The sequence below is a fragment of the Netta rufina genome, assembly GCF_964035555.1.
Source record: "Netta rufina genome assembly, chromosome: 1".
NCBI classification, from domain to species: Eukaryota; Metazoa; Chordata; class Aves; order Anseriformes; family Anatidae; genus Netta; species Netta rufina.
This window is the reverse complement of record NC_140123.1, coordinates 126,686,646-126,758,323: the sequence shown is the minus strand read 5'-3', so window position 1 is coordinate 126,758,323 and position 71,678 is coordinate 126,686,646. Positions and strand designations below refer to the sequence as shown.

The window sequence follows — 71,678 nt, the reverse complement described above, 5'->3', positions numbered from 1 at the left end:
TATGATGAGACCAGTTTCAGCTGAAAATCAAGGGATTTCCCACTCCGGAACCTGAAGGAGAAAAGATACACTCTTAGCCTTTGCTCTCTACTATGATGAACAAAAATCTGCAGTGCTTCTCTCTCAGTGGCATGGGGTAGTTCCTGTGATTAGGATAGTTCCTTTTCCAAAAGCATGCTGCAGCACTCTTTAAACCCCTACTAGATGTGAACAGCTTCTTTCCTGCTCAGTGGCCCCAGACTGCAAATTGCTTTGTGTGGTTTCCCCTGTCCCTCAGAGTCTACTAGCCTCAAAGACATTCCTGAGCCTCATCCAATACATAGTTATCTGTGACTCAAAGCCCACAGACCAGGAATCAGCAGCAGCATTTCCTCTGACAAACGTTTTCCAACAGTAGGTGTAGCCTGGAGAAATGGAAGCAAGCTGACTGACCTGCTGACTGACAAGCTCAGGAAACAAGAGTTTTTAACCCCTGATGTGTGCCCATGCTACTGGGACAGCTAGGCCATGGACAGGCCAGATGATGGATGCTCTCCACATTACATTTGGAAATACCATTCTCTTTATTATTTTTTCCCCTCTCCTTCCAGCAGAGGACTCCTTCATCCAGCCTTTTCCCAGCAGCTACCTTTAATTCCAAAGTACGAGGGAGAAGCACCTTATCTCCCATTCTCTGAGGACTGACAGGAAGATGGTGTCTGTAAACAAGAAGGGTTTTCATACAGATTGGGTTTCTAAGACTCCTGTCCCCTTTCTCTTGTAATATCTGAATATCATTTTTTGTATGTGGTAATTTGTTGCTGAGCAGTGATACATGTGCCCCCAAAGGAGCTGGACAGGAGGGCACTGAGCACAAGAAGTAAGCCTATACCAGATTTACCCATGCCCTAAGTTCACCAGTTTATCCTTTTCCAGCTCCAGAAAGCACAGGAAAGCCCTGCCTTTGTTCTTCATGACAGCAGTGGTGACATTAGCTTAAGGTCCATCAGACTTCTGTAGATCTCTTCATTTTCTATGCAATAAAGTCATGCTTCATGAGTGTTTATATTCACATAGGACTATTTTTTGTTTGTTTTGTTGTTGTTGTTGTTTTGTTTTGTTTTTGTTTTGTTTGTTTGTTTGTTTTTAATTTCTGTATTTCATGACAGCAGCATGTACAGGGGCTCCAGGACAAGTAGCAGGTGATGGAACAATCAATATAATTACTCTGTCTTTTACTCTTACAGACGTTGTTCAGGAAGTAGCTTTCAGCATGGGAAAAACATTTTTGACCCACCAAGGCCTGCTAGTCTCACCCCACTGCAGTTCACAGAGTAGGTATGTCTCCTGTGGATTCTCACAGGAGGCAAAATGACACTTTCATGCCTTTTTAGAAATGTACATGCTGAAATAGAAGAGAAATTACAAGGAAACAGAGGTTACAATTTTGTTTTCAGTAGTATTCCAGTATGCAGAAAAAGGGAGAGGGTAGAGGAACCAATAGGGGGAAGGGAAGGGAAGGGAAGGGAAGGGAAGGGAAGGGAAGGGAAGGGAAGGGAAGGGAAGGGAAGGGAAGGGAAGGGAAGGGAAGGGAAGGGAAGGGAAGGGAAGGGAAGGGAAGGGAAGGGAAGGGAAGGGAAGGGAAGGGAAGGGAAGGGAAGGGAAGGGAAGGGAAGGGAAGGGAAGGGAAGGGAAGGGAAGGGAAGGGAAGGGAAGGGAAGGGAAGGGAAGGGAAGGGAAGGGAAGGGAAGGGAAGGGAAGGGGAGAACTTCTTGTATTTTCATAAAGATTAGCATGGTAAGCACAATTCTACTTGAGGGAGAGAAAAATAAGTGCTAAGAAAAAGATGCGACTCTCAAGAATGACATTTTCTGATAGATAAAATGAGATCTATTCAGTTCAGAACAGACCTCTAAAAGTAATAAGTTAAGTAACTGTACAAATACTGGAAATGTTAGTAGTAAATATATCCTTCATATTAGCAATTATCCATGATAGATACATAAATAACAAAATATATTTTCCATGAGCACTTTGTAGCCTTTTTACAATTGTGCTATATAGAGATCTGCATTAGAATGCACTTCATATATGTATTTTTTTCGCATTAGAGTAATTCAGAATATGTGTAGTAGACAATTGGACAGACCCTTAACAGAAAAGCAAGAAACCCATAGATTGTTTTACAGATTAGCACCCACCAGTAACTAAAAACCTGAACCAAGGACAAATGAAATCTTGCAGATCAACTGTCACATACTCTCTAACCGCAGGAATCATTGACTAAGTAAAAACGCATCTCATTTATCTAAGTCAGTCAGAAGGCTTTGTATTCTTACCCTCTCTCCTTATCCCAGCCTCCCACACATTAGCATGTTTGTGTACATAAACCAGTCTTTAAACCGCAGAGTATGTCTGTTTATTTTCTCAGTGTAAACTCTGTGTATATAAAACCACTGAAACTATGTATGCTGGTTGCTTTATGAGATTTTCTATTGAATTTATGTAAAAGTAGCATTTAGCTTTGTTTGTTTAATTATGGTAAAGGAATAATATTTTTATTATATGTAATTCCTTTGTTATGTTATTAAATAAACAATGGAGAGAGATAAAAGGGAATCACAGGCTTGAATTTTACTTTTTCACATTTGAGGTGCTCAAAGAGATGTATTTTTTCTGTTTCTGTTATGTTATTTGGAAGTTAGTGCTTATTAGCTTATTTTAAGCTTGTTGATCATTAAGAAACAAGCACACATATTATATGTAACATAATATAACACACACATATATGTATGTGTATATATATATATACAGGGAACATAGTGACAGTGTCTGAAGTTCTGAAGAAAATACATTAAACTCAATATACAAGCCAAATCCTTTCATCTATTTCTTGCAGAAGGTCTATGTATCATTTTGGAAAACATCATTACAACATATTGTAGAGATCTGATGGATTCAAAAGTATTTCTAGTCGTTGTCATCTGATTATAACATATAGACAAGGAAAATTTTTCAAGTCTTACTTAAACTCTTGCCTGTGTCTTTACTATAAAATATTGCACTTTGGCTAAGCTATTGCAATGGGTGTCGCATGCGTATTTGCAATGACATAAACACATTTCTTTAGAACAATCTTGCATTACAGTAATCTTCAAGCTATAAACACCTTAAAGATATGCCTAGAAAAATGAAATTTGTTGTGTGACTAACTTAATACAATATTAACAAAGGTCTGCATTGTTATAAATGTTTGCTACAGATGTAACTTACTATTTTTTGAAACGTATATTAAAGTAAAGTTAAACAGGTCTAACAGAAGGACAGACAAGAAATTTATAATACGTCATAAAATATTTTGACACTATAGGAATACACAGAATCCCAGCAACTATTCATCCACTTTTCTCCTCAAACCATGTAAGAAAATGCTTAAAATGAATTGTGTGTTTACAGATAAATTGATAATTTGCCCAAAGTCATGCAATCACTTCCATTTTTTATTTTTATAGCTATTACAAACAGTTCTAGCTGTTCAGCATTGTTACATATAACACATATAAACTCATAGAACCTAACTAAAAAAATAACAATTAAAAAATATATATATATCTTTTTTATATTTTTACCATTGCCCCATCATTGATAACTTGAAAAAGAATGTAATGAATTTATTTTATAATGTTCTGATTTTGTGAAAACAGCTTCTAAATTAAGTAGAATAAACTGCACTTTTACAGGTATTTAATAATTTTCCTTCCTTTCCCTAGCACTTTTTACTAGACAACATTTAAAGTTCTACTCCTTGTAAGATGATAGTAGCAATTATGGTAATATCTAAAATGTATGGCTACAAATGTGTCAAAACTTCTTTAATCTATATTTTTCCTCCGCTACTAATGCTTTGCAAAGCTGATGTATTAGAACTTTTTTTCTGTATTGGACAGAAAATATCTGATCTGACATTTACTGTTAATTCTGTGGCACAGCAGCCTTTTCAAGAGCCACAACCGGTTCAGCGAGGAAAGGGTACTTTCAGGTTCTCTTGTTCCCCAGCACTGGGGTGAGCCATCTCCTGCCTGCACTGCCTTTACCCGTTTTCACATCCCTTCCCTGCACTGCCTTTACCCCTTTTCACGGGTGTCATTTGCTCCTTCCCTTGTGATGCCTCCCGTGCCAGCTGTAAGCCTTGCCCAGTGACGAGGCAGGGCAGCAGTTTCCCCAGCATATCCAGACCTTAGTGCAGCCCCTTGCGGGCACGGGCAGTGCCCAGCACAGTTACTTTTGGAAGCAGGGCTCCTCTGCAGTTGGGCTGGCACAAGCAGCGTGCTCACCCTTCCAGAAGCAAGCCAGACACTTTGCACAGATATAAAGCACACCTGTGGAGCAGCAAAGCAAGGGATCCCCTTCATGTGGAGCAATGACAGCACAGAGCTGAAGCTGAGATTTTCTGCCAGTAATCTTTTTACCCTCTCAGCTTTTTCTTGTAGATGTCTTCTTTCCTCATGAGCCCTCTGGCACTGCTCTTTTCTTCTGGTGCTCTCCTTTCTGTTTCTGTTTTGCAGAGTGAAGCTCCACACTCAACCAGTGACAGAAAACACCTGCCGGTTCAGCTCAGGATGATGTAAGAGGAAAGGCAAAAAACACTTTGACCTCAGTTGCTCCCAAGTAGCAACAAGCCTTTACACACCTGCTCTTACCAGCACTTCTTCCTCTCCCTGTACATGGTGAGTGAGAGCTGATAAGTGTTTCTGGTTAAAAACATAATAACTGGATTGTCTCTTTGCAGCCCACTTGTAAGTTTGAAAGGGATGGTAACACTTAATTATCAGGAAATGTGATTTATTTTTCTGTTCAGAAGAACCCTTCAAGTGGTGCAGCTGTTCTGTAAGGCACACCCAACTTTCCTCTGAAGCACCTGAAGCTGTGGGAACAAAGTGGAAACCTCTCACACAGCAGGATCTCTCGATGCTCTCTCAAGCTTTGCCAAGGTTAAAGTGCTCAGAAATACCCATGATGAGTGAATAAACTCATAAGTTACCAGCAAAGCTTAAACACCTTCCTGCTAAATCTGGAAAGATAAGAGTTCCTCCTCTGGAGGAAGAAAGATGACCATGTGTTGGGTGCCTTGCAGAAGACATAATATCCAAGGATTTGACCTCTAACAGGCCATGTCTGCTCTACTGGGCCTCATGCTTAAGGACTGAGAAGCTCTGATAAAACCTGAAACTTATAATATCTTTGGGAAAGGTAAACTGCATGCGGACCAGAGGATGGAAGGTTGAGATCCTGACCAGAGACCACTGTACATCGAGACAGTGACACACAAAACAGTCAGCTTGGTCTAGGTGAAGGTCTGTTCTGCACTGCACAAATCCTGTAGCTGCAGGACAGCCTCAGGCAGCCCATGGTAACAGATCCCACCTGGTACTGGCCTTGCCTTTATCTAAGGTGTTCTCATGTGCACTTCCTTTAGGAACAGAGGTGTTTTGCTTTGGTTTTGTGCTACACACTTAGGATCTGTGCTACACAAACACAGGGTGCCCAGCATCTGAAGATTTACTCACTGCTTATATGCTTCTTTTTCTGTGTTAAACAGCAGTTTTATTAAGCTATTTGTTGTCAGGCCTTTGTTACTTAGCTCCAGAAAGCTATGCCACAGTCTGTGTTGGCAGCACTCCATGGTCCAGGAGGATAGGTCGCCTCAGGCTCAACCATGCTTGGACCCACAGAGCCAGCTTTGGCCTATTACAGTGGCAGAGCTCCAGGTCCCTGCATGAACAGGTCTTGTTGTTTAGTTTATTGGTTGTTGTGGTTTTTGTTTGGTTGTTTTGTTTTTCCATTACCCGGGCTATTGCAAAACTACATGAGTTTGCAGGATAAGGATTTTGGTCTCCATTTCTCATTTTATGAAGTATCCGAAGAAAATTGCTGAGCCCTGTCTCTTCTGAAGGATAAGTGCTTTCAGTGCTTTCCGAGTAGAAAAGAACTTCATCCCTTAGCTCTGGATGTCATCTGGAGGAGACTTAGCAAGAAGGCTAAAGATGATGGTGGTTATTCTGGTGCTGGGGATATGCTCTGACCATTCTAGGTGGACCCTAACTAAGACCAAGTGGGTCTGTGGGAAGAGTTTTAGAGTGGAATGAAAATTTTGTGGCATGGTGTCTGAAGTTCCCATTTGGTTTAAGGCTACTTTGTGATCAGTCTGAGGCCATAAGAGAGAGGAAACTTCCAGGAGCAATGACATTCTCACCATAGGGAGGGTACCTTGTGAAGAGAAGAGGTAGGCTACTGTGACTTTTTTTTTCTTCAGTATTCCTGTGAGAAACCAAACAGCCAGCAATCAGCAATCAATCTCCTGTTTTAGTTTGCTTTTATTATTATTTAGTTGTTTCCATATGGGTGTGATCATCTTTAAGGGAAAGATAACCCCAGGAGAATGTCACTAACATGGATGTATGATGTTGTTCAGTGTGTGCTCTGTCACTCACTGAAATCACTCGCAGGCCAGTCTCACTTTTGAGAATTTGTTTGGGTCTTCCCACCTCCAAGCCCCAGTTCTGGTGCCTGTCATCTGAGCCCACCCTGCCTTGGGACTTTGCCTTTGGCACCATTATATGAGATATACAAAATCCATCCCAACAAGTCTGTACCTATATCTGTCCCCACAGCACCTCAGTCCTCTCAGAGCAGCAGCAGTTTCAGAAATCCCTTAGTGGGCACCCACAAACATTGTAACAGCAATAATTTCCTGGGATTAGTCAATTTACCTCTTCATCTCACTCACATTCTCTACATCGCGCAATTAACATTAGTAAATGTGATAAAGGTATAGAAGTGTAACACAGATTGAAATACATGAATTTTATAGTTCTAAGGTCAGGCTCTCTTACAGTCTTCCAAAGATTGCTTTTCTTTCTCCAGGTTTCACAATCTCCTGTGTACTGTAACAGCAACATGGTGATCTGGATGAGAAAAGAGATGCTTTTGCTGTGTTGTGACAGGTTCACATCATGTTGCTAAGGCACACGTTAACCTTTGCTGAGCGAGCTGCCAACAACTGACCAGATGTTGAGAGCTTCTAGTTTCCAAACACCCAGAGCTTGAACTACCTCATCCTGCCACTGCAGTGTCCTAAGACTAGATGAAAATGACTTGCTGAACTTCTGGAACAGTATTATCCCTCCTCACACACAGCTGGATGGATTTATTTAAAACCATATCCTGGGATGGTGGTTGCCTTCAAAAACAGCCAGACCCTTCCTGGGAAGCAGCCCAAACATATGCTCTGTGCATCCTTGTAATGCACAGCATGAGCCATGCTCAGTACCACCTGGAACACCAGTTTCCTGCATTCAGGGCATATTGCTAATGTGGCTGTGGGCCCAGACCTGAGCTAGAACACATCTGTGGCAGCGAATGATGACCAACAGAATTTCCTTTGTCTGGCACTAATGTTGTAGCCTCACAGGAGTCTGATGAGGTTATAGAGGAAGCAGGTTAAGTAATTATAGTTTTAGACACTAGGACAGAAGAAAACTGATGATATGATTGGTTTGATTGATATGCTCACAGTCAATTTGCCTTTTGAGCACTCTGTCCATATTTGTTATGTGGTTTAGAAAGACTGGATACCAAAATGAAAAACATTATGTGAGATCATTAGCAGGTAGGTAAATTAAACGGTAATACAAAACATCTTGTTCTGACTGCTTAGTCATAGAACATATGAGTCAGAGTGTTTAATGATTTAATTTAATTTATCTCTTTAAGTATCGTGCTCTTTATATTTATTGTTATTACTCAATGAAATGGAAACCATAACATAACTGCATTTCTGTGCCTGATTTACATTTTTGAAGATCTGGAAGGGTATGAGGGAACATTTCCTATGCACGTATTGGATGTTGGTCTCCCAGTAGCTGTGGCTTTCTGTCCCCATCTTCTGCTTGTGACTTTGTAAAGGAGCCTTTATCAAATCCCAGAGCTGAATAGGACAGGAGAAGGTGTACAAGAAAAGAAAAGTCATGAAAATCAGTATATCACAAAACTACAGCATTCCTTAGCACATCTCTTTCTTTGCCAAGAAAGTCAAGCGCCTGGTACGGCCCACTGACTACTACCCGCTACTGGTCTTTCAGGCTGGTAGCGATGAAGTAGCAATGAGAAGTCCGAAGGCGATCAAAAGAGACTTTAGGGATTTGGGGCGACTACTTAGAGGATCAGGGGCGCAGGTGGTGTTTGCCTCTGTCCTTCCGATAGGGGGGATCGAAGCTGAAAGACGTACTGTTCACATAAACTCGTGGCTTCGAGACTGGTGTGACCGGCAGAATTTCGGTTTCTTTGATCATGGGAAGGTCTACGCTACACCGGGCCTGATGGCACCAGATGGGATGCGCCTCTCTCAGAGAGGGGTAAGGATCTTTGGTCAGGAGTTGGCAGGGCTGATAGATAGGGCTTTAAACTAGAGTCGAAGGGGGAAGGGGCTAAAACCAGGCGCGCCGGTGAAGACCTAAGGGATGGTACGCTAGAATCAGAGGGGCTGTGTGCCAGTGAGGTCCTTTGGTCAGATCCACAAGGTGCTGAGTGTAAGGAGACGCACTTGAAATGCTTTTACACAAACGCACGCAGTATGAGGAATAAAATAGATGAGCTAGAAGTCCTGTCCCAGTCCCGCAACTACAACATCATCGACATAAGCGAAACCTGGTGGGATGAGTCCTGTGACTGGGGTGTTGCGATAGATGGTTACAGGCTCTTCAGGAGGGACAGGCAGGGTAGGCGAGGTGGTGGGGTGGCGATGTATGTGAAGCAGGGGCTGGACTGTGTGGAACTTCAGGTCGGCGATGGCAAAGTTGAGAGCCTCTGGGTAAGGATCAAGGGACGAACGAATAAAGGGGATGTCGTTGTGGGAGTCTATTACAGACCGCCTGGCCAGGACGATAGCGCCGATAAATTATTCTTTACAGAACTAAGAGAGGCCTCGAGATTAACTCCCCTTGTCCTTATGGGGGACTTCAACTTGCCGGACGTTAACTGGGAGTGCCACACGGCTGACACGAGCAAGTCCAGGAGGTTCATGAAGCACCTAGATGATAACTTCTTGGTGCAGGTGCTAACGGAGCCAACTAGGAAAGGTGCCCTCCTAGACCTGTTGCTAGAAAACAGAGAGGGTCTGGTGGGAGATGTGGTGATTGGTGGCCGCCTCGGTCATAGCGACCATGAAGTGGTTGAGTTCAAAATTTATGGTGACAGAAGGAAAAGTGCCACCAAAACGTCATCCCTAGATATGGGGAAAGCGGACTTCAGGCTGCTCAGGGAACTAGTCAGCAAGGTCCCCTGGGAAACTGCTCTTGAAGGCCTCGATGTCCACCAGTGCTGGTCACTCTTTAAGCGATGCCTCCTAGAAGCACAAGATAAGGCAATTCCAAAATATCGCAAGTCAGGCAGGCGGGGCAGGAGGCCGGCGTGGCTGACCAGGAATGTTCTAATGGAGATTAGGCGGAAACAGAGAGTGTTTCGCTACTGGAAGGAGGGCCAGGCGTCATGGAAAGAATACAGGGATGCTGTTCGTGTTTGTAGGGAGAAAGTTCGAGTGGCCAAAGCACAGCTAGAGTTGAAGCTGGCTGTGTCTGTGAGAGAAAATAAAAAGGGTTTTTTTAGATATGTAAATGGAAAAAGGAGAACTAAAGAATACATAGGGCCGCTCCTTGATAGGGAAGGTCTCCTCACAGACGATGACGTAGGCAAAGCAGAGTCGCTTAACGCCTTCTTTGCCTCTGTCTTCAATGCCGATGATGGGCTTCGGGACCCAGGGTGCCCTGAGCTGGAGGGCCGGGACGGTGGGGATGACAAACTCCCAACTGACCCTGAACGTGTGCGGGATTTGCTACTCCACCTGGATCCCTACAAGTCCATGGGTCCGGATGGGATTCATCCCCGGGTGCTGAAAGAGCTGGCGGATGTCATCGCGGAACCTCTTTCAATTATTTTTCAACGATCCTGGGAATTTGGAGAGGTCCCGGTAGACTGGAAGCTGGCAAATGTTGTGCCAATTTTCAAGAAGGGTCAGAAAGAAGACCCTAGCAATTACAGGCCTGTCAGTCTCACGTCAGTGCCTGGTAAAATCATGGAGAAGTTGGTTCTCAGACTTATTGAGGCGCACCTGGGGGACAAAGCAGTCATTGGTCCCAGCCAGCATGGGTTTGTGAAGGGTAGGTCCTGCCTAACTAACCTGATTTCCTTTTATGATAAGATCACCCGTATGGTGGACCAAAGGAAACCAGCTGATGTGATTTTTTTGGACTTCAGCAAGGCTTTTGACACGGTTTCCCATAGGATCCTACTGGACAAAATGTCCACCATACAGCTAAATAAAAACATCATACGATGGGTGAGCAATTGGCTAACGGGCAGGGCCCAAAGGGTTATGGTAAATGGGGCTGCGTCAGGCTGGCGGGCGGTCACCAGTGGGGTCCCTCAAGGCTCCATTTTAGGGCCGGTACTTTTCAATATTTTTATAAACGATCTGGATGTAGGAATAGAGGGTATTTTGAGCAAGTTTGCTGATGACACCAAACTTGGAGGAGTTGTGGACTCAAATGAGGGCGTAAAGGCCTTACAGAGGGATCTGGACAGGTTGGAGAGCTGGGCGATCACCAACCGCATGAAGTTCAATAAGAGCAAGTGCCGGGTCCTGCACCTGGGACGGGGAAACCCTGGCTGCATGTACAGACTGGGCGATGAGACGCTGGAGAGCAGCCTAGAAGAGAGGGATCTGGGGGTCGTGGTAGACAGCAAGTTGAATATGAGCCAGCAATGTGCCCTGGCAGCCAGGAGGGCCAATCGTGTCCTGGGGTGTATCAAGCACGGCATCGCTAGTAGGTCAAGGGAGGTGATTGTCCCGCTCTACTCTGCGCTGGTGCGGCCTCATCTCGAGTACTGTGTGCAGTCCTGGGCACCACAGTATAAAAAGGACATGAAACTGTTGGAGAGTGTCCAGAGGAGGGCTACGAAGATGGTGAAAGGCCTTGAGGGGAAGACGTACGAGGAACGGCTGAGGTCACTGGGCCTGTTCAGCCTGGAGAAGAGGAGGCTGAGGGGGGACCTCATCACAGTCTACAACTTCCTCGTAAGGGGTTGTCAAGAGGCAGGAGACCTTTTCTCCATTAACACTAGTGACAGGACCCGCGGGAACGGGGTTAAGCTGAGGCAGGGGAAATTTAGGCTGGACGTCAGGAGGGGGTTCTTCACAGAGAGGGTGGTTGCACACTGGAACAGGCTCCCCAGGGAAGTGGTCACTGCACCGAGCCTGTCTGAATTTAAGAAGAGATTGGACTGTGAACTTAGGCACATGGTCTGAACTTTTGGGTAGACCTGTGCGGTGTCAAGAGTTGGACTTGATGATCCTTAAGGGTCCTTTCCAACTCAGGATATTCTATGATTCTATGATCTCTCTGTAGCACCTTAGGTGTTGTTTGCCTTTGCTGCCAGGTTGTTGACCTTCCTTACAACCCAGCTCCTCTAACTTCAGACTTCTGTCACAGTCACTGATCCAATGTTATATATACATCCAGGCTCCTGGGACAAAGAACTGGAGGGACAGTTCAGAGCTTGAAAAGCAGAAGGCAGATAAGTACCCCAGGAAAATTGCTGTTTCCCTTTTATCAAGCTTATTTCCTTTTTTTTAGGGCAAATGCTGCCCTGGTGATTTTCAGACAAATGAATACTGGGGACAGACAGTTTAGATTTTGAAAGGTAGTGTTTGAGGGAAGAAAAGGGGAATGGGGAAGGTAATTTCTTCACTTTAAGCCTAACCATTGCAATAGGATAAAAGATTTCCCTTTCACCTCAAAAGAGATCTCTATTTCCTGCGTCATCCACATGCCATTCAGATATTTCTCAGTGGTAGCTGTCTCTGATCTTTGTCCCCAGGTCAGTCTTGGATCTCTATGTCACCAGAAGGAAAATTCAGGCTGCAGCAGTAAATATCAGGTGAGTGAAAGGAGATAGGGGGATAGAGATGTTCTCTAGTGCACGGTGGCTGTGCAAGGTGTGGTAGGGCCAAGGGCTTTGACACAAGACCATGGTGAGGGAAAGAATCTCAATTCATGTGAAATGTCCTGAGCGACAGAGAATAAAGAAACATCCTTTCTTTCCTTCTCACCATAGTTTGTCCTGGGTCTTTAGCCATAGGAAGATACAACACGAGCCAGCTTTTTCTTGACTTCAAGAGACAACCTGTGTCTATACTGAGATTTTGTACTGATGGCCAAATGAGAAGGAGCAGGGTGAGCTGTGAAAAGCCCAAATACCAAACCAACAACCTAAGTTGCTTTTTGGGGAAATTGCATCATGTCTTTGTAAGTAGTTTGAAGCAGGATAGCTCCACTTACTAAAGCACAAATTGTTCATAGGGCTGCAACAGGACTGTTATTATCCCTGGCTGTTTGTTATTGCTCTTCCACCCTGCCAGTTACCACCCTTGCACTGGTCTTCCTAGGAAGGACAGGACAAATGATCACTTCTGTAGATTTTTTAAATGTTTAAATCTAACCCATACAGTTCTGTAAGTGCTTGGACAGCAACTCTGCAAAGGAACAGATGGATATTGGCCATAAATAACCAGGCTCACAAGCAAACCAAAAAGGAAAGTGGCAATATGATACAAAAGAAAACATAACAATCCTCATTTTTCCAGAAGTTTCATTTTTCCGGAAATACCTTTCCTGACATGAATTCAACTAAGCTTAAAGACAGCTAGCCAGAAATTAGTACTTCTGTTTCCTGAAAAGCATCACCATGATGACTTGGGTTTAGTTTCACTCACAACTGAAACAGGGTCCCTCCTTCCCTTCCCTCTCAAAATTTCAGTGGTTTCTCACCTGCATACTGTGCTATCCTCTAAGAGAGCTCATAGTTTGTGGCATTCAGTTGAGATGTCATAGGATTGATTACCCAATTAATCTCCTCCTTTTCAGCCTGGAGATGTTTTCCCAAGGGGAGGGACATGGGGAGTGAAAAACAAAACTTTCTGCAGAAACCTCTTGCAGCCTTTCCCCATGTAAAGCCAAATGATGATAACTCTCATTCCTTCATGCACTTCTGTGTCTCCAAGCTAGAAAAACAAGTACCACAGAAACTGATGAAGGAATCATATAATGAAGGAAGTGAAAGAGTCATGATGGAAAAAAAAAAAAATAAGAAGCCAGCCTGGAGAGCAGAATGAACAGGAAAATGTATGAGAGAAGTAAATGAGATGACAAGAATAAACAGCAAAATCTGACGGGATATCAGAAATAGGCCAAGCACAGAAAGGTACTTCTGGAATTTCACAGTTGACCCTGTCTGTGTGAGGGGAAGAAGATGCTCGTTATGCCAATGTATGAGACTCGCTTATTTTATGTGCAGAGAAGAAGGAGCACAGGAGCATGATATGTGGTGGAGGGAAAGGAAATCTTTCTCCCAGCTTAGCTGAGGGCTTTAGTCTTGTTCAAGTTCACAATAGTCTCTGAATGTCCTGTGAAGATATCTGAAAATGTCGTCTCAGGACTAGCTTTCAGCAGCCAATCCTGTTGTGAATGAATAGGCAAAATTAGAGAAGAGCAAAGGAAGTAAGCTCATGGCTCTGAATTCCTCAAGATTTTATTCATGTGAGAACACTCAAGAATTCTATGAGAGAAATACTCAGTGTTCCTTCTACCTAGAGGAGATGGAGTTCATCATTTGGATGATGTTTCATTTATCCTGTTCCTCAGCTGCAGCTCAACTCTTGTTTAGAGGCCTTGGAAAGAGTCATTTGTGTGTTGGAAGGGAGGCCCAAGTTTGCCAAAGACCTTTCCAGTTCAGGCCTCACTCTATCAGTACGGAGCAGCCATTATGGAGATCTGTGTCCTTGGTGCCTTGCTGTGGTGTTCATAGCAAACCAGTGACCAAGAGGAATTTCTCTGTCCCTGGGGCAGGGAGCAAGTACGGAGAACATCCTTAGAAGAAAGGTGAAATGGTGAGGCCTCCGGCACCTCTGCCACTGTGATTGTTTAGTAAACATAGCTCTCTTCTGTGAAGTCACCTTGAGATCTCCTGGAGACTGCCATTCAGAAATGGGAGAAAGGAGACAGATGGAGCAACATCCCTCCACCTTCCAGTGTTTCTCAGCCCCTTGTCTCATGGGATGTTGGGATGTCGAGGCATTAAAAGTGAGTCCCTCAGGCTTTTTGTGAAGGAAGTGACAGGCATGTTTTTTCAATGCATGCCAAACAGGTGGGTCATCCACCTCCCCAGCCTTGAGCACAGCTCCGAGTGACTCCACAGTTATAATAAGATTTCTGCACCCATGCTCACACTGTGCCACTTTGCACTGCTCATGAGGCACAAAGAAGAGGATACGCTACCTCCATTTCATCTGGCTGCTTCTGCTTTTTCCAGTCCCTCGACTTTTCTCTCCCTGTGCCATCATTTCTCTCTCCCATGTCCACAGACAAGCAGAGCAGAAGCCTCCTCCCGCTCCTCCAGTAGAGGTAGCGGGAGGGGAATGAGGAGGTGAAGCAGCATGCTGGAATGTGAGATGTGTGATGAGATTTCAGCAAGCTACACTGTTCTGTGGAGAACAGGCAATTACCCCAGTCCAACTTGTTTCTTCACTGGTTCCATTCCCAAAGCCCTGTGCCTCGGTTTCCTGACAAGTGAAAGCATTAGCTGTTACCACCCCCATGTGCTCTGCTGAGAGTGGGGCAGGGAGGTGGACCTGTTTGTGGGAGGTGATTGATTACTAATGTTTTATTGTTGTTGTTGTCATATATACTGAGCAGATGTGTTATTTTCAATCTTTCCACTAAGCTGATAATTTAGGTCACACCAAGTTAGACCACGGCTAGATCATTTTGCCACAGAACTACCCAATGTAAGCAGATTGCCTTGCAATTTGCTTGCAGTTGGAACTCCACTCACTCAGGTTACTGCCAGAGTATCTAACCAGAATCTCAGATGGATTTTGCAGCTTCTTAGCTTCACATTGCCTAAACTCCGTCATTATAAGTAACCAAGCTACAAAGTTAAGTGCTGGCTTGCTGATGTAAAACTAGGATTGCTGTGATAAGGTAAGTTCTGCTGAGAATGAACGCTGCCCAGAGCTGAGTCTGCTGACTGTGGTGGTTTTACTCAAGTGGACAGTCGAGCTCCACCACAGCTGCTCTCTCACAGCCCTTCCTCAAAGGGGAAGGGGAAGAATATGATGAAAAAGGCTCAAGGGTTGAGATAAGGATGGGGAGATCACTCAAAAATTATCATGATAGGCAAAACAGACTCAAAGTAGAGAGATTAGTAAAATTTCTTGCCTATTACTAACAAGCTAGAGAAGTGAGAAACAGAGGAAACAAAAAAAAAAACACCTTTCCCCCATCCACCCTCTTCCACCTCCTCCCCCGGAGCAGCACAGGGGAACAGGGAATGGGGGCTGCAGTCAGTCCCTAACACCTCGTCTCCGCTGCTCCTTCACAGTCACTCCCTGCCCCTGCTCCCCGTGGGGTCCCTCCCACGGGATGCCATCCTTCCTGAACTGAGCCTGTGGGAGCTGCCCACAGGCAGCAGCTCTTCAAGAACTGCTCCCACACGGCTCTGTACCACGGGGTCCATCCCCCAGGAGCAAACTGCTCCAGCACGGGTCCCCCACGGGTGGCAGCTCCCCCCAGACCCCTGCTCTTGTGTGGGCTCCTCTCCACGGGCTGCAGCTCCAGCCTGGGGCCTGCTCCACCGGGGGCTCTTCCACGGGCTGCAGCGTGGAGATCTGCTCCATGTGGGACCCATGGGTGCAGGGGGACAGCCTGCTCCACCAGGGGCCTCTCTCTCCACAGGCTGCAGGAGAACTTTTTGTTTTGTTTTGTTTTTGTTTGTTTGTTTTCCCATTTCTTAAATGTGCTCTCACAGAGGCACAAAAAACATTGCTTATTTTCTCAGTTCTGAGAAGCGGCAGGTCCCTTTGGAGCTGGCTGAAGCTGTCCCTTATCTAACAGGGGTCAGATTCTGGATTCTTCTCACAGAAGCCACCCCTGCAGCCCCCTGCTACCAAAACCTTACCAATACACTGATGAACATGGTTTTGTGCTAGATGTAGCACAATGGGATGGTGGAGGCCCCTCAGTTATCCTGGACACTTACTTTATTCTAAGCACACCACTTCCTGTAATACTGGATCAGACCATCTGACAACCTGACCAGTCATCCTTCTGACAACTCATAGAAACTCTTCTCCCCTCCCAACATCAGTTAGTGAGCAATATTTTCAGCCTCCAAGGTCACAGAATCAGATAATGGTTTGGGCTGGAAGGGATCTTAAAGATCATCCAATTCCAACCCCTCTGCCGTGGGCCCCATCCAGCCTGGCCTTGAACACCTCCAGGGATGGAGCATCCACAGCTTCTCTGGGCAACCTGTTTCTGTGCCTCACCACCCTCATAGTGCATGATTTATTCCTTATATCTAATCTCAACCTACCCTACTCCTTGTCCAGCCCCTTGATCATATTAATGGCTCTCCTCTGGACTCATTCTATTACTTCCATGTCCTTCTTATGCTGGGAGCCCCAGAGCTGAACACAGTACTGCAGGTGGGGCCTCACAAGAGCAGAGTAGAGGGAAAGAATCAACTCCCTCGACCTGCTGACCTCTCCTCTGTTGATGCAGCCCAGGATACAGTTGGCTTTCTGGGCTGCAAGCACACATTGCTGACTCATGTTGAGCTTCTCATCAGCCAACACCCCAGGTCCTTCTCATCAGGGCTGCTTTCAATTCATTCTTTGCCCAGCCTGTATTTGTTCTGTGGATTGCCCCAGCCCAGATGTACAACCCTGTTGGTCTTGTTGAACCTCATGAGGTTTGCACAGGCCCACCTCTCAAGTCTGTCCAGGTCCTTCTGGATGCCATTTCTTCCCTCCAGCGTGTTAACTGCATTATACAGCTTGGTGTCATTGGCAAACTTGTTGAGGGTGCACTCAATCCCACTGCCCATGACACCAACAAAGATGTTAAACAGTTCTGGTCCCATCAATGACCACTGAGGAACACCACTCGGTACTGCAGACATTGAGCTGTTGACCGCAACTCTTTGAGTGTGACCGTCCAGCCAATCCTTACCAACTGAGTGGTCCATCCATCAAATCCATCTCTCCAATTTAGAGACAAGGATATCATGGGAGCCAGTTTCAAATGCTTTGCACAAGTCCAGGTAGATGATGTCAGTTGCTCTTCCCCTATCCCCCAGTGCTGTAACCCCATTATAGAAGGCCTCCACATTTGTCTGGCACAATCTGCCCTTAATGAAGCCATGTTGGATGTCACCAATCAAATCCATATTTTCCATGTGCTTTAGCATAGTTTGAAGGAGAAACTGATCCATGATCTTGCCAGGAACAGAAGCAGCCTGACTGGCCTGTAGTTTCTGAGTCTTCCTTTTTCCCCTTTTTGAAAATGAGGATTATATTTCCCCTCTTTCAGTCAGCGGGAACTTCACTGGACTGCCACAACTTTTCAAATATGATGGATAGTGGCTTAGCAACTACATCCGCCAGCTCCCTCAGGACCTGTGGATGTATCTCATCAGGTCCCATGGACTTGTACACTTTCAGGTTCCTTAGATAGTCTCGAACATGATCTTCTCCTACAGTGGGCCGTTCATCATTCTTCCAGTCCCTGCCTTTGACTTCTGGGGCCCAGGCCAAATCAATCATCTACAGCACAGAGACAGGGCTGGGGAGTGTTTCTCCACCCCCTGTTGACCTGCTTTTCCTTGTATCTTGCCCACATTTTGTGAGCTGCCCCCTGCTTACCAAACTTACTGTCCAGTTCATGGTCTCTCCAATGCAAACAGCAGCCTCGGATCAGCACAAAGAGATTCCTCAAAGCTCTAGTGTCAACAGTTGTCATCAGCTGGCATCAGCAGATCCACTTCACTGATACACAGGAGTCCCTCTAAGCCTGTAAAGATCTACCAGAACAGGAGGCAGAATTGTCTCAGGCATCAGAGTAAGGCAACACACAGCTCAAATACAAACAGCTGTGAACACATTATGAACAAGCCCCCAGACCAATCCAACTAACCCAAAGTGAAACCCCAATAACATATGCAATTCTTTCCCTGCAGAGAGGATAAGAAAGAGACGAAGAACCACATGTGGCAGATCTGAGTCAGGGCACCGGAAAATGCTCAGACACCATAACGATTAAGGCAATCTAGGAACCTAGACAAAATAGACTGGTTTTCTGTTCTCTTTCTCTTTTTTTCCTCTCCTCTACTTAATGTGGTCCACCTCTTTCTCATTGTGACTGACTTTATTTATTTGTCCAGGAATTCATGTTTCTATTGCATTTAAATAAGGGGTCAGATTATGCACTTACAAGAAAAATGTCAAACCTCTAAAAGCCACTGAAGTTGATATAAAACTGCTTTTGACTATCATAGGACCAAAATCCTTCCTTGCTGAGGAACTATCCCAGTTACAGAGGGAGCAGGGAGCAGCACCTGGTTAACTGGGCTATTTAATCCCCTCTTTTGGTTTTAACTTCAGCAGGTTGAAACAAGATGATCACGTTTTCTCCACATAAGAGAATTTAAAGCAAAGAGAAAGTTATATAGAACAGCCTGATTCTGAGCATTTTCATTTCCTCCTGTTTCTTGATGCTAGGAGACTGCTGTTCAGTAGGCTGCCAGCAGACCTTGGCATTTCCATGACTGCGTCATTCAGCACTGTGAGGGTCATTTTTAGGTGCTCCAAGTGGCTGTTTCAAGTCATTGGGGTGTCAATACCTGAAAGACACATTCAGAGGACAGGTGTTGAATCCTGTGGTTGGTGTACACCTATTCTCTGGGGATCAAATCACAGAGAAGGAGTGCTCCAGTTCCTCATACAACAGGAGCAGACCTTAATCACCAGGCTTTGCTAGGAACATGCTAGCGAATAAGCTGCTCTGGCTGCAGGGCACCACTACTGCCTTGTCCTCATAGTAGGTGCAGCTGGTGGACAGATCAGAGATCAAACCTCCAGATGGGGCCAGCACATGGGTTTGCAGAGCATGTGGGTACTGATAGAAACTGAAATCTTCAGTGGTTTGTGTTAACGTGCTGTCTGTGAACTGTGGTGACTGAGGAAAAATGAACTACATCCTGCTCGACCATTTTTGCCACAGAAGTGGGGATTACTGGCAGCTGCAGTAAGTGAAGACAGACAGCTGAGGTGTTAACCATGTCAGAGGGCCCTGCTGGATCCCAAATCAACACCTGTATGTTTGCACCAAAAACATGCAACACTCTGCAAGGTTATTTTGCATCTGCAGGCGCTTTAACACTATTAATAGATTGTTTTCAACTATAGTGAATCAATTCAGTCGTGAGTGGGGTTAAGAGAAGGTGTTCCCAGGCCTGTCTTAGCCCCTGTTTGCATGCAGTACACAGCTGAGGTTAGAACTGGAATTTTTTGCAAAATGATTTTCCCAACAGTCACAGCAGCTCCTCCTCCTCCTTCATGGCTAAATTGTGCCAGGGAAGCATTACTATATTGTCACAGCTCAGTCTGAGTGTCTGCAGTTCTTTTGCCATGATTCTGTGGCTTTTCCTGATCTTATAGACAGGGAAGACACCCAGTCAGTAATTCAGTCTCTTTGCTGCCCACAAAGATGTGCTTCTCTGCCTGGTGTGAGCTAGCTCTCCCTAGACAGTCTGAAAGAAATGAACAAATATTTTTTACCTTTATACCACCACTAGCTGGTGTCAATGCTATGCCCCGCTCCTCAGCCTCCAACCTCCACTGGATTCAATTCCTAGACAAATGACATCCAGCCGGAAAAAAAAAAAAAAAAAAAAAAAAAAAAAAAAAAAAAAAGCTACTGCCTCTTACTGTTCTTCTCTTTGTCTCTTTTTCTTTCCATCTCAGTCACGTCGGCCACCTAAATATTGTTAAACAAAAGCAGATAAATCTCTTTCTTCCGTCAGTCCCAGACAAAATCCACTTGCAGATCCCGTTCCACAGCACTGGGTTTCACGGGTTACCATTCAAATGTAGAGTGGGTGCCAGCCAGGGAGCCTCAGGCTCTAACACTTGCTAATCACTCATGAATGCATGTGCAACAGTCAGTCTTGGAGGAAAGCAGAGGGTGGACCGATGGGGGTAATGGTCAGGCAACGGGGGAGTCCCTGTCGCAACCTGTGACAGGTTTGAAAGAGCAGCACCCTTTTCAGTCATCCCAACATTTCTTGTAATCAGACACTTGTCTCATAGGTGATCTGCTCTTACGGGGACTTTCTGGAGCTTAAAATATCTAGATGCCACAGAACTGTCACAGTGACACACTTGAGAAGTATGTGCTAACTAGAAGAGTGTGGTTCATGAGATGTATTAGGAACACAAAATTACTCACAGGCTGTGTGCCCACTTATGGCCTGCATGTATAATTACAGTCATCCACTTGGCACATGATCCTCATTAGTTCTGTTCTGATATGCATTAACAATTGTGAAAAACATGGGATCAGCCTCCGGTAAAAGATGTGGAAGAAAACAGGTGCCACAATACTCAGTGAACTCAAGAGAGCCTTCAACACATGTGACCTATCTACCAGTTCAGTGCCCTGCTGACTGCAGATTCCCACTAGCTATGGATTTGTGGAGACTTCCCACTGAGTGGGTTGTTCAAAATTGTTCCTATCAGAAAGGGGAAGAAGAGTAAAGAAACCTCAGGAAGAAAAGCTTCTGTTTCATTTCAAAGTGGAGTGTGTTTGGGAAAGAAAAGGCAAACTGCCTGATATAGAGCATCCTCTGGGAGGAGAGCATGGGAGGTGACTCATTTTGAAATTACGTAGGGCCTTTGTACAATGAAAAACACAGGACTTGGTATTCCCCTCTAGTGGTGGAAACGCCAGAAACTCAAAGAAAGTATCTGAAGACAGTGATCTCTATCCCATTTGTTTTTAATAAGAGGACATCTAAGTGAGCCTGTAAGAACAACCGCACTATCACTAAAAGGAAGAGGTGTGAATTTGATCAGAGAATTTGATTTCTGTCTCCATGGGGGAGACAGAAATTCTATATTCCAGTTTATAGGTGCTGATAGGGAATGCTTCCTCATACAAGTACTTACAACATAACTTCAACATTGTGTGCAGGCATGGGCACAAGAAAGGGCCGATAAAGAAGGAACAGGCCCATCATACCTTAAGAAATCTGGGTTGGCACACTAGCCTTCTTCCCACCTGATTCTGAAACTCAGGTTTTCCTGCCCGTGCAGGGAGTCAGTTGGTTTTATGCCATGGCTCCTCTGTCCCAGTCTGCCTCTCCACAGCTAACAAAGGGCCGCATCACCCAGTAATTCTCAGGTGATTGAGAGACTGGGTTGCCACTGCAAAGGAGAAGCTTTGTCCTTTTCTTGACCTGCTCCCCCAAAAAGCCAAGAGAAAGGAAAACCATATTGTAATATGAATGAGGGTCTAATTTTTGTTATTCTTTCTTGGCTGCCTTCCCTTCCACAAACACGGCATCCTGAGACCAGACTGTGAGCTGTGACCAAGCCACGGGGGGGCAGGCTGTCTGGAGCCAAGAGCTCGGTGAGTACAGAGGGCTGCAGGGCAGGATTATTTTTCCAAAATTTAACTTGAGAATTCAATGTAAAAAAAATACCATAGGTGCCTGCTCGCAAGAAATGCCAGGCGAGCTCAGCAGAATGCAAGGGAGGGATTTCTACCTGCTTTCCCCTACCATGCACATGCCTGACTGTGGGTGATGGCACCAAAAGAAACCTCTGAGGAGCAACAGGGCCCAGGCTGTGGCCCCCTGTTAACCACTGCCAGCTTGCTGAACACCATGAATGTGAGCAGAACAATACAGGAACTCTCATGACACTTCACAGTATTCACCAAAACACAAATACCCCATGTTTAAGTTAGCAACAGGAAGACAGAAGAGTACCTATCCTATATAAAATTTGAAACTACCTATACTAGTATAACATTAACCTGCTGGTGAAAATGAGTTTAGCAGTGCTCTGAGGTAGGAACCCATGGCATTTCTGATCCAGTGGTATAAGATCCAGAGCTGGATATACACTACCAGCCATCTGCTTCTTCCCCAACTCCAATATAAGTTTGTATCACTTCAGTGCCAATATATGTTTGTATCACTTCAGTGCCAGTTTGAGCTCCAGCCCTCTGAAGGCAGAGATTGCACTGACACTAACAGGGGCTCCTTCACAGAAGGAACTTGCAGGATGAAAACATCTTTCAGCCATGGTCCTGTCTCATGTGTACTTAGGCCAAGAGGCCAAGACTGCTTTTAGACCTGAGCTTCTATCTCTACTCTGGAAGGATTATGGAAAAGGTTCATTAGGACATGCTTCAGCCCAGTGACTGGTTACATTCACTGCCATATGCATAATAAAGCAACTTATGCTCACTTGACAAAAGCTCCAAAATATTTGGCACATCATAAACTGAGAACTACCAAACTGGAGAGCGGCCACAGGATGAAGAGGGAGGGGGTCACAACTTTTAGCTTAAAAACAAATCGCTGCTGCTACTTCACCCTGTGGGGAAGAATATGACTAAATCAGATCTGTATCATGTTGCTGTTCCTGCTGAAAACAGCAACAAAAAGAAACATGAGTGGAAACATGCTTCTGTTTTAGGAGTCATTCTCAGAAGGTATTTTTTAAATACACATCAGCTCTACATATTCATGGGTAGTATATCCACTTTGCAGGCTGATGTTGTCACATGGCAAATGGCCCTGACCCAGTACCTTGGGGAGCTACTCAAACATATACATCTTTCTTCCTATAGCATCCTATGTGCCTGTGAGACTTATGGATTTACCTTCCCAAGGCATTTTGATGTCTACAATTTATTTTGGGGAAAACAACTGGATTTCTTTACATTAAAAAAAAAAAATCCGTCTTTAGATGGTATGATTTTATACACTCACACAAGCTTCATTTCTCCCACAGAGACATTTCAAAAGATATGTCTCATAATCTGATAAGAGGTATGGTTGGGGAGAAGGAGAAAATTGATGTCACTAGAGCGGGATATATGGAACAGAAAATAGATCGGGTAGTTCAAGCATAAAAAACAAAGGAAATGGAAGACAAAGGAGATGAGAAAATCAAAAGATGAACAAAGACAAATGGAAAAGGATGGGTAAATGAAATCAGTTCTATGCAGGCTACAAAGCAGGTCTGTCTCTTGGAGAAAAACAGCTCAACGCCGAAAAATTGCAAACCGTGAGCAGTTCAGCTGCATTTTGCAACACACACACACACCAAGGGAAGATGGGATCTGATGGTGGAGGTAGTGTTACTCCATCTGTAAAAGTGTTAGTCCTGCTGTAGTTGTTCCTAGACAAGCTGTGTCACCTCTCTTGACTCAGTCTGCAGCCTGTGAGATGGCCAAGAGTGCTTCCTGCAACCTCTCACTAGTGGGCACCATCGTCTCCAGACAGGAGTCCTTGTCAATAAATACCAGAATAGTGTTTATTATTTCACTTGATGTGCACCGTAGAGGCAAACATGGAGCTCCTCAAACTGTCATTGCCAAGAAACAATCAAACAAATGATTTGGCTTGCAAATACAGCTCCCTTGACCACAGAATCCTGTTTTTCTCTGCTTTTGCAATGGGCTGTTGCAATGAAGTCAAACACTACCCTGCAGGTAGCATGCATATCTCCAGGGAAGCCCTATCAGCACAGGGACCATGCAGATCAGTGGCTATCACTTCTACAACATACTATTGTGTGACCATTCTGCATGTCTGACAGAGAAACCCTTCCTGTGCGTGCATGGGCTGATTATTGCCCATGGCAATGAGCAAGCAACCTGCATGAAATATAGAGCTGCAAGAACAGGGCAAGAGCCCAAGAGCAGCAAAGAGCCCAGAGCTTGCACTGCTTGCTTCAGGGTAAGAATCTGACTCTGTATTTTATTCCTCTTACTCAATTATAGTCACTTTTCCCTGCATTCCCAATTCTCTCTCTGCCTGATTCTTGTCCATTAAATCACAATTAATTAGGAATTTATCAAAAAATGGGCCCACCAAGGCCTTCTCCAGGTAAACAGCTCTGCAAAGGCACCCCAGTGTGAGCTCCTCAAAGTAAGCTCATCAGTCCCAGCAATTCCCAGCAGCTGACCAGTGGCACAAGAGAAAGTGGGCTTAGGGTAACACCTGGGGCTCATTTCTCATGATGACTCAACTGGGGTGGAGGAGATATATGGAAGGAAAGGAGATCTGTTTCTATCATCTCTAGAAGATTATTAACAGTGCAGTAATCTAGCAACCATTCCCCCTTCCTTTGGGTACAGGTAGGTGCCTGTGTCCTGTTTCTTTCACTGGGTGAGATAGGGAATTTTATGTGTCATGTGCCTTCACGTTTACCTTTCCATAGAGTTTTTCCAGGTTTTATAATTCCTGGGCAATGAGATCATCCCAATAAGCTTTTAATTTCCCTAAGGGAAGTGGTAATAGTTTATTTATGGGGTGGTGGTTGTTGTTGTTGGGGTAGGAAGGAGGAAGTAGCTTAGCTTCTCTGAGCAGACTGTAGGCCTTGGCTTTAAGTGCTTAAGACCTATAAGGCTCTTTTATAGGTGTACGGCCCTCAGCTCCATAATTCCCGTGTTTTCCTGGTGTGTAGTAAAACTAAACTTTTTTATAAGCTCTGACTTCTTAAAAAAGCTAGGAAAAAAAGCGGCAAATGGTTGAGGAAAGAAGCTTGAGAAGTACATCTGTATCCCTGCAAGACAGGCCGGCCTGCCCCAGCCTCGGGTTAGCAGCTGGAAGAGCTGGGGAGCAGCTTATCTTTCCCGGAGCCCCCTTCCCCGCAGCACAGGGTGGGCGCTCAGGGGAGTCGCCCCCTCCCCTGCCCCCAGTCCGCATTGACCGGCGGGGCGGCGGAGCGCTTATCTGCTGGCCGCGATCTGCAATGCAGACACCGACAGCCCCCGCATGCCCTGGGGGGAGGCTCCTGCCTCGCCTCCATTCTTCCCCCTTGGGTGGGGGGCGTAGGTGGGGAGAAGGAGTGTGAAACGTGGGGGCGGGGGTGCCTGCCCTGCCCGCCCGGGCCCCGAGGTGGGAGCAGGGTCCCCGCAGGGAGGGCTGAGCGCCCCCCGGAGCCACTCCCCCCCCAATCAACCGGCTTTTAACATGACAATGGCCGTGACCGTCCCTTCCAGCCGAGGCCGGCCTGGGGAGGACATAAAGCACCCCCCGGCTCCGCCTAATGGGGTATCGGCATGCGGCAGGCGCCCGGGGCTGGGGGTGCGGGCCCGGCCATGAGCGCCCACCTGGCCATGCCGCCCTACACGCCCCTCGCCGGCGCCCTCAGGTACGGCCACTACTGCTGGCCCTCCGCCGGCACCATGGACGGCGCGGCCGCCGAGGAGGCCCCGGTAGACCTGCTGGCCCTGCCCGCCGAGCAGAGGACGCCCAGTCACCCAGGTACGGCCGGGGGGCGACCGCTTCGGGCAGGGGCCGGGCGAGGCCACCGCGTCCCGGCAGGGCACCCCTGGCTCCCGGCATCCGTGAGCCACTCGGGGAGCTGGGCGTCGACTTTGAGGTGTGAGCGCTCGCCGCTGCTTCCCTCCCCAGATGCCTCTCCAGCTTCCTCCAGCTCGGGGACGCTCGTCCAGTACACGCCGGACTCGGCCACCAGCCCCACCGCGGAGCGCCCGTCTCCACATCCCAGTTTCCAGGTCAAGGAGAAAGATGAGGGCGCAGCAAAGAAGGGCAAGAGCCGCACAGCCTTCTCCCAGGAGCAGCTGCAAACCCTGCACCAGCGGTTCCAGGTCCAGAAGTACCTCAGCCCCCACCAGATCCGGGAGCTGGCAGCGTCCCTGGGGCTCACCTACAAGCAGGTGAACGTCTTGCTCTGAGCAAAGTTGCACCCCTGTTGTGGAGTGATCTTGCTACCACAACCAATTGTTGTTTTGTTGTTTACTTTTTTTTTTTCTTAGGTCCCCAGAGGAGTGTCTTTTAATTATCTTATTTATCTGATTGCATGTATGAGAGAGTAGAGGGTGTGAAAACTTATGACTCAGTCTTCCTCTTACTTCCCGCACTATCCTCCCACTGTGTGCAGATGTTCGGAAATAAAGGGCAGTGCCACTTAGTCAGGTTACTGCTCTGAATCAACATATGTTGTCTCTGATAAAATACAAAAAGACATATATTTGGCACTACTTTTCTTATACGTAGTGGCACCCTCAGTCTTTCCTTAAAGAGGTGGTCTTTGCCTCGCCAGCTACTCGTGTGTGACTGAGGCCACGAGTCACTACTGAATCGGCACTGATCTCATCACAGCAGTGAGGTGCTGCTGTACAAGCAATGTTTCAGCAGTTGTCTTGCCTGTCTTTCAGGAAGGGTTTTTGATATGTTGAGCATGAAAGATCCCGTGGTGACCTGAGCAGTAAGTGTGCTAGGCTCAGTTTTGGTTCTACTGATGCCTAACGTTAGCTGCTGAAACTATGCACTGTGTTAGGACCCATGCAGAAACTATTATAGAAACTAATACATTTTTAGGATATGTACTGAGATTCAAATAAGAATGAATTTCTAATATTCTATGTCCTCTTCACTTCCAGGTGAAAACATGGTTTCAGAACCAACGTATGAAGTTTAAACGTTGCCAGAAGGAGAGTCAGTGGGTGGAAAAAGGGATGTATCTATCACAGGTGAGAGAATTGCCCCTTTTGTTTGCTATATATATTTCCACTAGTCAGGGATCCTCTGTTTTGTGCTGAAAAGTGCATCATGTCTAAGATAGTTGTATTTCTCATGTGTACAGAACAGGTTTACAGGTTTTACAGCAGCATCTATTTTAAACCTGCACTGGCAACTGAAATAATGTTATCCACTTATTTCCAGGTTAAGAATTGGCCAGAGAGGGCCACCAAGGCCTACTCATGCTGGCTTTCTTCCCAGCATGGTGGTTTGGGGATTTCTAAGTTTAGATCTTATGATCTCTGTTATTATAAATCTATAGCGGGGATGATGTGGACTGAAAATAACTGATTTTGGAAAGGGTGGAAAGGAGGACATATCCAAATCAATGGACACAGCTCGTGTGCCTGTTCTTAATTACTGAACAGCTATCTCTGTCTCCCCTAGAATGGGTTTCATCAAGCTTCATACCTGGATATGACCCCTACGTTTCACCAAGGATTCCCTGCTGGTGCTAACAGAAACCTTCAGGCTGTGACCAACATGCACCAAGCTTACAGCAGTGGCCAGACTTATGGGAATGGGCAGTGCCTGTACCCATTCATGGCTGTGGAGGACGAGGGGTTCTTCGGAAAAGGTGGGACAAGCTGCAACACCCAGCAAGCTGTGGGTTTATTAACTCAGCAAATGAACTTCTATCATGGCTACCCTACTAATGTGGATTATGATGGCCTGCAGTCAGAAGACACCTACAGCTTCCAGAGCACCTCTGATGGTATCATGCAGTTCTCAAGCTCTCCTGTACGGCATCAGTACCAGGCCCCTTGGCATACGCTGGAGACCCAGAGCGGTTATGAGTCTTAGACCAAAGTGTTTTTCTCCCTCTTCCTGTCTTCTGTCATGGGGTTTCTAGGATCTTGACTCAGAGATCCAATTTTTATTCCTTTCTTTTGCCCCCCCCCCCTCAGTTCTGGCTTTTTACTCTTGGTGGGTCTTGGTACCCTGCTGTGTTTGGCTTCTCTTCTGTTTAAAAGAATTTGTGCATAGCTAACCCTTGGCCAAGGGTGTTTTGTGCGTAGATAATCCAAAACTGCATTCATGGAGGGGAATGTGCAATGCCACAGCCAGGAGCAGCAGAGATGGTGAAGGCTGATGTTTACTGTCCAAGACCTACTCTGCTGCCTCTTTAGCATGTGATTCTCTGATCCTTGCCCTGTGTTTTGCATCAGGATTTTGCTGGAGAAGACTTTTCTTGCACTTCTGCAACAAATACCAGCTGTAACCCAGAATCTATCTTTCTGTCTTGCCTTTTGCTAATACCTCAGACAGCTGATAAGTTCATCTGGGTCCTCCCATTCTTCACTGAAAAGCTAAAAGATCATCTGATCTCAGATGGCTTTGATCCAAAGTTACTCTTCTCCTCCTCCTGGAGAGGTCAGCACCTGCCTATTCCTTGCTTGGTACCTTCCTGTGTACATCAGGGGGATTGAGAGGAGGAGCAGAAGAAAGAAAAGCGGAGAAAAGTATTTCTGATAGTTGAAATGGAAACTTTCTCCATAGTTTCCAGAGCTGCTAACTTCTTTGTGCCTGTCAAATCATTCACAGTGGATCTCAGGAACTGTTCCTTTGCAGTTCAGATCTTGCCTTCCTTAATCTTTCTGCTGAGATACTGTTGGCTTGTCCCAATCAGAATATTGCAGCAGAGGGTATCCCAAAGTGCCATTTCTGTGTGAGGTGGTGAGAACAGTTTTACTTATCTGTATGTCATGGTTCACTAGCACTTCATGAACACAGTGACAATACCATGGCAGTCTTCTCAGGGGTAGAGATGGCCAGCTACTTAAAAGAATGCTAGGTGGTAGAATTGTAGAAGCCTGTCTGCCACTGCTCAAGAACACAAAATGAGCTGGCAAGAGTAAATTGTAAAAGCATATATAATTTTTGGTATTGTTGTCACTAGTGCACATTTTTTTTTTTTTACTGCAATCCAGTATTTTAATGTATGCATGAGGATTGTATGTCATAGTTAAACTCACTGCAAGGGAGATGAATATTTGTTGTGTTCCAGTTTCATTTTTCTAAGTGTATTTTCTTGCAGTGATCTTGAGCATGTTCTTATGGTTATGTGCATGTTGTCTTTTATTATTTTGCATCTGCTTAATGTTTTTATGAACTTGTTTGAGTTGAAAATAAATGACTTTATTTTAATGCCTAAACAGTGTTGCCAGCTTGCATCTTTCACCAGAACAGCGTTCTAAGGGTGGTTCTGTTCCTCTGGAAGTACTGGGGAAAGGAGGGAAAAATCCCATTGTGTTTGTCCCAGAAGTAGGAACCAGCAGCTGCTTAAAGGGAGTAAGTCGCAGGAGTCATCAGCCTTGACTTCCATAAGCAGGTGTGTTGCCTAGTGCAAGGGGGACTTCAGGAGTAGGCAACTGGGTTGCTAGCAATGATTAAGAGTAACTTTAGGTATGAGGGATACTCAGTTCAGTTGGGAGTGAGAAAATGCATTTTGAGATTTTTATATCTGCCTGCTTCTGCTGCTCCAGGTATTGTCTAGAAGTACTGCGTTATTCAGGCTACAGCCCTCTGGGGATTCCTGTCCTAACCTTACATATACCAAACTTGTAGATTATTTTTTTAATAGAAGTAACTGAATCCTGCCTTCAGCACTGAAACAGAACTTGATTCCTTCCCCTCTTTGCCTTGAGACTATTTCTTGCTGCTTAGCAACTGGGAGCTGGTACATGTGGGGCTCTTGCACTAGAGCAGCATCAGCAACCAGCAGTTTAGAGGCTCACTGACCCTCTTCCTGCTCAGTGAGTTTCAGCTGGCTGTTGAGCATTACCTTTCCTACATGCTTATTAGCTCAAACATGTGCAAAACCATCTGTGGCTGAGGTACGCAAGCCTTCATGGGTAGTAGTGCTAAGGGGAAAAAAAAAAAAAAGCACTGGTTTGTCTTCAAACCCTTAGGTTACTGCTGTATTAGTACAGGCAAGCTCCTGTTAATGGCCATAGTTTAAACTAGCAAAAGCGGTCTGTTTGGGTTCAATTCCAGGCTCCTTAATTTACAATATACCACAGATGCTTTTCATCTACCTGAAGGGTAGTTCAGTATGTATTCCCACTGAGCACAGGAGGGTAAAATGGCAGCTGACTGCTCAGATTGCCACAGGTCCTTTGCTGCATAGAACCTGCTTGCTTGTATAGATGCCAAAGCATGTGCAATTTCCTTTTGCAATGCTGTAAGACTCTGCTTCCAGGGCATAAAGTAGGATATGTGCAGGAAGGTGAGGGATTGGGCACTTGAGGCTGTAGGGGAAGAAAGGCTGACTTGTATGCATATGAGCGGCTGACCTTCAACAGCAGAAAAAGGCAAGTCTGGCCAGCAAGGAGAAATGGCAGGCTTATACTGCTCCCTGTACATGTATTACAAAACGGATCCTTACAAGTCTGACTTGTGTCTTGTATTCTAACATGTTTAGATGAACTCTGGATGCTGCTCTAGCAGCAGTGCTAATTTCAATGACAGCATTGTTTGAAAGAACAGAAAACCATGCATCTGTAAAAGTCCTAGCTACCAAACCAGTTGCATTTCACCTTTATTTTTTTAATTATTACTTTTTAGGATACAAACCTGAGGTCTAAGAAATATACAAGATACATAAGTCTTTGTAGAAAGATAGCAGAGGATGCTTGCTACAAATTACCTGTGTTGTTTTAGTATGTTTTTCTTCCATGTTTCTGCCCCAAGGGTAAGGAGGTGAGGGTGCTAGTAGGCAAATAATTGCTGGTAGATGTCCTGCAGAAATAGGTAAGATTGTTCTCAACACACCTATTGCTTAAATAGCTTTGGGGCTGTTTGCTCTGCATGCTGTGGTTTAGTTACTGCATTTACCTTGGAATTGTTCTGCAGAAATGGAGTGTTCCTGCATGGGTACATTATTCCCTTGGTTGCTCAGCCCCCAGGCCGCGTGCAGGTTTGGCAAGTGCACGTAGTTGCAGAGCTAGAGGGAAGATGCAAAGTGGCTGTTGGAATTCTGGAATGTGGGCTGGGAAAGACCCAGGATCAGGTAGCTGTGGAATGACACTGGACTTGGTCTTTTCATGCTGCTGGAGGTCTGTTACCTTGACATGCTTGAGTTACCCCAACTTGTGAAACAGCTGCACAGGTAATTGCAGCACTACTACCAAAAGTAGTGGAGATATAACTAATCCCTTGAGACTGGTATTTCCTAGCAGGTTAATAGTAGCTCTTCAAAGGAAGTAAGTGCATATCAAAAAAAAAAAAAAAAAGCCTTATCTTTGTGGGATGCATTACATCTCTGCTAGCACTGCTGCATCTTCTTGTGGCTGTGCTGTGAAAACATGATTTCTGCAAACATGATTTGCATGCTAGCATCTTACTAGGATCCAGCTGTAAGCTCACATGGAGTATTGCGAACAGTCTCACCTGTTTCTGCAGGACACCTACCAACAAATATCTGGCTGCTGGCATCCTCACTTCCATGTCAAGCTTGATACATATTACAGCATTTGGGGTAAGCTGCACTTTCAGAATCTCTGCAGGGTCAATGCTCTAGTTTGTTGAATCCCATCCAAACTGAACAAATTAAATCTAGTGCAAGCTATGTAGGCTAGGTTTTATCTCCTAATTTACTGGGTCCCAGCCTTAGCTGTTCTATAGGCAAAATAACAAGTAGGTAGTGTGGTGCAAGCAACCTCATTCCTTGCTCTCTCTGTCAATGTGGCCTGCAGCTATGTTTTACAAGCTGCATATTTCTTCTGAGTGGCCCATGAGCAAGGGCTCACAGCCCTAGTTATCTCTGCAGTGCAGATAAAAGGTGTGACCTTTAATAGGTTCTTCCCTGCAGGCATTAAGTGTTATATTTAGTCATCCAACTACCCTGCATGACTCAAACACTGAGCTACCATAACTTTGGAAATTTTCAGTAAAGCATTGGCACACATCTCTTGCTTGGCCTATCATAAGTAGCCAAAAGCATCTTAACCAATACTGAGCAGGTCAAGAGACACAAAGGACCCAAAATCATGGCACTGAGCTTAAAAGCTTTTCCTTTCTTGTAAGGGCCATGTTACCTTCATGCCTCCAAAGTTTTGAAGAGCACCCTTGTGTCATACCTGTGAATTTCTTTCATAAAAACAAGACTAGAATTAATTTCTCATGTTTAATGGAAGTTCTGCTGCTTGTGCACAGGGTATGTCTCTAGCTGCTGGGCTGTATCTGAATCACTAAATCTTTTAAATATCACAACACTGGCACTGCTGCCTGGGGCGAGCACTAAGACGCAGGCAAGTGAACCATTGCCAGATAATGAGGAAAGACTCAACTTTTTCACCTACAACTGTGTTTATTAGGATGACATGGAAAGGTTCCAGATAATATACAGGGTAACTGCAAAGGAGCTGATAACTGATGTTATTGTACTGTGCCTTGAGATGTTAACCAGCATCTTAATGCTGGCTTTCAGTTAAGCAGACCCAATTGATCCCCACCCTTCTGATGGTGTAGTGGTTGAAAGAACAAGTCTTTCTTGAGCAAAAGCACTTGGTGGGAGCAGGACAGATGTGGGGTGTGGGACTGTGCTCCGAAATGAAATGGTCTGAGTCAAAATCGATCTTCCAGAAGGCCCTATTTTTCCAATCCATCCAGTTTACAGTACACAGCCCTATAAAAAGTGTAGCCCTGCATACAGTGTAGCTGTACAACTCAAAGGGTCAGAGAGTGGCTACATGATGGAATGGAGGTAGGAACAAACAACTGTGAGGCATAGAAAAGCAAAACAGCAGATGGCCACACATATTATTCCAGTCTCAGACAACAAGTACTTTCATTTTATACTCATTTTCTTAACCATGACAGCTATTTCACATTAAGATAAAGTCATTTTTATCAGTCTGAGAGAAAACCTTTGACTCAGGGAAGTGGGACCCTGCTATTAAATATACTTTGATACACACATCTGTTTTTAGGTACTTAGATATCCATGCAGTATTAAAGTTAGAAATGATAGTACCACTGTGTCTTAGTCTTATTATGAAATATTGCTGGGTAGGAGAGATTTTTAAAGTAGGTGGGAGTTACCTTTCTGGCCCTCTGATTCTAGATATCTGGTCTTGCCAAGAACCATGAAGCTGATCCACTGATAAAAAAGGAAAAATATCTGTTTATAGTTTCAGATTCAAATCAGTAATAACAACAGAATATGGTTGCTATGGCTATTTATTCTCCATCTGGGTTTCATTGCCTGGTTATAAAGAGAAAAAAATGCAGAAAAACACATAATCCACCTGAAAAAAGTATTTTATTTTCCAAATTAAATGCACTTTTATTTTTTCTCAAGAGGAAACAAGGAAAGATAGAAGAATGAGCTTATTTATCATTTTGATGCTTATAAGATCATCTCAATACCCTCTCTGCAAGCAGCTTGTCAAATCTCCCTTCATTATACATTTCTTCACTCCTATGACTTGTGGCTAACCTACAGAACTGGTGGTCTAACCATCAGATGGATGCCCATTGTGTAACAACAGCTTATCCACTGTCACTGAAAAGTATGCGACTAGCACCTCTACAGACAGCCCACATCTTTGTGTGCTCTGTACAGTGACGTGTGTACATGAGGTCCTCAAAGGAATCTTTGCCTACTCTGAGATTAGGTTCTGAGGTCCATAATTTGGAAGACCTAGGAGACAGTCTAGTCAGCCAGACCTTGGGCATATGAGGTAAGGGAATTTGGCTATATTTCCCAATAAAGAACTGTGTGTGCGTGTGCATGTGTATGTGTAAAGGCATATGAATGAAGGGCTATATGTATGCTTATGTGCTAGCACCTGTGTGTCTGGGCATGCCTGCAGGCAAACGTTTGGATGCCAAAATTGGTTCTAGTTACATGATGCCCCTGAGTTGGAAATTACATGAATAATGAAGGAAGAGATGAGAATAAGATTTGCTTGCAAGGTGCCCAAGTTCCCCACCCACACAATGCTTAGGAATGATAGAGATGGTAGCCAGCAGTGGTTGGGAATGATGCCCCCATGGACGCTGCGTGGTGAAAGTTACAGCCATCACCTGTCTTTGTGCCCGGATATTCCACACTGCCAGGACAGCTGTGATAAAAGTCTACTTTGTGCTGGGCAATGAAGCCCACCGTCTGCTGGACGCTGCAGGTGCCCCCACCTTTGCCAAAGACTCCTCCATCCTCGCTGGTCACAATCGCGTAAGCATTCTGCCCTGCTCCGTAGTGCTGGCGGGGAGAAGACACTGTTTGGATGTTGCTGGCTGCATTGATCGGGTAGCCCTGGTGGAATTTGGGGTGCACATCCAGGTAAGTACTTGGTTGGAAGCTGTTCTGAAAAGGAAAGACAGTGAATCAAAACACAACATCTTGCACTGGTGTCCACAGACATGACACAGAATCACAGAATCATAGAATGGTTTGGAAGGAATCTTAAAAATCATCTAGTTCCAACACCCTTACCATGGGCACGGACACCTTCCACTAGAGGGACTTCTGTCCCTTCACATTTCACATTGTTTCTTGATCAGCAGCAGTGGGATGGCAGGGCAAGAAGATTCATACCCATCTCCATAGCTCTGGTATGTATATGCAGTCAAATGCAATATTTAATATGCAATATTTAAGGAATACAATCATTCTCCAGAAGCATTTAAGTAGCACAGTCAGCCCATTGCCAGGCTACCAACAGGACATTGGAGAGCCGTGCCAAGTCTGTGCCTCTGTGCAAACCAGAAGGCATGGTGTGTTGTACCTGTACCTATACAGTTACATTGCCCATGTGTTCTTACTTGCGTGAGGCACTGAGCCCGAGCAGTCCACAGGATATGCTTCTGGCACCTTTTCAGCTTCATCCTCCTGTTCTGGAACCAAGTCTTCACCTAGATGGGGAAGGAAGACCAGAGAAAATATCAGCAAAGAAGAGGGAGTAGTGACTGTTATCAGATTTACAAGCAGCAAAGAATCAGGGGAGAGTGGTCAGATGGCATAGATATATGGGGAGCAGCAGACAAAGCCCTTTAAGTGTTCCCTGGGGTTATTGCCAAGGGAGATGTCTGTCTAGCAGCCTCAGCAGGTGGCTAGTGCATCTGCATGTGGGCAGGGGGTGGAGGGGGCGGCATTATAGCCCTGTGTCAGTCACAGTTGTGACATACAAACTCATTGCAGTCATGGACAGCAATGACTGCTGCAAATTAAACCCACCCCCGTCTCCATAAGCCCCCTGCACTACAGGAAAATTTCTGAAACACTGTTTCTGCAGGAAACCAGTGGATACATGTGAGCAAAGTGAAACACTTGCTTCTTGTATCCCGTAGTTTCGGAATTCAAAGCTCCTAGCAAGGGTGAATTCCAGACCATTTTCCCCCAGGGCTGTGTCTGGGCTCTGAGAGCAGCCTTTGCAAGGATGTTGATTGAAGGAAATAGCAGACTGTCCCGCCAGCCCTGTTCCTGACAGAACCAGTTCAGTATGTGGGTGCCTGCATGTGCATATACAATGCATATATGAATATTTTAGTCCCAGGGCATCCAGGGACATCCAGGCCATCGTGCCTAGTTCTGATATCCAAATGCCAGGCAGAGTTTGGAGTTGTAACTTCATGTAATTATATGGTTATTTTTCCTTTGTACCAAACAGCATATTGATAAATGCATTTGTAATTCTACTGCAAGTGTTGGCAGCTGTCCGCCTTAAGTGACCCCTCACTGGGGAGGCCCAGGTCAGGTGCCACTGACTCTCCTGTCCCCCAGAAGTGCTTCAGATATCTGGGGACAAATAGGCAGGGCAATGACTGATACGTAGCACCTTTGCCTCTGCCCTCTGCTGGCGACTTGCTTTTCCATCCTGCCACTGCTTTATGTGACTATTCAGCCACTGTGTAACAGATATACCATGGGTCAAAGCCTCCACGTTCACCTGCTGGTAGGTGAGCCCCAGGGCCACTGCCAGCTCCCGGATCTGATGGGGGCTGAGATACTTCTGGGCCTGGAACCGCTGGTGCAGGGTTTGCAGCTGCTCCTCGGAGAAGGCTGTGCGGCTCTTGCCCTTCTTGACTGTCCCCATGACATCTTCTCTGCCTTTCTGAGGCTTAGCAGTAGGTTGTGGGGATGAGGATGCTGAATGTGGACTGGTGGCTGAGTCTGGCATGAACTGGCTGAAATTCCCAGAACTGGAGGAAGCCGGGGAAATTTCTAGAAATAAAAAGAGAGTGGCAGAAGGTATATAAGACATAATGTACAGCTGAATGGATATGAGCGCACTACCTATGTGTTATGTCATGACATCAGTACTCCTTGTCTACCTGGAAGAAGCCTGCTTCAGGCAAAGGTCTGTGTCACACTTCTACCTTCATGGATCTGTGAGAACAGAGACGCCTACTGACAGTGAGCAGTTTTCCAGCTCAGACTTCCAGGATGTCCACAGTTCCCTTTCATCAGGTGAAAAAGTCAGGGCACAGAAGAGAGAATGCTGCACATTGGCTCACAGTGTAATTATTCTCCTTCAAAAGGCCCCAGTAATTTTTCAGGTTCAGGTGGTTTAAAGAAGTCTAGTCATGAGATTTGGGTTGGTAACTGGCCTCCCCAAAACTGTCTGCCCAGGAATCTCAAGGCACTCGATAGGCAAAGAAATCTCCATTCCCAAGGTGTATGTTGGGGCAGAACAGTCAATGCTTACAGTGAGGGGGGGTATACAGGTGGAGAGAATCAGAGCCAGACCTTGGATATTATATCACTCCAGTGGCTCCCACTGACAGGCTGTCTCAGTGCTGGAAACAAATGTGCAGATAAAGATATTTGGGAAGCCTTATGTCAAGAACAAAGGAGAGAGATTTGACACAGAGATGGGGTAGGAGAAAGGAAAAGTGGGCGTGTGAGACAGGGGAGAAGACTCAGAAACCCTGTACTGGAGACACTGGGGACAAAATTCAGAAGTGCGGAGGAAGCTGTCTCAGCCCCTTCTCATTTGTCCTGTTAAAAGTCCTAAGGGGGTCTCTGCTGAAGGACAAAGCTAAGATAAAGATCTAAAGGAAAAACTTCCTAAACAAGCTGGGCCACTTTTCTAGACAAAAGCTTCCAAGATGCAAAGTCATTCAGGCTGCCTGAATAGGAAAATGTTAACAAGAGAGATTACCCCCAGAATCTTTCTGTCAGGTGCCTGGTTGCTGAGGCCTGTGACAGGCTGAGATCTTCTCAAGACAATCCTGACTGTCTGTGAGGCCAGTCTTCCTCCCTCCCATACCTGCAAGGATAAATCTGTCCTTTTCTCCTTCCTCCAGCAACTCCTCTACAAACCCTTCTGCATACCCCATGCCCTCTCTTCCTACTGACATTTCTGGAGAGAGGAGCTGCAGTGAATGTGCAGTGCAATTTTCAGTACACAGCCTCTCTCCAGTAGCTCCCGATCTCCTTCCTAGCCATCTTGAGAGCTGTAACTTTGAATCCCATTGAGACATCCTCCTCATCCTCCTGAACACACATCTCAACCCAATCACTGATACCTTCCCGAGGAATGGGCTCCTTGGCCTAAGCTGAGGTGTTACTAAGCAACACTAAAAATTTTCTGGCCTTCAGAAGGGAGGGCCATGTCTGTGGTATCTTTTTCCTTGTTGCTCTCTTGGCAGAGACACAAGCTGTCCTCCCAGGGCCCGCCATTCCACAAACAGGCATGGAACAGACACAAACACAAAAACTTAAGACAGGCACAACTTCCACAAGCCCTTGACTTTTATGTAGGCCTTCGCTCCCCAAGCTGGCGTCTCTCTGAAGAAAGAAAGAACACTCACTGAAGGAGAGTGTTTGAACCCAAGTAGCCACTAGCACCTCTGCCCAAGGCTGTAGCTCTCCATGGCATCTGACAGCTCGAAACAAGCACTCTGAAAACTCACTCTTCTCTCTTCTCTCTCACCCCTTGCAAGAGTGTTACCCTGCTGACCACACAGTGAGGTTGGGTGAAGATCTGATTTTATCAGACTTTTATCAGCCATTCTGTTGCCACTCACCAGGGTGGGGAAGGAATAGAAAGCATAGAAAATGTCACTGAGGTGGAGCAAGGCTGGAATTTTTTTCAGAGAGGGAGAGGCAAAGAGACAAGAGCACAGAAAGGTGAGGGGAATAGAGAGAGGAAAATGACAAACTGGAAGAAATGTAAAGGAACAACATTTGGTGTGAAGGGAGCAGATTTCCTGACACAGTGATTCAGATCATGACTTGCCAAAGAACAAGCTTTGAGCACATGAAGGGCACAAGGAGTTTGTAAGAGGCCAGGGGACTCCCTGAGCACAGCTACCTTTGGGATGTGTTGCTCCAAAGCACATGACAGCATTTGTCTAAAAAGAGGCCCAGATATTCCTTTCCTGATAGCCACAAATTTCATGAAAACATGCCTTTGCACCGTCTTAGCCCAAAGCACAGAACTGCCTGTACCTGAAGTCCCTGGTGAGGTTTAGGAAACCAGTTCACAGGCACCACTGAAACGCACTGTGTAGAGGTGAAGTGACAGCTAAAGGCCATCCTTCTCACCTGCCACATGGATTTTTGCCCAGCTCACGTATAAGAAATCCAAGGCAAGGAGAAAGAAAAAAAAAAAAGATCTGCTCAAAGTGGTTACGCAAGTGGCTGAAGTGTGGTCACAGGTACCCCAGGTACCCTGACAGAAGCATCTTACCTGTTGTCTGCCTGTGCTGTCCTGCCTCTGGAGATGGACTGGCACTGGCTGCTGCTGCTGGCCCGGCCGAAACGGGAACATGTCCTGTGTCTCCTGCTGAGCTCCAGCAGAACTCCAGGTACCCCATGCCGGACCCGCCGGGGTAAGCCTGGTAGGGGGGCAGAGCCAGCTGAGCACTCATGGGGGGGCAGGTGGAGGGGTGATTCCCCTGCCTCCCAAGAGATGCCACCTTCGCTTAGGGGGCAGGTGTCACTGGCAAGCTGTGGTAGCCCCGAAGTATAGACAGGCAGATGACTTTATAGCTCACTGTCCCCTGCCTGGGACTGCAATATCTATCATCGTTGGCTTCTCGAGGCTCTTTGTCATGCTAAAGAGGGCTGATTGGTGGGGTGGGGACAGAACAAGGCAGAGGGAGGGGGAGGAGGGGGCACACATGGTATCAGGGCTAAAATATGTCCCCTATGAATTCTTCCCATTCTGCAGGTCCCTCAGTCACACCTGAGCAGGTCTGTGATCCAGAGCCCCAGAAAACCCTGTCCTGTTTGGTTCTTTGGGCTCGGCTTAAACCATCCCATCACAAAATAATGCCATGAGGGCGGATGTCCTGTGGAAGAGAGCTGCTCACTACACTGGAAGAACAAACTCATCTCCACTGCAAGGAAGTGGATGGAATGTGGATCCGGTGCTGGTCTGCAGTGCAAACCCAAGCCCAGGTTACAGTTTATGGGGGGGGGGTCTGAGACCTTTGCTTTGGGGCTCGTGCCACACTGGCATCCCCACAAGACACCCACACCCACACTGCCTCTTGACCTAGCAGCACTTCCTAGACTCTCAGTGTAGGAGGCTCAGGGGTACAATCAGAAGATATTTTTTCACAATTATATGCAGGTAAGGAAAGGTTTAATACAGGTGAGGTCCACGGCTAACAGATTTGCTCCTCCATGGCCCTTCAAAGGCACATCCTTTTGGTTGCATAGTATTGTCTGTGGCCTTTGTCAGGCTACCCCAGACTGGCTGGAGTAAAGATGAAGTGGGTTCTCTAAGGCAGTGTTAGCGGTTTGCTGACACATGGCTGATCCAAGGAAGACAGGCACCTGCAAAACTGTTCATTAAATAACTAGAGGTAATTGAGTGAGCCACGGAACACAGCAATGAGATACTGGGCTGCTCTGCTCTATGGGCTTGCTCCAGTCCTTCACCCTCCATATGTTTTGGTCTACCTAAGCTTAGGAAGATTTGACTAGTTTCGTCTCAAGCTACACTGGAATTCTTTAGCTAATGTCTGTATTTCTCAATGCACAGACAGAAATTCTGGAGTTAATTCAAATATTTCTTGCTGGAATCAGCCCTGCCTTGGCATAGGGACATGTGCATGCCTGGCTTCAGCTCAGAGCTGAGGGTGCAGTTCCACAGCAGTGTAAAATGATTTAAACCTGGAAAACCCTTATTTGCCCTAACACTTTGTTGCTTCACAGATGTTTTTTGCTGCCTTCTTCCCGAGCCTGTGCTAGCAACCAGTACCTGCCCAACAGGCCGGAGAGGGGAACCTGCTTGCTGTGACAGTGTTAAATATCAGCAGGGAGAAGAGACAGACAAACAGGGATGAGCAAAACATAAGTAAATGCAAGTTAGATTAGTTTAAAGGAATATAAAGCATCACTTCTACCAGCATTTCTGCCACTGCTCTATGTCTCTTGACAGATTACTATCCCAGTTCCCGTGTCTGTACAGCAGGGGTAAATAAAGAGCATTCTTCCCAGAATGGGAAGCTAAAAATTTCTACAGTTCTGGCCTATGAGTGAGCTTAAAAATCAAAGCAGCTGCTTGTGAAACATCACAGACAGATCATTCAACACACTTGCCACATCACGATATTTCTACTGCCTTGAGACCATCTCTTTTCCCATGAAGTGCAGACTGGAGGGAACTGAGTAGAGGCCTGACTAGGTTCTCTTTCCTGTTGACATTCAGGATTGTATTTTCTGTTTTTCTGTGCTTACAAACCACAGGATTTAACTTCCCTCCACACAAGAAATGCAGTTACAAGTATGAAATATGTTTGGAAAAAATGAAGTCCAAAAGGACTTTTGAACACTTCTGCCCCTACAAAATCCCAAGAACATACTGAATATGTCAGTTACACTGCAGCAGCCTCTACATCATGGTTTTGGTTCATGCCTCACATCTGAATCACTCCATATTTCAGAGCAGCAGTGTCGTAAGATCTCAAGTCACCACGCCTCATATCTAGCTACCTAAGCAAAGGGAGGGTCACCGATGAGCTTGGGACCCCACTGGGCAGCTCCAGTGCCAGACCCTCAAGGAGAATGAAGCACTCCTATTCATGTCTGGCCTATTACAGTATCTTGGTGTTCAAGTTTGGTGCAGCTAGAAAATAAGAACAAGTTAGCAAACCTGGAGGATATCAACATATCTACTAAGATTTAATTTGACATTTTGACAGAAAGTTTGGCAAATAACTGGCTTCACAGTATCTGTTGGCTGAGTACTTCTCACTTGCTCTTGATTTCAGCTACTTTTCAAGGTGTCTGGGATCCTTCTCACAAAGTGCCCAGAGGCCATAATAAATTATCACAGTCAGCTGCACTACAAAGTCCCGCTGCATAGAAGCCATGGGAGGAAGACACACTGCTCCTAGGAGCAGAGACACCCACAAGACTGGACCAGTGAGTGCAGCACACAGTGAGTCACTTCCCTGGGGACTGGGAGTGGGACTGGGACTGAGACACAGAGAAGATGAACAAACCTCCAGGCTTCATTCCCATGGTTTCAGCACAGCACCACCATTCACAGAGCAGCTTATCTCCTCCATGCAGCACGTGGATCAGCTCACTGAAACCAACAGAGAGTGCAGCTAACAAGGCGGATGTGGTCTGGCCTCAAACTGAGCCAGGCTCTGGTCTGTTTGGTGCTATTCCAGACTAGCCCAGCTACTTACTAATTTCCCATAATGACCTCCATGAGGTCTGCCCTTCCCAGGCTTGTGCTTTTGGCTCAGAGGACTTTCTAGTATCCAAAAAATAAAAATAAAAACTTTTCCTGTTTTTCTGTTCCATGAAACTGAAAGCACACTCCTATAAGAAGAAACTAAATTCTTCACAAGTGTGTTAGTAACATGATTTTTCATCAACAGCTAACTTATTTGCTTTCTCTGAGGTGGAATTCAAGTCTGCAACAGTCATAGCAAATGGAACAGGAGCCTGTAAATCACAAGCTTTCCTTAATATAGACAGTGAGGAAGAAAGACTAGTAGTTAGACTGGGAGGAAAGAGAAAAAGAGAAGTCCTTACTCTCTGCCCCCGTGCTCTCCAAGGTCTGGCTGTAGCTCACACTGGCCCTAGACAGCCACAAACTAGTGAATGCATGTGCTACTGACAGTGTAACTCCAGTGACATGGAAGGCAGGACAGGCTGCAAAAACCACCTTGAACACTGGGCTGGGATGCTGATCATAATTCAGGACATGCACAAGTAGAGCAGAAGATGGAGAGCATGCTCATGGAAATGTTTTCTTTAACTGGCACTGAGCACGTGTGTGGAACCTGGAAGTTAACACTGACAGCAACCTGACCAGACTCAGGTGTTCAGTAGCAGCTTGAGTCCTCATGCCTCACCTCTCGGCGCAGCTCTGCACAACAGCCCCTTCAGTGAAGAAACAGCTGGTGGCACCAAGTCGGCTTTGAAAAAGTATGCTTTTCAATCTTGGAACACATTAAATGTGGTTTTGGTTAAGTATTCAAAGAAAGATAGCACTGTTGCTTTAAGAAAAGGCTTTGACTGTCTTGTTTTATAGTATTTTTTCTTTCTTTGATGCTTTAAACAAATGCCCTTCTTTGTTTTAAGATTTGCAGGGATTTTGTGATTAATGTTGATGCTAATGGCTTAATCTAAATAAAATTTTTGAAAGCAAAAAGTTGAAACACTAATACAGTTTGAATGATCAAAAGCAAAGAAGTGAAAACATTCCCACATCACAGCATTCCCATCCTGTCCCCTTGCTAACAACTTAGTTCAGCGTGTTAGTTACTTAATTGTAACTTCCTCTTGAATTTACTTCTCTTAAATCACCATATATTTTTTAATTGATTTTTCATTTTTGGTGATTGAATGTTTCCTAACTTTTAATTTGCTTTGTATGTGACTGTGCTGGAATATAGTCATACTCATTTTTAGGCAGTTTTCACAAGGGCCTTGTCCTCCTTTAAAATTCTATTAATGAGCCTACATCAGAAGATGAGTGTTTCTTTCCCCCTACCACATAGTGTTTTACTGTATTAAGGATAAGCAGTGGGAAGAAAAATGGATTAAAAAAAAAAAAAAAAGTAAATCATAAGCACATACTCAGAATCATTTATGTTAGAAAAGACCTTCAAGATCATCAAGTCCAACATGCTGCTGTTTTTGTTTGCTTGTTTGCATGTCATGCTGGGGCAAGAAATTCTGAAAGAGCTAAATATATTCCCAGAGAGGGTATGTGGTGAAGTTTCAATTAGGTAATCAAAAAGGACAAGAAGCCTTTCCCTCTTCTCTAGGTTATTCTGAACCTAGAGCTAAACTGGGTCAGAGCTGGCACCTCATTTTACATAGAAGCCATCCAGAGCCACAGAAAAGTAAGTTAAAAACTCTCAGTACTGAGAGATCTAAAGGGACCTCTTGTACCACCAACCTATCAAAGACTGGGTGAGCAGCTAGGACATCAGTACATTTTAAATTACATTCTTTACATTTCCTATCTGCTTTCTATCTGTCCTCTTGTAAATGTAATTTAAAAACCAACTTCCCATGTTCAGTGTGTTTTGTTCATGAAGAAAGAAAACACTTCGTAGAGGTCCTACCTCTTAAATTATAACAAATGTATCTGTTATGTATAATATATATACTATAAATAAAATAAAATAAAATAAAATAAAATAAAATAAAATAAAATAAAATAAAATAAAATAAAATAAAATAAAAACTTATTTTGCTGAACAAAGTTTTTCAGTAAAATTGGTGAAAGTTAAAAGTTAAAACCATACCAAAAAGCGTGCTGCACAAATACATCCTTCTTTTTAAATCCACTTCCCCCAAAACCACTCCCCTGCTTTTCCCTCTTTTTTTAATCTACCCAGTTAACTAAAATTAAGGTACACAAAATGAATGGGCTTAGTTTCCAAGAAAGTCGTTTAGGGTAAGCTGTTGGTCATCATAATGTTATGGATTTTTCTGATCCATATATCTTCCCTGAAATCCTTCACACAGTGAGGCCCTCCAACCAAAGCAAAATCTGACTCTGAAGCCAAGAAAAAAGTGAAATTGTAAGAAAAGAACTCTGCAAATGTTGCCAGCACTCCCACAGCTTCCTGGATCTCACCTTTAGGCTTTTACTTCTTTGAACTGCTAAAAAAATTGTGATGAAAGTAGGCTGAAGAGAAGGCCCTGGATAGTGTCACCGTGTCTGCTAGTTAGCCTCATTCCAACATCTCTTGAAAAGTAGGGGGTGATTTCCCTGCTCTCACTCATACCTAACAAGGCTTTTTCTGTCCACATTCTGTGGACATCAGACATGATGTTTAAAACACATCCATGGCTACTGGCCAAAGAAATTTTTCTGACTATATGGCTATGAGCTTATGGGCAGTGTGAGGTAACAGCAAATTCTCAGCCAGCCTAATGCTGCTCTGTGTTTTCTAGTTCCAAGAGTTTTCTAGTTCATACCATATATCCTCTAGCAGCAGAAAGTGGTGCAAGTGCCCAGCATCAGAAATGAAAGGTGCACTTTCCTTCTTTGTTGCTCTTCCTCTCCCAGTTCAGAGTGTGTTTAGATTTTCAAGTTTGCACATCAAGTAAAAACAAGTTTATGTCCTAGGTCCACCATGACTAAATCCCCTAGAAAAAAAAATGAATCTTGACTATCATTAATGCTATCTCTCATATATTTTCTTCCTAAAAATTAAGAATTAAGGGAATGAGGAATTGTCAAAAATTTTTTTCCTCAGTACTTTAGCTGTTTTCCCTTCTCTTTATCAAATGTTATGAAGATTTTTAATGGTGATTATTGCCATGGCACCAAGCTGCCTGAAATCTTGAAATCTCAAATCATTCTTAGCTGTTTAATGTAGTAAAAAACGCACACATTACAAAACCCTCTCCTACCGTTGGAATTCGCACTTGGTCCTAGGCAGATGTGGGCTCTGTGTGATTACACCCCTACACCTGTTCCTAGGCAATTCAGCCAAAGAACTCCCACCTAAGCCCAGTTTGCAAGACTGTGCATCTACACAGACATTCTTCCAGCTCAGATGCAAACGCCTTGGAACCCCTCCCATTCATCCAATAATCTGATTGATATTAGGCTTTTAATTTAGGCTGTATCCTAGGCTTTAGACCTAGACTAGGCTATGTTAGGCTAGTTTCATGCTAGGCTTTCAGTGCTCTTTTCATGGTAGTCATCCATCATGCTTCGTGATTAGTGGATCAGCGAGTACTCATAAATTCCTAAATATCTTGTGAGCAAAAAGTATGCAAGTAGTGATGAGTCAATAGGGGACTCTGTGCACAGAACAAGGCAGGAGGAAGAGGAAATTATGTTGGGACAGCTCTGCAAGGGATTAAATTACAGGGGAGAGCAGGTGATGGATTGTGGCAGGTGGAAGAAAGTTAGAGCTTTCTCAATTACATTAAATGCAGATGAAGACTCTCTTAAGGTACTAATAAGCGCTGGAACATCTAACCTCACAGACTCTTCTGACATATCTAGGAGTGGGAGAAGAATGCAGCCTGCTCCTTTTCCAGTTACCAGCTCTGGTATCTGGGATTCAACCAGCCCAAATGTGCCAGGAATTAACTCTCCCCAGACAAACAGAGATAACATAGCAAAGCTCTGATCAAGGGACTGATATCAAAGAAACAAATCACTCAGCCCCAGGGTTGAATCATCAAGGCAGTTTATTCCAACCTTTTCTTCTCCTTTCAAGCATCAGGTTCAATTACAGCAACAACAGCACAAAAGGCTGCGTCATTCTAGGTGCTGCAGAGACAGGGAAAACACAACCAGGAGGAATGGAATTCACAGGTGATACAAGGCTGGGAGGGTGTCGCAAATACCACAGAGAACAAAGAAATAATGTAAAAGCAACCTATCTTGCTTGAGCAGGGAGGAAGAAGCAAAAAATGAGAGCTAGTCATGCACCTGGGGAGAAAGAATCCCAAAGGTAAGTAAATATCAAAGGGAGATATGTAGGAAGCACAGCATGAAAGAAAAAAAAAAAAAGAGAGAGAGAGAGAGAAGCAGAAGAGATGCATGTTTACTAGCTGAGGTATACCCAATTCAAGCAACAGCTTGACTTTTGCAGGCATGCAAGCACTTGACAAAGATCCATATCATCTCATTTTCATGGATGGGGAAACTGAGGCAACATACAGGCTCGGTAAAGGGCCTGTTGTTGTGCAGCACTGGCCACACCTTGGCTAGGCAGAAACATCAGGTTGTCAATGCAGAAAACTTTAGTTTTAGAACTAAAGGATGGTGTTATACACTGTTACGGTGAGATCATGCAAAGAAGGCTACGTTCTGTTTTGTGTGTGCCTTGCAAAACGAGAGGGAGGGGGAGGTCCCAGGGAAGAGCAGCAGGCACAAGAGTGTTAAAAAAAGACAAACAGCTTTTCTCTGCCAAACATACTTGCTTGGCAAATTCAGAATAGAACTGCAGCACCTCATCCTCTCTGCCTCTCAGCAATCTGTGTATCTAATCTCTGTTTACACTTAGGGAGAGATTATTTTTTCCTGAAGGCGTTCCCACTGCCAGCTCCACTCAGGTTGCCTTTCCCATAAAAAAGGTGCGGACAGGTGGCTGAACTGGCAGACAGAGACAGGGCAGTGATGAAAGTAAATAAGATTGCATGTCACTTTAGTTGTCAGTTCTTCACAATCTCACTTATGTACCCTCCCAGTCTGGAACAGAGATGGGCCAGGGCTGGCCTTCTCTCTCACCACCATTACCAACAGTTACGTTGGATGATCCTCCAACAAGCTCTACCAGTCACATCATTGCTGGATCTTAATAGGCAATGTTATTAATTGGTCCAATTCCTTCCTGCGAGCTGTGTTAGTTCTGCTGGGCAAACAGGAGCAGACCTGATAGACTCTGTAGAAAAATCCACCGATCTCTGAAGCCTGTAGTTGTGGCTCAGGCGTATATTGGGGTGGGTTGGGGGGTGGCACAGAAGTGCTGCTGAGCAGTGTTATGTTTTGGGTTGTGAATTAGAGTGTTTTGTTGTTGCTGTTTTGTTTTGTCTTTGTTGTTTTGTTTTGTTTTGTTTTGAGGGCTGCAGGGCACTGTGTGTATGCATTGACTGTTTTGAGGGAGGTTGGCTTGGGGTTCATATTTCAGAGCAGCCCTGTGCTTTGGCATGGGCAGTCAAGATTTGTTTCTTTGAGCCCTCAGGTGGTCTAAGAAAATGTTCCTGATAATTGCAGTGCAGATTAGTCTAAACTTTGCAATGAAAATTTGTGGGTGAGTGGTTGACAGCCATCTATATGGAATAGTCGCTGCTGGCGAGACACCCAGGAGACATACATGCTCCTAGTGTGTTGCCAAAGAAAAAAAAAAATTAGGCATGTTTCCATGCTACAGAGAGGGTAGCACAGTCAGCACCCCCCACTGAGGGCACGTGGTATCTGGTGTTTCCACATGGCTGCTGCACTCTAGCAAGAATGAGACACCTTGGGAGGAAGAAAGTAATTTGTGGCCCAAAGGCAACCATTTTTGGGGGAGGTAATGTTAACTTGCAGGGAAGACAACAGAGTGGCAGGCAGGCAGCCAGTGGAAATATCAGCATGAAAAAGGCAGGAGAGCTTTTTCAAAAGTTTCATTGCTCATGCTGGGACGTGCGTGAAGGAATATTTTTTGCTCACAGAAGCAAAGGCACGATGTAAAAATCTTCTGGGATCACCAGGGAAAGGAAAGCCCTTGGGTTTCTCCACTCCCCAGAGAGGCTGTGGCCTGCTGGCCTCCCCGCACCGCCACATCCTCACCCAGCGGTGCTCGAGGGGTGGCCTGGTGCTCCAGGAGTACTTGGGGTGCACAGGGGAGGCACTGGGAGCACCCTCATGTCATGGTCATCATGTAATTTTTATTGATCTAATATCCCCATAGAGAAGTGGGGTAGAGCAGGGTGAATGGGCTGAAATATCAGGGAAAATATGGAGATGTTCCTAGAGGTATAAGGGATTGTAATACTGGGTCACCCTCAGTTCTGCTGGTATACAGGAGGATCCAACAACATGACAGAGACACAAGGAGCTACAGGGGAAATGGGGGCATCAGAAAATGCCACGTGATAGAGGGTCTACCACGTCACAAGGTCTTGTGACCTTGGCCATGTGAAGGTCAAGGTCACAAGAAAGTCCTTGAGTTACAAGAGAGAGCCCAGAGGCAGCTAGGTAATGCAAGCCAACCTCCACAAGGAAGCTTGCCATACCTTCATCTGTACTTTCAGTTCATCCATACCTGTCCTTCCTAAAGTTGGAAGATGTCAGCCAGGTGAAAGTGGACAGTAATTCCCAAAGGAATAAGTTGAGAGATGGATATGTGAGGAGCCTGCGAACAGCAAGAAAAGCCACCACATATTGGGAGGAGGAGAGGAGGCTAGCAAAATTTGTGACCCCTTTGCCATGCAGATCCCCACAGGGTGTGGTGTGGGAGGTAAGTCATCAGTGAAGCTGGTGAAAATTTTGTTTCTCTCTACTGCGTGGCCAGGCACAGGTACAAGGCTGTGCATTGATTCAGCTTTTGCCCTACTTTTTCATGAAGGTCTGCATTTTGCGATCAATAATGCTGATCTCAGAAGACCTCCCTAGGCCGCATCATGAGAGCTGTCTGGCTGTACGGACATTTTGCACCTTGTCACTACACTGCTGGAGAGAATCAAGCACACAGTATCTATGCAACCAAATTATTCACACCCACAAACCACACATCAGATATGTGGTCCTCATGGCCATGCTCTAAAACCCTCTAGGGTGCAGACAGTTCTAGGAACCTGGGAGCAGGGCACATGGCACCTTTGGCTCCCAGAGCTTCTCAGTCAACACATACCTCCTGCAACCCCTTGCACTGGCACCAGGAACAGTATAAACCACTTCCCTTGGTGCCTCTGTTCCACCAACTTACCCTTTCATAGCAGACAGTAGAAGGGAATGATGATGAAAAAGCTGTGCTGTGCTTCCACAGACTCCTTTGTGTCAGGACACTGCACAAGCACATACACCTGATGCCTGCATATCCGCTGCCAATGAGAGTTTCTTTGGGTGTGCCCATTCCAGGATCACTTTTTGGCTTCAGTCTAGGAAGGACACCCTAGGGACTGTGGTCTTTCCCCTACAGTGAGTGATTTTGCTGTCCTGCCTGCTCCCCTGTTTTGGATTGCAGTGGCTATGAGCTATGTATGATGAGCATGAATATTATTCCTGTATCAGAATGAGAAAAAGGTCAAAGAGTAAAGGTGCTCTTGATATTGCTCACTCTGAAAAGCTTTTTACCAGGGCATGAAATAAGGAAGCTGAAAAACATTTCTTTCAACACTTCTGCAGTAACAGTGTTTTGGAGATGGATGAGCCCTTGCAGATTTCAAAGTAATCATGTTTTCTGTCAGGACTGGGCTTTGCTGGCATATGTCTGGGACAGTTCTCTTTCTCAGGACCTTGTCTTGCGTTACCTGATGGTTGAGTGTAGAGCTTTACTTTGTGTGTATGGAAAGGCAGTCTGACAGACTACTCAGATAAGCTTTATTCTAGCTGAGCCAGCTGCATTTTATATGTCCACCTGTTCTTCCTGGCTGTGGCAATCAATAGGCCTGCATTTATCAGTTTTTCCTGAGCTCTTTCTGCAAGTAGCTTACAATAAATCCCAGCTGTTCATGTTCTGTGAAAATTGTGTGGTTTAGTCATGTTTCTTTTTGTCTTCCTGTGAAAGCCCACTCTGCAGAAAAATGGGCATCCTAATTTCTACTCTACAGGATGTGAATAACTTTCTGCAGAGGCTGTTTTCTCACATCCTGTGGGGCACTTGCAATCAAGCCTCCTAGCTGGTTAGGCACAACCTTAAAGATATTGTATTCCTGCCTTCAAGAAAGCACAGCTATTGTGTTCCTATTGGAAATTGTCAAAGGCTGCCCACCTTCTCTCACCACACCCACCTGTCTTATCAGTGGTGACTGTTAAAACGTGATGATTTGTCAAAGCAAGTACAATTTCTGTGGGAACACAATACAACAATATGGCTGCTGAAGTCCACAGTAATACAGCTGGAAATGGGATCAGGACAGGTCTATCAGGGAGTCCCATGGTAAAAAGAACTGAAGTGAATAAATGTCATGCCTTTTTGCAGAAACTCGGTGAGAACGACAGTCTCATAGAAAGGTACGGGCAATATTTGTCCATCCTCTCCTTTCAGCAGTAACTGCCAACCTGAGGGTAGCTCTGTACCCTTTATTTGACGATGTCAAGGTTTAATTTAGATGGGCGTGAGCTCTCGTCACTGCCTTCCCTGGGACTGTCTTGTTCATGAAAATATCGAGGTGCAAGGAGAGGAAGTGGTTTGCTCACGATCAGCAACAGAACCAGCTAGTTTCTGGTGCTCCAGGCTGTGACCAGGAGATGGCACTGTCAGCTTGTCCTGCTGGAAGCTGGCGAGGTTTTCGCACAACCAGAGAGCACGGCGAGGGGGTTCAGTTCGACTCCAGCATGCAGAGCACCACCTCGTAGTCAGACCTGGGTGACCTACCATACCCATAACTACCTCGTTATGTTTTCCTGAACTGCCACTCTGTTTATTCCTTCTTCCAGTGGGGTCCCTCACTGGAGGGTAAAAGCCCAGATGAGAAAACACACACGATTGCAGCATTTTGTTGCACCCCAAATACCACATATCACCCCTCTCCATTTAGCCTCTCAGTTGAATACCAACTGCTCTCAGAATTCAAGCTCTGCTGTACCCACAGATGCCCCTGTCCTGTATCTGACCGAGGGAAGATTATCCTTCAGTATACACATCACTCCAAAGCTGCCTGTAGTTTTTTGTTTTTCCCACCATCCTGGTATTCTTGGCAGACATCTTTTTGTAACCACAGAGTGCTCTTGGATGGGCATGAAAGGACCAGTTTGGAGGGAGCATGGTGACAGAGACTGCTGGGAGACAGCATGTACTGAGCTACAGGTTGTTGTAGGAGATAGAATAGAGTTTATTTCCTCTGCCTCACAACTATCTGCTCCCAATCCACCCTTACAGTCATGATCCAATGAGGGAAACCCCAGGAGTGGGGTTTTGTATTAAGCCAACAGCTAGCTAACACTAACTACCAACCACTCTGGCTTGCTTTCTTAAGATCTCTTCAGCCATGCTGCTTTCAAGGATTCTCCCATATGAGGCCTTTTTGATCATTTTTGCCTTCATGGTCCTGACTGTTCAAGGGCAAACTTTACCACCTTTTGAAATAAAAAGGTGGTAATAATATACGCTGACATGAGGTACTCTGTAGATATTGTCTCCCAGATCATACTTCTCTGGAAGGTGGCAGCAAACCACTACTCTGCATACTGGGAAATGGGAAGATGTAAATTATCCCCGTAAGGGAGAATGGGATAATTATTATACAGTGTATTATACAACAGCCCACGCTGGTGTCCTGGCACAGTGACATTCTACAAAGAGCACACTGGGTAACCCATCACACTCTTCAGCACTCTGAGACATGGTAGGATAAATAAGAAAGGTTAAACATAATGCCTATACTAGTTGATTGTGCATTAAAATGTGCTGTAGCAAAGGAGTTTCAGCTGGAGGCAGAGAAGAAACTAGACAGGTTATAGAAAGCCATAACCAACTGGCCAAATATTGGCAGATTTCCTTCAACCACTGTGAACATCTGGAAATGGAAGTGGCATACCAACTTACTTGTTTTGCCACCATGTATTTCTGATGTTCTGCAGATGTATATCCATTGAATAATGTTTTTCTAATTCATAGGGATGCATTTGTCCATGAAATACTTGAAAGTTGCATGAGACCAGAGGATGCGCCCCCAGTGGAGAATTCATAACCTGGTAGATAAAGTGAGGAAGAAAGGTTGCAAACTAGCTTCAGCTCATGCAGAATGGTCACAGGCTTCCTTAAGAAACGTCCAACAAGGTTCTGGCTTGTGCAGTGATGGGCATGGAGGGTCAGCCAGCATGAAGCTTCAGTGTAGAAGGCAGGAGCTAAGATAGAAGGCCATAAAGGTTACCTAAGCATTTTTCTGTGTACTGTGGCACAGAACAGGATAGAACAACACTAGAGAGGTGGATCAGTCTTTGAGAGGTAAAAGAGCAAACTGCAGTATGTCAATGTCTGCAGGTTAGTATGGATCTGGACTAGCTGGAGGTGGTTCCCCAAAGCAGCTATTGGACCATTTCCTGACCCCTGAGAAAGAACAAGTCACTTCAAAGAGTAAATCACCATTGATTCCTCATAGCAAAGAAGCCCAATGCTTTGGTTTCCATCCCAATCTACTGAGAATGAGGAGCTGGCGTTAAAGGTATATACAGGAAATATGGAGAGGAGGGTGTTTATGGCTCCCATTTCTAGTGTGATAAAGGTAATGGGGAACTTCAGGTAGCAGGACAATTTTGAAGGAATTTTTTGAGGAATGATTTGAGAAGGCAAATAGGGAGAAGGAGACAGAGTGGGGTTATAAGTCCTTTTTGGTGTTGAGATCTCCCCACAATTCACTTATATAAATCTACCACCTGTCCTTCTCAAGTTCTCCATCCAGAAACATTTTTTCCTCATAATCACCGCAGACCCAGCTGCTAAAAACTTCCAGTCCCTCCTCATTCCCTGAGTCACTCTTCCCTCTTTGTGAGACTGCTGGTCATATTAAATCCACCTGCAGCACTGACCCCTAAGGGCAGTGTTTACACTGAGAATGGTAGCAATGGCTATGATGTCTTGTCTACTTTCTCCAGCAACTAATCAGCACCTCAGTCTCCAGGGTTTTGTAAGAAAAGAGAAAAACAAACCAACAAACAACAACAACAAAACTCTGAGTATTTCATTCTTGTTTTTGCAAGACCACATCTGGTTTTCACTGTCACATCTGTTTATGCCTGAGTTCTCTAAAACCTTTCTCAGGTCTCTGATGGAAGTGTTCTTTGATCCTAGATACAAGATTAAAACAGTGGCTGTGCAGCTATATACTGCTACAGTTTCTGCCTGCTCCCAAATTTGACAGTGGCATAAGGAAGAACACATCTCCTCACTGGGTAATCATATCCTTTTAGAGAACATTTATTCTTGAGACTTCTTAGGGCTGAAGAGTTGTAATATCCTGAAGCATAAAGAAGCAAAAGGTGTGTGCTGTAGGGGACCACTGCCTTCAGCAGTGATACGGTGATTCAGAGAGAGGGAAAGGTAGGTTTAAACAGAGATACTTCTATGTCTAGCTTGTACTTTTAACTCCCCACTCTGAACAAGAACATACTGTTTGTGTGCAACTGAATTGTTCACAACCACAAACCATATATCAGATACTTTTTTCTTTTTGGCTGTGGCAATTAAGCACCTTGCTTCAGACACCCTCCTTCAAGAAAGCAGAGACCAAACTTTGTAGAACCAGAGTTTATTTCCCACTGCTAGGAATTCTGTTGCTCTAACGTTGTTTGTTTCACCTGCAAAGTTTCCCATGAGCACTCACTGCAGAGAGGACACCTGTATTTCCCTTTAAGCTCAAGAATTGATTAACTTGTGCCTATGAGTCACAAGCTACAGTACATGGACAGTCAGTACACGATCTGCAGTGGTCCCGCACTAGATGCCACAGTGACTGGTGCACCAGTGTGACTGCCACACACAGATTCATGTGACCATTTGCTAAACAAGAAATGGTTGTGCAATGCAAGCAGAAAACAGACTTAACAGGTCAGTCATGTGTCTATCAGACATGCTGAGGCTGTGTCTCTTGGAGAAGCAGAAGACAATTCATGTAGGCTGTGTATTTTATTGGCATACAGTGTAGAATCAAGGTCTAACACAGCAAATAAATTCTTTTGGAAGTTACACAGCCTGCCTACACTCAATGTTGCACACTTTTAAGTAGCACCAAATACATTGTGTTGTCAAGATATATTTTAAGAAACAAAACCATTTTCTTCCCTTGTCTAAGCAAACCTAATGTCCCTGAATTACACTATGAAGACAATTGTCTTGTCTGGTGACCCGCATTGTAATGACAGGGCCAGGTTAAACACTGTTAAACAATAAGCATAACAGACAAGAGCCATTCACATCTGGTTTTCCAGTAAGCACCTCAAGTATCACCAAAGGGAGATCTAGTCACTCTCAAAATGAAGAAAACTTTGGAAAAAACGAACAGCAACAACAACAACAACAAAACAACAAATGGGGGGAAAAAGGAAAAAAAAAATCAGAGAGATGTGCGTTTTCTGTGCAGCTCAATGTTTGATATAGCTGTTGTCAGGACCTTCTTGATTACGTATACAGCTGGAAAGAACATTGTAGAGTGGTACCTTCTCTTGGTCCTCCATCATGGCCCCACAACAGTGGCATCAGCACCCAGTCCACACAATGCACAACACCCTCCTTCCTCTCGAATGAAACTGATGATGTAGCAGTCCCCTCAACATAGTGACAAATATTGCTTCTTTTGGTAGTTCTGATGATCCTATCCACTGTAGAAAGCAAAGCTTAGCAGCTTTGCTTGGAGGTAAGACTGCAGCACTGCTTGGGCTCTCACCCTGGAACCTTCCCAAAGGAGAAAGAGCATCCCCACAGTCTCCCTAGCTAATAAGGTGTCTGGAACATAAAAAAAAAAAAAAAAAGAACAAAATCAAACGCAAAGATATGTACACAGGGTAGACCCCTGTGAAATTTAGCTCCAATAAATTGTGTTTTCACATTTCTTCTCATGAAAACTAACTGGTTTTCTTGTCTCGTATACAAATGAGTTCATCAGAAATCACACACAAAAAGTGACAAACGTTTGCAGTGATGCCACGACATGCCTTGTCTTGCTCCAGCTTGTAAAACAGCACAGAAACCTTTGGTGTGGTTGATAAAAGTGCAGCTTCACTTGTGACCCTTAGGGATCTTCTCTCGTCCACTCAGCAATGGTTTCTCTCTGAGACGGGTTCTCCAGCAATCTAGATGTTCATATGCATCCTATTGCCTTCTGTCCTCAAGGACCTGTCATGACTTTCCATGCCACTGGGGATTTTTCTGGTAGTAACACCTCTGCCAACTGCTGCTCAGATGGAGAACACATGGGAACAGAGAGAGAACCAAAAGTAGTCCTGGCCTGGTGTTATCTCCATCTCTGCCAATACTGAAAACATGCTGAGAAACTCACAGGTTTTATGATATAAGCTGTTGGGGAAGAAAAAAAAAAAAAAAAAAAAAAAAAAAAAAGAAAGGCAGCAAGGGGAGGGAGTTTCCTCCAGGACTAATTTCTCATTGAAGTTTCACTTCTTTCATTATCTCACTATTCCTTCATATTTCCTTCCTTTGCTCCATTTTAGGTTCAGTTACGTTGGGGGATGCAAATATTTAGAGTACCATGCTTCCCACCAGAGCTGATACTTCACCAGCTCAGAGTACCCCCAAGAAATAGCATGGGGATAGTATCACAAAAGCATCCACTTCAGCTAAACCTTAATCACACACACTGCTCCAGGGACCAACAATTTTCAGAGGCCTGCACTATGCTTCGAAGGTCTCTGGAGCATCACCTGCACCTAGCAAACCAGAACAAAATTTGAGTGCCGTCTCAGAGACTTACCTGTCCAAGTGACCTCTGACACCTGTCACCCCCCTCAGAGCTGAAGGACGTTGTTGTGACAGCCATGAGACCTGCCTGCACACTGGTTTAATGTGATGAACACTTCAACTAAGAGCCCACCTTCCAGCATTCAAAACACTTGATGTGCACGCTTTGTGTAGCCTGTCTTCTGACCCTTGTCATCAGACAGGTTGAACTGGTCCACTTCTAGCTCTACCATATCATGTTGTCTTCATTTTTCTTTTTTCTCATTTTCCCCCATCCTCTTCATCTGAAGGATTTTATCTCCATGTATTTTGATGATCTGTTCGTAGTTTATAGTTCTGTGGAACAGATACAGACCCCTGAGGCTGTGTGGTGGAGAAAGACTTGCACTACAACCAGAACTTGTTGCCTCATGGGAATAGGTGGGGTGCTCAGTACTCCACATGCAAGAGCTGTGGAGATCAGCTCAGACTTGCCACTGTCAAGAATGCCACAGCCCCTGAGCTAAGGGAGCAGTTTCTGACAAGTGGCATCTCCCCAGGCAGTAAGGTTTATTCTTTGCCACCCTCTGCTCCTTCCACGTACCCACTGCAGAACAGTATTTAAGAACAGTATTTAAAACAGTGTTTACACATGTAAAACCTGAGTGGGGCATAGAGGTCCCTTGCCAGGAAGGAGGCATTTCTAACCTCCAAGCACTCTCCTCTCCACATGTTATTGAGAAAAACTGGCAAAGTATCACTGAAGGCCCTGCTTAGGGGATTTGAGCTAACAAGAATCAGAGCAACACATCCTTAACTAAGAAAAAGGAATAAGGGAATTCATTAAGGTACTAAGCATGAAGCAGCCATCACCACTAGAAGAAAACAGCAAATCCAGGATGCTGAGCTAGCCAGAGACTGCCAAGCAGAAGCTTAAAACATTACAGGATGCAGCCTAGGATAAAGTAGTAGGAAATAGAACTAAAGGGTACAGATAAAACCCAGAACCAGTGTTAAGGTTGTAACTTTTATTTTAAAAACATTAAACAGTCACAATAAGCTTATAAAAACCATCCAAAATATCCACAATGCCATTACAGAACAAAGAGATACCATGTGAGGAAGACCTACACATTTTGGTCCAAGCCAACACATCTCTAATGCAAAGTGGGGAATGCTCTTATGCACAGCTGTAGGGGGAGTTTCCTAAAACACAGATGTCCATATGGAAATATCTCTGCAAGTGCTGGAGGCCTAAAGGAAGGGCACAATCTGTATAACTGAGCCAAAATATGAAAGTTGGAAGTAAGGGTAGTCATATAATACCTCTGGGAATAAATACCTGACAGAGAAGGCTGATGGAAAGCAAGGGAAAATCAGATGTAACAGAATAACATTGTGCAAAGGTGGGAGTATTTTAAGTAACATCACAGGAAGTATTTCACAGCAGCAAGTTTTACTGATCTCTGCAACTGTTTCTCATTAGGGAAGGTGAAAAAAAAAAATCTCATCACTAGTTACAGAAAACGCCATAGGCACTCCCAGAATATACTTTGATTGGAACTTTAACCTGCTCCAAAACAATGTTGTCAATGTTTGGTTTATACATGCTACCACAATTTTGCTGTCACTTCTGCCTTTTGGAGCCTTTTTAAATTCCTCTTACTCATCTTGAAATCTGGGGGTTTGCTTCTTTTATAGGATGTTCAGTGATGAACTCTGAGTTTGCAGGTAAATTTCAATTTGATTGTGACCATGAAAAAGGCAGGTCTAAGAACAGGAGCTTGAAATTGTAGCTATCCCTTTGCTGGTTTTAGATAGCACTTGTGCGGGCCCAGACTCAGAACACTGCAGTCAGAGAAGTAACAGTCCCAACCCTTGATAACAGAAGATACTGCATGCATTACTTTTTGCCTTCCTAAAATGAGCTGTGATAGCTTGCAACTAGAGCTTGAGAACTGTGTACATACACCTGATTGCCTAGCAATGAGACAAAGGGAAGACCATTACTTACAATGTACCGTTTTTGTCTGCCATATCCCATCTAACAGGCAATATTACACAGTTGCACATGTCTACACAACACACTGGACAACGGTGGGCATTGCAACATCATGCAGATCTTCCAGAGGACACAAGGAGCAAAAACATTTGACCTACAACCAATCAGTAGACTGAGTACTATAGATCTTTCAGACTAAGCTAACATATTCCAGTAGCTCTGCTCTCTACTCCTGCATCTCTATGATGCAGAACCTTACACATGCTGTAACTGACTGGTTGTTCTACAAGAGTTACATTATGCACCTTCAGTATTTATAATTGTCACATAAGTTGTATGAGGTTAAAAACTATATTCCAAAGATGTTTCACAATCTGCAATTTTCAGATTTTCTGGCCTACTGGAATATAGCAGAGAAGTCAAAAAGGCAAGAAAAGACAAAAAAAAAAAACTCACCTTCTGGTTTGCAGTTACCACCCTCAGTCACCCCTAATGCTTAACTGATGTATAAACTAACAACAGCCCCTTGCTGCAATACCACACTTTCCAAGTAGCACTCCAAAAAAAAAAAATTTAAATCACCACTCAAAACATCCCAAATGACATAGGGATTTTGGTTGATAAACAAGTTTGCCTCTTCTCACCAGTACTGATCAATTTGAATCTTTCCAGAGGGCAGAAATAACTTTGAAAGGTGATGTGCAAAATTGGCTCTGATCTACCATCCAACACACCTGCCTTACTGTTTGGTACTGTATTTCTCCTTTACAATTTTATTGCACCTCAAGTCTACAGCATCTTCCATTAGAATAGCTATTTGTCTTAAACATCTTCAATTTCATTCTGTACATTTTTGTACACCATTAAAAAAATAAATATTTACAAAGTGACATACAAATAAATAAACTTAAGTAAAAGTATGTTCCCAGTCTATACAAAAAATAAAAGAACAGGAAAAAATATGCATGTAACTTGGTCCCCTTTTTCCTGAGGCTGAAAAAGTGCACACTGGATAAGAAAAAGCTAGGAAATGGCTTTTTGGTAGGATTCTTAAATTCCAGTGCACACTGCACACACATACAGAGTAGACTCCAAGGGCAGGGGACTTGTTTAGCATGTAACTTTAACTCCCTACAAAAATAGTATTTAAGTTACATTATGGTCACTGCGTGCACAAGTACGTTAATCCCAAATAGCAGTTACAGGTGAGAAAAGCAAAAATACTGCCAGCTGTTGTCCATTCACCTGATGTTTGTGGCAGATAAGATGAGATTATTTTTGCTAGAGTGCCAGGCACCTTCTGGTATTTTTAGAATGAGATTTCATATCAGATTTGCTTAACACTGGTAAGCCTGGCAGAATAGTGCAGGGGGCGGGGGGGGAGGAAATATGTGGGTGCAAAGACAATAGCAGCAGTTGGGGGGAAAAAAATTGTCCCAGTTCTCACTGTTTCTTTGCTCATTCCTTTAATGACTCTTCGAGGATCCAAGAGTCAAAGAAGGGGTGCATCATGAATCTTAGGCATCTTCTTTGTCAGGTTCAATGCTGTTCATCTCCACCATGGGGTTTTTCTCCACAGGTGGTGAGGCTGTGGGGCTGGTTTCTGCTTGTCCTTCAAAGCCCCTGGAGATGTCTTCAAATGTCCTGCCCCTGGTCTCTGGCACTTTGAAGTATGTGAAGATGAAAAAGATGACCAGGAAAACAAGGAAGATAAGGAATACATAGGGGCCACATAGTTTCTGCAATGAGAACAAAAGCAGGTTTTAAATTTGCAAAAAATCGTAAGCCTATATGCAAAGTCATTTTCTGTTAACATATCAGAACTCCAACGCCCTTTATTGAATTGTCCTCAAAACAAGATTTTTTTTTTTTTAAAGATCAGGTTGATGTAGGCTTCTGAGATGCTTTAAGCACTCTTGAAGTGGACAAAATTAAAGCTTTTAAAAGGAAAGCTTTTAAATTAAGATGGCTCTAGGCTACAAGCAGTAGCCAAGCAGGACATATGATCAGCCACACTCTAAATCAACCAGAACACCATAAAAGATTGTCCCAGTCCTCTGGTCAAAGCAGAGCCAACTTCAAAGAGATCGGGATGCTAAGGGTTGAGATTCCACAACCATTCTTAACACCTATTCCAATGCAGCAGCACTCCTGCAGTTCTTTGCAATCCAGGTCCTTACCTCTGCATAGGGGAAGAGCATTCCCACCAGGAAATTAGAGGTCCAGTTTGAACAACCAGCCACTGCCATGGCTGCAGGACGTGGGCCCTGACTGAAGAGTTCTGCCACAATAAACCAAGGGATAGGACCAGGGCCAACCTCAAAAAGGGCTACAAAGCCGAAAGTAGCAACAATGCTGATGTATCTGATCCATTTCACAGCATCCTGCAAGGGAACAAAACTATCAAATTCAATTTGAGAAGCAAACATGGCACAGCATAATGCAATGTCCATTAACATGGTCTACTTTCATAGTTATATTATGAACACTGTAGCACAGTTCTTCCCGCAAGAATGCTGTACCCCACCACATGCTCCACCCTAACCCCAGCTGTACCTGCCTTGCCCTGCAATTCTGCCCTCTACTCAGATACAGACCTAAAGGTCCCCCACTGCAGGGAAGTCTGGACAAAAACACCGATTACTCACCTTCAGAGCTAAAGCAATAGTCATGACAGCAGCACACACAGCCATGCCACCCAAACCAACTAAATGGAGTGTCCTGCGTCCTGCACGCTCCACCAGGAACAGCTGGAAATGTAGCAGAAAGAAAAATCAGTGACTGTCAGCAAGAACAGAAGAGGCTCCCTCCAGTGTGAACTGCACTGCTTTTATCTATCCATAAGTCCTCAGTGTCAGCAGTGATCTCAGTGCAGTTTATCAGGCTGCTCTCTTCAATACATTTATCCAGTTCTTGCTACTGCCTTTTTCATCATCATTCTCCCTCTTCCCCTCAAGCACTCCTCACCCTTCACTACCTCTCATAAAACAGATCTTTTTCTCCTTCCCCCTCCCATTTGATGGGCTCTTTGCTTTTATATGCCAATAATTAGCCCACTGCTTTGCCACAGCATAGCTAGTTATCTTTAATCACATCCCCCCCAAAGATCCCATGCGGACAAGTTATTTCTCTCAGAAGGACCTGTTCTACTTACCGATACAACAGTGAAGACTGTGTTTACCACACCAGCTCCAATGGTAGCATACACAGGCTCTGTGATACCAGCTCGTTCAAAAATCCCTGTAGAATAATAGAATACCTACAAAGAGAAGCAGAAGCCAAAGTCAGATGCCATAACAATTCTAGTGCTTATGAGTGTGTTCCTCATTCTCTGAATAATGAGAGGGTCTCAACAGGCACTCAGCAGTATAAAAGCACTCAACAGCACAAAACAGCATGCTTCCAGTCAAGTTTCATTCACTTGATGCATGGTTGCAATGCCTTGCCATGGTGCCTGGGAAAAGTGGAAGCCACTATAATCTGTTTCATTTTGGCAATTTCTTGCAGTATCACAAAAAGTAGTATTCTGTGATTTTCCAGTCAAAACCGAAAAGAGGTTTTTGCAAGCCTAGTTCTGTCACAATGAGTTGTGCACAACTATTCTGAACCACAAGGATAGCCAGAGGCCCAAAAATGAGAGGAAGATAACTCACAGCATTGATGCCTGAGAGCTGCTGGGAGAGCTGTAGAATGATGGCAATGATAATGGCTTGACGATAGTTTGGAGAACGAAAGAGCTCTAGCACAGTTGCTTTCTTCTCCTGAGACATTTTAGCACTCTCTTCTTTCATCTCCAGGATGTCTTGAGACACATCTTGTGTGCCACGGAGCTTCTGGAGAACTGTAGGGACAAATCCAGAAGTGCAAGGTAGAATAATCCCACAGACAGGAGATTCCCCCAACCCCTACACTGCTGTTTCAGGGAGGGCACGCTTGGAAGACAGAATCACCAACCAAGTCAGTGTTTGGTCCTGCTTTGTGGGAAAGAGCCTCTACATGTAGCTGTTGCTCATCTTTTTAAACCAGAATTCAGGGTGCTGCAATCACCATGGAAACCAAACCCAGGCACTGTTCATGTAATTTGTGCTCCTAACTTGCATTTGATTCCTAATTCTGTTCATACACTTTCCAGAGCTGGTTTCATCCCTCTGTGGTAGGGGAAGGAAACCCTCCAAGCTCATTGTTAAACATCAGTTTATTTCCTGCCACTCAGGAGGAGCCAACAGAGCTGCATCAGCAGGTCCTGCTTCATCCCATCAGGCCAGTTGCCACTCCCAATTTCTTAATCCTATCAAGGAGTCTGTTGGGATGCCAGGTTTCTCAAAATTCCTGGCATCAGTGCAATCTAAAGGATGGGAAGGCAGGTCTGGTGCCCTCTGGGAATCACACCCTTGTCTACCACAGGCTCTAAAGGTAATCCCAGCCTCCCACTCAAGCCCAGGGCAGGCTAGGAGCCACAACACAGCCCTGCCCCTTCAGAAATGAGTTCTTACCTGCTTGTGCTTTCTCTTCCTCCATCTTGTTGATCAACAGGAAGCGGGGGCTCTCAGGGCAGAACAGAAGAGCCACACACTGTAGGACTGCTGGGATGACAGTGAACCCCAAAAGCAGTGGCCAAAGTGCTTCAGTCCCCATGATCCCCTTCAGGCCAAAGATCTACCCATGAAATGGAGAGAAGAGATGATTTAAGTCTGCTAATTCCTTGCCTCTATGCCACAAAGTATAACAGGACAAAATATTGTACTCGATGGCAAATGGCACTTCACAAGTTCTCAGTCCCTCACCTGACCTTTCCCCTAAGTACAAGATCAAGTTTGTCAAGCCTACCTGGGCCACCAGGATGCCTACAACAATGCCCAGCTGGTTGAGGGTTCCAAAGGCTCCACGGAGGCTGGTGGGTGAGACCTCACTGATATACATGGGTACAAAGCCAGTGCAGAGACCGCAGAAGAGGCCGATAATGAAGCGCCCAATGATCAGCATCTCCACGGACTTTGCAGTCTTGGCTAAGGCCATGAGAGCACCACCAGCAAAAGCCAAGACGTTCACCAGCAGCATGGAGTTCCTCCTGCCAGGGTAAAGGTAACAAGATTGAGCTTTAACTAGAAATAGTGTGGGAAAGCCATGGGGAAGAGGATAAAGCTACCCATAACCCTCATCTTGGGAGCAGGAAAAGAACAGCAATTCCCATTCAGCTCCTGCCTTGACCTGCAACCACTTCTTTCTTTTCACAGCCCACGCATTCTTCCTCCCCCTTTCTCCCCAGAACTCCAGTGCTAAATGGGAAGTCACTAATTGCTTGGATTCCTCCTCCCAACTTACCTGCCAAATCGATTGACGAAAAGGCTGACTGAGAAGGAGCCGATCATACCTCCCACTGAGAAGATAGCCACAGAAAGGGACCATAATGAAGTAAGAAGCTCTGGAGAGGCAGGCTCTCCACTCCGTTGGTACAAAGTTCTGTTGTAGAAGGCCTGGATGATCTGCAAGAAAAGCCAGGTGGGTAAAGTGGGTTACAATCCTGTGAGAGGCATTTTGTACTGGGTGGGGGGAGAATATTTCTGTAGTCTTCTGTTTTCATGGAGTCAAGCAGCAAGAACAGGACAAAAGATTAAAAGGATGCAGCAAGTCAAGAAGGCACACAAAGCAAAGATCAAGACAGAAAAATCAGAAATTAAAAATTCAAGAAGTTCAGAGACCAGAAGCAGAATGATGCAGGAGGGATTGTTTCACTGACTGGAAAGCATTGATGATGTTTCTAGATGTGAGTCACTGCTGATGTTTAAGGTTGAGATGAGAGCAAGAGGGAAAAACACAACCAGAGAATGGAGGGGAACATTTATGGTAACAGCAAAAACCCAGCAGCAGTGCCATTTCCAATTTGAGGCATGCTCTTTGATAATAAGAGGAAGGAGATGCAGCCTCAGAACACCTGCTCCCAGCAGAGGGCAGCAGGACATTAGCTAGGGAGGGGCATCCACCCCCCCCCACCAGCATGTGATGTGACATCTATTCCTGGAGATGGGGTGGATGTGGTATTAGTGACTCAGTTCCTGAGGAACCATCTTAGTGCAAGAAAACCATGTTTCTCGTTTTCTTCATCTTTTCTTCTTTTTTATGGTGCAAATATATTATTTTGTCAAAAATACCCCAGTCACAACTCTTTTATAAGCACTAAATCTGCATTTCAACTGAGGAAGTCTGAGAGATGGCCCCTGAGAGAAACCAGAGCAACTGTAACCTCTACCAACCTTCTCAGCTCATCTCTGTACACTGCTCACTACTTGCCTTCTGCCCCAGCTGGTTCATTCTGACTCAGAACATCCTGCCTCATCCCCTGACCCGTACAACAGTCTAGAGAGTTAATCAATTTGTGACAGATTGGAGAGCAGGGTAGCACATGGCAGCATTTAAAACAGAATCAAATTATGTTTCTTCTCCTCTCATGCCCTAAAAGGGAAGGAGGTGGGTCAAAACTGCTAGCCCTGAAGTGGCTGATGTTCCAGAAAATGGCAGATGGACCCTTCTTTATCTAGACATTCTGCACTCCTAATTAAATTCTCTGCTTCCTCTTTTCTAGTAACTTCTTTGTCCTCTGAATCTCTTCCTTCACTTCAAAAACCAGAACCAAACTATTAGCTGCTTGATAGACAGCTCCCCCCCTTTTCTATGCCTTTTTTCCTTCATCATACTCATATCCGTATTTTTCCCCATTTCACCCATCCTCCTTCTTACCTTCTCAGGAGCATTGATGACACCAGTGTTGTACCCAAATTGGAGAGATCCAATAGCAGCAATAGTAACAGCATAGATAAGGGGTGCAGTAATTTTCTGAAAGAAAAGACAATTGCTTGGTTAATTTGTTTATTCATGCTTTCTACACAACTTGAGCACAAACAGAAGATGCAGCTGTACCTGGAGCTATGGAACATGGTTCTATCTAGCGAGGGTATGTACCAGTAACAGAGACCCTGGAAACAGAGGTGCAACTGGACAGCAAAGAGTTTGGTGACTGTGAGAAGGACCTGACCAATGTTTATAAATCCTGACATTCAACTATTCTCAGCTCATTAATAATGAAAACACTGGCTCCATTAGTGGCTGTTATTTTGGGCTGATTTGCTTTATAGAAAAGATTTTGCTGATCATGAAACAAGGGTCAGACTCCTCCTCATGCCAACCGAGAAAGCCACTGCCCCCTTCTCCGCACCCCCCCCATACATTCTCAGATCTGCACCAGGTCTACACTGGCAGTCACTCAACACTTGCCCTCTTCAGCAGCAGGTCTGCTTTTCCCAGGCTAGAACTTCCCAGCCCTGCCCCAAGGCACATAAGCACAGGAGCCTAGGGTGCCAACCTTCTCCCTTTATTTGTCTTGACACTGAGTCAATACTTGATTTTTTTAATAAAGCACAGCCCCTGGAATTTGAGGGTATGTAAATTTTATTTATTAAAATTAAAAAACTGCTGAGCCTTACAGCCATCAAGGAAACAGCTCCAACCTGCACAAGTCCCAAAGACTGAGAAATTAAACTGTCAGTAAAAAACATCTGACACTTTTTTTTTTTTTTAAATCCAACATTTAAGCCAGCTCTGTTAGGGAGACAGGGGGGAACAGGTGACTCAGGAATTGGAACTTACACTGCCAGTGCCTAATTTGGCACTATTTGAAAGCACATGCTTGTCTCAAGAGGGACTGTAAGCTTTTCTAGAAGTTTTAACAGTCCCCTTCCCTTTCCAAATCTTTCCAATTATTCTCCTAAGGCTGGCAGGGCAGATGCAAAGCCGTGGGACCTACTGTCACAGTTCCTCCAATTTCTCATTTTCCAGCTCGCTCCAGAAGTGGCAGTTCCCAAGGCTGCCAGGGCTCACACCACCCTCTGCCAATCTTTTAAGCCATGCATGTAGGTGCTTCTGGCCTGCACACTCCTGCAAAGCTACCAGCTAGGCCTCAGTAAGCAGAAATTGAGGAAACTGTTCTCATGCATGGCTTCCCCTGCCTGTATCATTTAAGTATCTCAGTTCGAGGTCACTTCCTACTAAAGTTAATGCTGCAAGCAGAGGACACAAGACCCCATGTTCTTGCATGGGGCAGATGATTCCCATGGTACAATTGACACCTGAACATACCCCAGAGGATCCAAGCCTTTTCTCTGCCACCCTGTGACTGTTCCCCTCATTTTAGAGGACAAGTTGTGGCGCAAAACCACAAGGACACAGCTTTTCCAAAGCACGTGGGTGCCACTAAAAGGCCATTAAGACATCTAAGCGCTTTTGGGACTCCAGGCTAGGCACCCCATAGCTGATATACCAAAGGGGATGACAAAGCCCAGCTGTCCGCTACTTCCAGCGGAGTGACTCAACAGAAGGGAATCTTTCCCCTCAAGGCTCTGCTTTGTCATAGCTAGCAGTGGTTACAGTCGACTTTTTTCTTCTGGGGGCAGCAGGGTCTACAGGGTACCTGCTCTGGAGGCATATCTTGCCCTCATGGCACATATACAAGGCAGTGATGAGGTTGGTTCTACTACCGCCTTTCGTAATGCGTTTTCCGGAACATTGCCGCTTATTCATCTCCATCTCCTGCCCGGCATCACACCACCCAAGACATCACATGGCCAGACCCAGCCCCCCCAGCCAGCCAGCCAGACCACGAGCCAATGTATGGACCATTTGTTACTGCTCGCGGTGCCTCGCTTCCCAAAACGCAAACAGCAATCAGAAACAACGCAGCTACATCCACCCCAACCAAGGCTGAGGTCTAGGCACCAGCAGAGCACTCACCCACCACCCTTCCCCTCGCACCACATGGGAGGTACCTCCCATGCCCTTCACCGCATCCTGGAGCGGCGCAACTTGTTGAACCCCCCCGGGATGTCCTGACGAGACCCGGGCGACCTTGCGGTGCTGCTGGCTCCTTCCCCTCCTCACCCCCACGCCGCTCTCGCCAACATGGCGCTGGGGACGGCGTCTCCGTGACGGGAGCACCCCCCCGACACCCCCCCGGGCACGGGCACCGACCCCCGGCCCCCGGGCACGGCGCCCACCCGCTGCAGGGCTCCGGAGGGGCAGGGGGGGCCGGCCCGATCTCCAGAGCCGAGTAACGGTTTTAACGCCGGCCGCGGCGCCGCCTCATCCCATCCCCATCCCATCCCTATCCCCATCCCTATTCCCATCCCCTCCATCCGGGCGGCAGCCGCGCACACGTGAATTGGACCGATACCAACTAACCGCGCACACGTTAATCGGATCGATAGCAATTAACCGCGGGGACACGCGAATCAATCCTCATTCCCCTCCCAAATAGTAAAAAAAAAAAAAAAAAAATAAAAAAAAATAAAATACAAATAAAAATAAAAATCAACCGGCTTTCACAAACACACTACCCCTCAAATAATAATAACATTAAAAACCCATCCTTCCCCAACAAACACAGAAATAACCCCAGCCTTTAACATAACCCTTAATAACATTATTACAACAACCTTTCCCCGTCAGACGGGGCTGCTTCCCCCCTCACGGCACCCACCTTCTTGTCGGCCATCTCGGCCGCCCAACGGCTCCCCGCGCCTAACGGACCCCGCTCCGCTCCGCTCCGCTCCTCGCGCACCCGCTGCCGGCCCTGCCCACTGCGGCGCCTGCGTGCGCGCCCGGCCAGCGGGGCCGCATTTATGGGCGTGCGCGGGGCGGGGCGGGGCCGGGCGGCACCTCAGGGGGGTGTCGCACCACAGGGGGGGGGGCCAAACGTGACTTTCTGCTTATTTTGCTTACACATACGCATGGGACAAGTAAATGTGTACAAGTAAATGTGTATATACACATATGTTTACATCACACCTATAAGCCATGGGGGCAAAGCTGGGGGTGTGGCCGCCTTTGGTCTCAAAACCCGTGTTTTTCTCAGCCAAATCGGCGTCCTCAAGCAGCACGAGGACTCTGCCGAACTCGGATTCCTCCAAAATTTTGGAAACGGTTGGGGCAGGAGGGAAGCCAGCTGGCTCGTGCTGTTTTTTCAGCACGAGGTTTGGTGCCACCGCCCCCGCCGCCACCCACTTCTGAGGAACTCCAGCGTCAACGTTTTGATTCCGTTTCTGCTGTTTCTTGCTGACCACAGACAGGCTAACAGGAATTTACAGACCAGATAAGGCTCATGAGTATACAACACCTATTAAAAGCATTTTTAATATTTAAGAGGTGCGACACAAGCATACACACACACACATATATATATGTACACAGTTCAGGTGAGGTGGCAGTGTCCCCTCACGGGTCTTTCTGTGCTGCTGCAGCAGCAGGGCTGCTGTGTAAAGGGACAAGGAGAAAAATGCGCATTCCTCTCTCTGGGGCTACGTGATAAAAGCTCGTCCTCACACCCCCCAAGGAGACAATGGCGGTGGGAGAGGGGGTGACACACAATAGCCCCTGCCCCAGCTGCTCGCAGGGCCATCACGGCAGCCATCAGCCCATCAAAGGGCTCACGGCAGGGGGGGAGGCAGATTAAGGCCTGGGAGGATGTGACACTGCTGCTCCCTGCCCCCGAGGGCCATCAGCCCCATTGTCCAGGTGTGGAAGGCAGCGGGGGGAGAGGTGTCGGAGCGGGGCAGGGCGGTGCTGCCGTGCACGGGGGCACGCAGGAGGCAGGGGAAGTGCTTGGGGTTTGCACGGGACTCGTGATGAGAAGTTTAGGAAGTAATCAAAGGTGGGGAAATGGAAGAATCCGGGTCACTTGGGGAGGAAGGAGTGTGGGAAAATGGAGGGATAAGGAGAAGAAAGTTTCTGTCCCATGTAGAAGCACTGGCTGGCCAGCCAGTACGTGCCTCATCAGGACGCTCAGTCCTTACATGCCAGTGACTCCAACTACTGACTCCTTTCCTGGGTGAGGAACTCTCCACTTTGGGTGTGTACATGTTTGTAGGATGTTTATAAAGGAGCACTTGCTTTTTGGAGCGACCAGGGGAATCCCAGAGAGCTCCCAGAGAGGCCTTGGTGCTAGCAACTGGGGAGACTGGGATCGAGAGTGAGCTCGAATGCTAGATGGAGCTACCTGGTACACACACACACTTATATGTATTTATATGCATTATCACAGAATCACAGAATTGTAGGGGTTGGAAAGGACCTCATTATATATATATATATATATTTATATATATATATATATATATATATATATATATATATATATATATATATTTCCCACTAGACTTCCATGCTGCTCTGTCGGGGAGGAGAACAGAATGAGGTGCTGTTTGTGTTCATGTAACTGCTCTGTGTTTGTGTGGATCTGTGTAGCAGGCGTGTTATCTAAGTATATATACTTAGATATGTATATATGTACGTATACGTATATATGTGCGTATATGTATACATATATACATGTATGGTGTATATACGTGTTTTCATGCATGTGACTACTGAGAATACAGGCTCAGCCTTGTTTGCGGCTGCACCTGGGAGCAAGGAGCCGTGGCAGCCTTGCTTTTACCAGGCTGCCAGATCTGGTCCTAATTCCTTAACACTCTTTGTCTCACTGATCTTGGCTCACGTATATTTTTCTTTTTTCCTAGCTTGTTTTCCACTTATTTGCAAGCATAACAAACTCCACCTCGAATCTGATCACTCAGATGTCTCAAACCCTGGCATTAGCTCTGAATGTATTCAATTACTGGTTAACGTGGAAAGTTGCCATATTTGGAGAGGCTCAGATCATCTCAAAATTTCAGAGGCAATCTCTGAGCAGAAGAAAAGAAAAGGGGGGGGAGAAAAAAACAAAACAAACACATTCTTCTGAAATTGTATCACTCCTACGTTCTTCTTGACTCATATGACTCAACTGCAAGTCCTGGGAAATCCAGACTTGAAGATTAAGTTAATCTAATCTTGAAATTTGATTAAATTATATTAATCTAAACACATGTTTAACTGGCAGCTCAATTTAGAAGCAATACAACTTTGGCTGAAATTTGCTTCTCTGACACAAATGCAGGACACGGTTGGTGACATTTCATTATCTTTACGGAACTGTTGGAGTAAAAAGGAGTAAAAAAGAGACACAAGATCAAAATCCATCACTGAAAGCCAAATTTCCCTAAGAAATGTGGGGAAAACACCCCACCCTCCCATTTCAGCTGATTTTCCTCCAGTCTGAATTCATCTGCTGGCACTGAAATATTTAGATTTGAAGCTTGCATCACAGTCTGTTCCTCCTAAATATCAGCTTTGTTTCTGTCCTAGGACACACACGCACCTCCCACATCCCAGATCATTCCTATGAAGATCATCTGTTGAGTAGCTATGGGGGAAGCACCTTAATGCCTCCTTAGCAGAGTTATCTGATAGTGCACCAGATTAAACTACACACTTAATCTGTTTTTGTGAATATAATAGTTATGCATGTTATGCAATGTGCACAAGGATAGAGGCCCACTGCAGGTTACCAGTAGCCAGCCAGCCATATTTTCAAGTGAAGGACCAGGCAGAAATTCATGCTGGTTGCCCCACACTAGGATACACCAGTATTGTTACCAGCTATGTGAACGGGGACTCACTGAACACTTGAGAAGCTTCATTCATTTTAGCTTTGAGAACTCGTATATTTCTAAAATAGGGCATGGCAAGTAATGTTTCTTTTCCAGAAAACCTACATTTTCCATGAAAAACTGCTTTTATCAGAGAATTCAGAATTAAGAGAGTCCTAACAACTAGCAAGCCCGTTCTTATCTTAATTTATCTTAGAGGTTGGACCTGGAAAGTGATCCCACAGAAGCCAGCTTGCTGTGGCTTTTTGAGAACATCAGTGGAGCTCCAACAGGTACGGTTCTTTGGCACATTTTGTATACACAAAGCCTTGGCTCAAGGGACAAATGGGAGAAGACATAGAAAACTGTGCAAATAAAATAAAATAAAATAAAATAAAATAAAATAAAATAAAATAAAATAAAATTACTAGGAACAGGGTATGATCATCTTGAAATGATCAAGCACAGCATCATCACTCTGCTGTCCAAGACATTTGACCTTACAGTAACTGCTTTTTCACATCTGCCCAGTTTTCAGCTCCGTGGAGCTGCCCCATGAGATGAAGCTCTTTCTAGTCTCTTTTTCCCCTGAAGTTCCTCACCATTCCTTAGTTCTGCATAAAATTTTCAAATAATTTTAGTGAATCCTTTCTCATGTTTCTATTTTGCATGGTGAACAAAATCTTCAGAGATAAGAGGAGAACAGACAAGGAGAAATATTATGCAGTGTTTGCCTTGAAAGATGATTTTGTGCTTTTCTGTTGTTGTGTTTATAACAAAAGAGTATTCAGAACAAAGGAGAGAGAACAAGAGCCAACAAGGGCCAGATGCTTCCCCCACAAACAGTGAGTAACTTCATTGTTGAGAGGAGCTGAGAAAGAGTGGGAGAAAAAAGGAAAGATAAAAGAGAGAAACAAGATGATAGGTGGGGAATAGGTTGGCCCATAGACAGGAGGAGCTTAAGAGTGGAAAGAGAGAGAGGGAAGGGAGAGACAGAAGGCACAAAACAAAACCCAAAACAAAGGAATAAAGAGGTGAAGAAAGAAAGAATTAAAACAGATAAGAGGAGCAAAGTGGAGGGAAAAAAAGAGGGAGAGAGAGAAAAGAAAGGAAAAGGCAGGCACAATGTGAGAAAAGGGATAACATGAATTGGGAGAAAAGATAAACACAGGCGGATAGAAGTGCGGGAGGAAATTGCAGAATTGCTCAATGAGAAGAGCACATCACTAGAGTTCATGTCACTAATACAAAGTCATCTTTAACCCCTTCCCTTTTCCGTGGTGAAACATAGGTAGGAGCTGATGCCTCTGAAAATTTTCCTAATTAACCTAATTGATCAATCAAATCACTAAAGTCAAAAGCTTCTAATACTGCAACAATCAATTGCAAAGAGGAAGTAGTTTTCATAATTAAAAAAAAAAAAAAGAAAAAGAAAAAAAAAAGCAGAAACCAACATGCTAAGAGTAAAAGAGTAAACCGCAAACTGTAGCATCACACCAAGGGCTGTTTCCTGAGCTCAGCTCTGTGCTACGAGAGAGACGTGACAAGCCCAGACAGTCATCTACGTTCTCTTAATCTTCATGCCCTGTAACACTTTAGGCCCCATCTTTTTTTTTTTTTTTTTTTTTTTTTTTTTTCTGATCGATAAAAGACTCCGGCCCAGCATTGAGGACACAAGCCAACTTTTTTTCTGATTGATGTTGCCAGGGCAACCAGGCTTTCTAGCAAAGACAGAAGCCATATAACTGCGTATTTATCTTTTTCCTGTGCCACCAGTTTTTATTCTAACATTAGTCCATATCTAAGGATAGCAATAATGAAGTGTGTGCAGGTGACTCATACAGAATTCTGTAAAAATGTTGCTTTCATAAGCAACAGCCCTTCTTATTGATCCATCTTAGTTTCTGCCTCCTTTCCTCTGGTGTCTCCAGGAAACAGATGAGCTGAAACTCATCTGTTTTTGAGCACCTGAAACTGCTCAAATGCCCTCAGGACTGCGG

General features: G+C 45.0%; 3 protein-coding genes across 3 annotated transcripts; 1 reads left to right on the top strand and 2 right to left on the bottom strand.

The window, feature by feature from the left end:
* Positions 1 to 25,256: 25,256 nt before the first annotated feature.
* LOC311217038 (homeobox protein NANOG-like) lies at positions 25,257 to 27,525 on the top strand (the record flags this gene model as incomplete). The annotated part of the gene is made up of 4 exons (XM_084298768.1): positions 25,257 to 25,440; positions 25,591 to 25,856; positions 26,583 to 26,672; positions 27,109 to 27,525. The coding sequence occupies exons 1-4, from the start codon at positions 25,275 to 25,277 to the stop codon at positions 27,523 to 27,525; spliced, it is 939 nt and encodes a 312-aa protein (XP_084154894.1). The 5' UTR covers positions 25,257 to 25,274.
* Positions 27,526 to 33,670: 6,145 nt separating this feature from the next.
* On the bottom strand, positions 33,671 to 38,544 carry LOC311222158 (homeobox protein NANOG-like; the record flags this gene model as incomplete). Its single annotated transcript, XM_084306294.1, has 4 exons — positions 33,671 to 34,033; positions 34,492 to 34,581; positions 35,616 to 35,890; positions 38,364 to 38,544. 4 exons carry the CDS (start codon positions 38,542 to 38,544, stop codon positions 33,671 to 33,673), a joined length of 909 nt encoding a protein of 302 aa, XP_084162420.1.
* A 17,630-nt stretch (positions 38,545 to 56,174) lies between these two features.
* Positions 56,175 to 66,792, bottom strand: LOC311220341 (solute carrier family 2, facilitated glucose transporter member 3). Its single transcript, XM_084303849.1, has 10 exons — positions 66,690 to 66,792; positions 63,899 to 63,994; positions 62,486 to 62,646; positions 61,991 to 62,231; positions 61,657 to 61,819; positions 60,817 to 61,004; positions 60,318 to 60,422; positions 59,812 to 59,913; positions 59,344 to 59,547; positions 56,175 to 58,902 (listed from the first exon to the last, which is right to left on the bottom strand). The coding sequence occupies exons 1-10, from the start codon at positions 66,702 to 66,704 to the stop codon at positions 58,681 to 58,683; spliced, it is 1,497 nt and encodes a 498-aa protein (XP_084159975.1). The 5' UTR covers positions 66,705 to 66,792; the 3' UTR covers positions 56,175 to 58,680.
* Between the last annotated feature and the right edge of the window lie 4,886 nt (positions 66,793 to 71,678).

Coding starts and splice junctions, on each gene's coding strand:
- LOC311220341 (XM_084303849.1), bottom strand. Junction 61,820..61,990: donor TAGGCATCCTGGTGGCCCAG/GTAGGCTTGACA, acceptor TTTCATGGGTAG/ATCTTTGGCCTGAAGGGGAT. Junction 61,005..61,656: donor GGAAGAGAAAGCACAAGCAG/GTAAGAACTCAT, acceptor TTGTCCCTACAG/TTCTCCAGAAGCTCCGTGGC.